General features: G+C 40.1%; 2 protein-coding genes and 3 long non-coding RNA genes across 7 annotated transcripts; 4 read left to right on the top strand and 1 right to left on the bottom strand.

The window, feature by feature from the left end:
* The first annotated feature begins 29,968 nt into the window (after positions 1-29,968).
* LOC138925683 (uncharacterized) lies at positions 29,969-33,231 on the top strand. Of its 2 annotated transcripts, none has more exons than XR_011441880.1 (3): positions 29,969-30,231; positions 30,311-30,628; positions 33,000-33,231. XR_011441880.1 is itself a non-coding variant. In XM_070276591.1 (3 exons), the coding sequence occupies exons 1-3, from the start codon at positions 30,336-30,338 to the stop codon at positions 33,138-33,140; spliced, it is 375 nt and encodes a 124-aa protein (XP_070132692.1). In that variant the 5' UTR covers positions 30,305-30,335; the 3' UTR covers positions 33,141-33,231. The 2 variants fall into 2 exon arrangements, 1 of the variants encoding a protein (XP_070132692.1); XM_070276591.1 differs by lacking the exon at positions 29,969-30,231 and having other exon boundaries at positions 30,305-30,456; positions 30,506-30,628; positions 33,010-33,231.
* Positions 33,232-39,494: 6,263 nt separating this feature from the next.
* On the top strand, positions 39,495-42,756 carry LOC138925682 (uncharacterized). Of its 2 annotated transcripts, none has more exons than XR_011441878.1 (3): positions 39,495-39,757; positions 39,837-40,154; positions 42,536-42,756. It is a non-coding gene; the product is annotated as an uncharacterized lncRNA (long non-coding RNA). The 2 variants fall into 2 exon arrangements; XR_011441877.1 differs by having other exon boundaries at positions 42,526-42,756.
* A 6,009-nt stretch (positions 42,757-48,765) lies between these two features.
* Positions 48,766-49,225, top strand: LOC138927747 (uncharacterized). The gene is made up of 3 exons (XR_011444217.1): positions 48,766-48,895; positions 48,952-49,111; positions 49,166-49,225. It is a non-coding gene; the product is annotated as an uncharacterized lncRNA (long non-coding RNA).
* A 2,360-nt stretch (positions 49,226-51,585) lies between these two features.
* On the bottom strand, positions 51,586-52,343 carry LOC138925644 (uncharacterized). The gene is made up of 4 exons (XM_070276508.1): positions 52,325-52,343; positions 51,962-52,275; positions 51,748-51,901; positions 51,586-51,686 (listed from the first exon to the last, which is right to left on the bottom strand). Exons 1-4 carry the CDS (start codon positions 52,341-52,343, stop codon positions 51,586-51,588), a joined length of 588 nt encoding a protein of 195 aa, XP_070132609.1.
* Positions 52,344-70,719: 18,376 nt separating this feature from the next.
* Positions 70,720-71,253, top strand: LOC138927819 (uncharacterized). The gene is made up of 2 exons (XR_011444299.1): positions 70,720-70,797; positions 70,872-71,253. It is a non-coding gene; the product is annotated as an uncharacterized lncRNA (long non-coding RNA).
* The last annotated feature ends 836 nt before the right edge of the window (positions 71,254-72,089 follow it).

The raw sequence follows: 72,089 nt of genomic DNA, 5'->3' as shown, positions 1-72,089 counted from the left end.
ACGTGTTCCTCGCAAAGGAGAAGCAGAAAAAGATGGAAGCGGATAAAGTTTAGTGGATGAAAGAAGCGGCAGAAAAGTGAAAAGAAAAGAAAAAGATGGGAGCGGATAAAGTTTAGTGGATGAAAGAAGCGGCAGAAAAGTGAAAAGAGACCACCATGGAAAATTAGTAAAGAATTGAAGTTTGAAAGAAAAATCATTATTAAAAGAAATGTGGAAAAGAAAAGAATGAATTAAGAAATGTTTAAATAAAATTTAAGTTGACGCTAGTGTTAAGTGGATCACACCGAAAAAAATGAAAATTGAAGGAATATAAAGTTTAAAGAAGAGAAAAGAGGAAAATGTAAAAAAAAAAAAATTTAAGCAAAAATATTTAATAAAAATTTAAGGCATCGTTATTTATATAGTGAGATACATTGTTATCCTATTTTTTTTTTATATTTTTTTTTTTGATTTATTGATATTAAGTGCTCTAACAAAAAAAAAAGAAGAAGGAATGATCAGAAGAAGGTGCGTGTCGGAAAAGAAGAGCGCAAGCAACAAGTAAAGTTTGGGTTTTTTTTTGGTTGGAAAAAAAAAAATTAAATGTGAATAAAAATTTGTTTTGCTCTTTTGGTTGTCTTACAAAGAATACAATACAAAAATGGAAGATTTCTTAACAATTTAAAACGTAAACAATAATCCACATCTTCAGCCACCAACGCCAAGAGGTCGACCTTTTCGCCGAGGAGTCAGAAATCAGTCAGAAATTTTCCAGGGGCCACGAGAGTGACACTCTTCTGCTGTGGCCGAGGTAGGGTTGGGGAAATAGAGAAAGGACACACCAACAGCAGTGCTCCTTCATAGAATCTCTCGAATCAGATTTCTGTCCTGTTTCAATTTTTCTTTTGAATTTGATGATCGTGAATACCGGCTCTGATCTCTAGCGGAGATTTGTTTTTTTTTTTATACTCGTGTGTATTAAATATAACTATCTTATATGCCTACTATACATTTTTGTTCCCCGACTGGGCTGTAGGAGCATGGACCTAAGTTGTGCGGTACGGCCGTGAAGCAATGCTTCGCACACCTCTGGCCCCCCACTCCTCCCGCCCATTGCGCGCCCTCTCCAGGGCTCTCAGCTCCGTCATTATCTTGGCCACAAATACGGCTATAGCTTCCCATTTGACCGGCGTCTGGAGCATTTGAGGCACCATGCTGCTGGGTGTAAAGGCCTCTTCCAGGATCTCCTCCAGGGTTAGGCGATCCTCCTCAAATCGCCTGCAATCGAAGAGGACGTGGAGTGGGTCCTCTGTGACTCCACTGCCGCACGACGGGCAGCAGTCCTCACTTTCATGGCCAAAACGCTTTAGGTAGCTTCGGAAGCACCCATGCCCACTGAGGGCCTGAGTGAGGTAAAAGTCTACCTGGCCATGCTTCCTTCCGGTCCACTCTCCCACGTCCGGTATGAGACGAAACGTCCAGCGTCCCTTGGATGATGCCTCCCATCGTCGTTGCCAGTTTAACAAGCTAGTGGCTCTCGCTTCCCTCTTCCTGGCCGACGCCGATGAGGAGCTGTCCTGAGCCATGTTGGCCAGCTCCTTCCTCTCTCGGACCAGCTCTTGTATGGGTATAAGACCTGCGGTCACGAGGGCCTCCTTCCTCTCTCGGACCAGCTCTTGTATGGGTATAAGACCTGCGATCACGGTTTGGCACCGCGTCCGGGCCGGGAGCCGGGCGTGTTCCTTCTCCTTGACAGCTTGGGAATAGGACGTCTATTATGGCCTTGACCTTTTTTGTTACGATTTTATACGCCTGTCCCCATGGGTCGTGTTCCGCTTCGTCGCATAGCTTGAGGAACAGCTCGCGCTTACTGTCCTCCTGCGCGTCAGTGCCTCGAGCTCGCTGCAGGGATCTCCTAGCCATTAGGCACTCCTTACGAAGAGCCGAGATATGGCTTGTCCACCCCGGAGCTAGTTTGTGATGCCGAGCAAAGGTCGTGCGCGCCTTCATGCATGCCTTACAGGCCGCATCAAGGGCCGCAGCAAGCGCCGCCGCCGAGTCGTTTGCTGTAGTGTGGAGATCAAGCCCTCCGCACGTTCGCCAGTTGTTGGACGTCTAGCGTGTCTTGTCGATACGCCTTGCCGCAGGGGGGAATGCGCGAGGTCGCCCGGCTGATTCCGAGCGAGCAGAGTATGGCCTCGTGGTCACTGGCCGTGTAGATGTCGGCGATTCTCCACTCTGAGGTCTGTGCCAAACTACTGCTGACGAAGGTCAGTTCAATAATGGAACCGGCGCCTGCTCTATTGAAGGTTTCCTGGTTGCCCTCGTTGAGAAGGGCCAGGTCCAGGGGTGCTAGGATCTCCAGCAAGGCTCTGACTCTAGTCAGCCTTGGCCCTTCCGCGGAACCTTTGCAGACCCAGATGGCCGCCTTGCCCTGGTTGTTGGTTGACCACTCCTCGCCTGGACCGACGGCTCGCTGAGAATGGCTATGTCAGCATTCATCTCGCCTACGGTGTGTCGCAGAAGGTCCTGCGCCGCTCTACAGTGATTCAGATTGAGCTGGATCACTTGCATACTGCCCTATCTTTTACAGCTCCATTGGAGTGCGGACACCGTCGACTTCCTGCGAGGTGCTTTGCCTCCTTCTCGCCTTTTGACGCGCAAACGTAGCAGGTGCTCTCGTTTGGGCAGTTGGCGATTTTATGCCCGCTTTTGCCACAGCGGATGCAGCATCCGCTCCTATCAGTGGGGCTTCGGCACTGGCTCGCAATGTGGCCAACTTCCAGGCATCCGTAGCACCTCGGTTGGCTCTGCCTCTCCCTAATCCGGCACACGGTCCATCCGATCCTCACTCTCCCTTTACTCGCAACTGCGGTCGCAATTTTGCTGGGCAGACCAATGATGGCGGTCTGTGTGTTCCTGGATCTCGCCAGAAGGCTCCTCAACGTGGCCGACTTCCCATCCACTTCAAACTGCTCGGCCAGAGCAGACCGAATGCCCCTTCCGTCGCTAGCGGGTCGAGGTCCCTGATCTCTATATACTTCATCTTGCTGTCCTCGGACAGCGCTCGCACTTCAGCAGCTCCTTGTAGCACCTTTTCGAGGTTCTCCCTCATGGCGTCCGTGGCGTCCGAGCTTTCAAAAAACCGACTCGGTTGCTGGTTGCCACTGGAAGCTTGCTGCCTGAAAATGGAGTCGCCATCTTTTACCTGGAAAGGAGACTGGAAACTAAGAGAATTCTCAAATACTGGAAAATAAAAGAAATTCTAAAGAGAAGAAATTTAAGAGAAAGGAGCGTGATTTCTGAAAGGTGCCGCTAAGCCTGGCAATTTTTTCAACTGCTGTGCCATTTTTTCAATAAGAGGAAAACTAGATCCTCTTCATCCCTCCCCTTATTGAGGACACCCCTTCCCTTGACTACTTGATCCAATGCCATCGATGCCAAGCTTTTGGCCATTTCAAGGAGGTCTGCAAATCCAATTTTGTCTGCATGAAATGTGTGAGCAATCATCTATCCACGGCCTGCAGGAAGCCCCGAGACGCCCCATCTAAATGCTGTCATTGTCGAGGTCAGCATGTCAGCTCTTACCGTGGATGCCCTGTCTATCAAGTACGTAAGCGTAGGGTCGATGATCCTTCGCTTATCAGGGAGAGAGAAAACGATAATAAATAATTAAAATACTCACCATGGAACCTTCCCGACGAGTGCCTCAGCAGCAAATAAATTGGCCTGGCGTCTGTCGGCTGCGCATCTGCTTCTAAAATAAAGGCAAAAAGGAATGAGAAAATGAAGCCTTTTTTTCAACAAAAACTTACCATTTGTTGCGTCCCATTGCCGGCTTTTTATACGGCGGCGCCTTTCCGTCGATAGAAATTGGCAGCGTTGTCGGCGCCTATGCTTTGCCGACGCCTATCCATCGGAAAAAATGCGCAGCGTTGTCGGCGTCCATGCCATGTCGGTGCCTTCCATTTATTTGTGCGCCGGCTTCTTAGCTGGAACTGCGTCGCGCTGCTCTGGCGGCGCTACCATGACGGCTTTGCCATGCATACGGCGTCGTCTTCCTCTTCATGCCACCTGAAAATATAAAAAAATTTGATATTATATTTAAGACGCAATTTGTGACCCCTCCCCTTCTTTTAACAGTAAGAAGAAGATAAGCCACCTGTTTTTATTACTCACCTGATGTCCTCCATGTATCCGCCACTGCATCCACCAGCTCCGATTTGGTTAGCACGCCATCCCTTGTGGCCGGCCAATATGTGCGGCGCCGGCAATATGTGTGTGCGTCGGCGTCGGCGTCATGATGCTTACCGACGCTGGCTCCAAGATCGCTGCCAACGCCTCCTAACGACCAGCTTCGTTGATGCCCTGATGTCCCTGTCATGTTCCTGCGGATTTTAATTTGTTTTTAATGTTATTCAATTTTGATTTTAATTTGCGCTTACCAGTTGCATTTTTCCTCGCCAAAGCTGTTTAATTTGTATTTATAGTAGAGATGATAATAGTAGAAAGCAGTGGAATATCGGCGCCTGAGATTTACTTTTGGTGCAAGGGAGTTAGTATTTTGTTATCAATGTCACGTTTTTAGTATTTCCTGCAATGTTACCAGAGAACCGCCATCCTGTAATGTCAAAGGAAAGTTGCCGGGAAAAAAGTTGCCTCCTGGGTAATACCTCGGCAGCTTTCCCGTTCTTCAATGTTGCAATGTAAAAAAGGCTGAGCGGTTGCCCCTTCTTTTTTTTAATGTTTTTGCCATGTTTAATTTAATTTATATGTAGTGCCATTTTAAAGTAAAAAAGTCGTAATACTCATGTTTATATTTATTTATTTATTTAAAAAACTGTGATACCAAAATTGGAACGACTGTTATTTATTTTAATGCATTGACTGGCCCTGCTATAATTCATTTTAATTAACAGTCCATGTACAACACACACTGTAAAACAAACACTAAACACCATTGTTAACAAACACATAATAAACAACACGAAACACACAAACAAAACAAAACAAACACAAATAAAAACCAATACTAACTAGATAAGATAAGATAAATATCTTATTTTTTGGCGGCAACTGGAACCATCTTCAGGATTTTTGGCGCCTGCAAAGAAGAACAAGACAATATGGAGACCTCAAGCTGCTATGATACTGCTACCCCCTCCTGCATACCCCCTACCACACCCATGCATAGTGAGTACACAATGCCCTTTGATGTGTACGCCTATACTGCACACCTAAATAAATCGGTATTCACCCCCTCGCCTAGGGGCGGGAACACTAGTGCCGAAGAGTCTAGCTTTGAGAGCTTTTTGGCCAATATGAAATTGGCGGGGGAGAAGAAGCGCCTCCTTACGCCCAATACAAGCGCCAATGTGGCGGCAAAAAGACCTCCGTCCTGGAAAGGCGATCCGTCCTGGAACGGAAGAAGGATGAGGACGGAGTGGGCGATCGAACGTGCAGCAGGAGAAAGGAGGCGCATACCCGTCGGTCGCGCCACGATGGAGGAGCGGCGCCGGAGCCAAGGGCTGGAGCTCCGAAGGAGAGCCGAAAGGTGCCGCCAGCGACAAAAGGCGATGGTCACCGTCGCGGACATGGCCAGGAAGAGGGCCCAACGAGGAAAGAAGATGTGCGAGGAGAACGCCCGGGAGTGGAATCAAGTGCTGAGAGATGGACGGGAGAAGCCCAGAAGGAGGGCAATGGCAAGGAGGATGCGTCTGCGACGGGCAAGGCGGTTGGTCGAGGTGGCAAAGAGGAAGGAGGCCGCAAGGAGGACACGGCCAGCAACGCGTTGGCCCGCGGTGCCACCAACACCACGCCCACGACCTGAACGCCCGGAGGAGAAAGAGGTGGCAACGGCAGCAAGTAAGAGGCAGCAGGAGGCGACGTGGACAAAGGGGCCGTGGGCCACACCAACACCGAGGAGGCCGGCAGCCCTCGTGCCCGGAGAAGCGGCCGATGAGGCCGGTGTTACTGCGGTCGGCATCGGGTGGAGGCGGCGAGGAGGTCGCAGAGACGGACTGGCCACCGGAGCTCTGCGTGAGGGTGGCGGCGGAAGTAGAGAGACGGCGCGGACGAACCGGATGTTGGTGCTTGATGGCACAGGTTGAAGCGGCGTACTTCCGGGTACGAGGAGGTTCCAATGGCGTAAAGGTGGTGAGAAGAGATTAAAAAGGAAAAAAAAAATTTATTTACATACAGTTGCGGTCAAAATAATAGTAGTGCTGATCGGGGAAAAAGTTTTTCGACTATAATTTCTATATGCTTTAAGAAATCGAATCATTGTTTTCATATTACACAGTGCGACAGTGATTTGGAACTTTTGAAGAGACCTAGTAGGAATTGTTCATTAGGTCGAGTATAGTATAAAACCATGTTTGAAATTTTTCCTACACCCTCAAATCTTGATTTATTGCGAAAAAACGGTTTTTCGAAAGTGTTTTGCTCTTAAAAATTCCTGAACGCGCAATTTTAGGCCGATTTTCAATTTTTTTATGTTTTTCAATAGTTAAATGTTGTAGCTTTTGAAAAAAAAAATACATCTTCAATTTATTTAAACAGAAAGGACACAAATTTTACAAAAGAAACTGACTTTTTTGAATTTTTGTCACGTTTGTCGAACTTTGACGCCATTTTTTCGGTACAACTTCCAAAAAATGGTATCATTCTTAACACATATTAATATTGTCTCATTAATCCTGAATAAAACAAGACCAATTTCATTTTCAAAATTATATCATCAGTCTTCACTAATGGAATGTTAAGAACATTCTTTTTGCCTATTTGAAATATTCTCAGTGGCCAGTTGTTACACTTGTACTGATCTTTGGCACGACTGTCCCATTCACAAAAGTAACAAGGGTACTTAGTGTAGCCTCCTTGCATTCCAAGTAGAATTGTTAGGATGATATAATTTTGCCGCCGTTGCACTTAAAATTGGGGTATATGAAGCAGTTCGTTAAACGACTCGATAAAAACAGCGAAGCTTTTTTACACCTGAAACTTGTTTTCCCAAAATTGAGCGACGCCAAGATTAAAGAGGGTATTTATAAAAAAATCCATACACCACATTCTTCAGAAAAAATTATCCAAATTTATTTTTACATTTCTATCATGAATTACAGCAGTTTTCATTGGACCGCAGATTCGTAAGCTTATGACTGATGAGAACTTCGTAAAAAAATTGTACCCAGTAGAGAAAAGAGCTTGGTTGAGTTTCATTTCTTTGTGCACAACTTTCTTGGAAACGAAAGAAGTTCAAATTACATAGAGGTGGTCCATGAATTTTTGAAAGCTTATGAAGAAATGGGATGCAATACGTCAATTAAAATTCATTTTTTGCATTCTCATTTGGATTTTTTCCCGGACAATCTTGGTAAATTGAGTGACGAACGAGGTGAACGATTTCACCAAGAAATATCAACGATTGAAAAACGGTTCGCAGGAAAAAACCATGTTAGTATGATAGCTAACTACTGCTGGTCACTTAAACGTGAAACTGATGACTCTTCTTATAAACGCAAAAGATCATGCAAACATTTTTAGCATTTTTAAACATTGGTAAAAGCTATGAAATCATTAAAAATAAGACTGACAAGAATAATCTTCCATTGAGTTTCTATCTTTCTGTTAACTTACATACTGGTACTTACATACTGTTACGGTGCGCTCGAATTTGAATTGACTTGTTTTGGGAAAAGCTAATAACTTCAACAATTTTCATAATTTGTTTTATTCAGGATTAATGAGACAATATTAATATGTGTTAAGAATGATACCATTTTTTGGAAGTTGTACCGAAAAAATGGCGTCAAAGTTCGACAAACGTGACAAAAATTCAAAAAAGTCAGTTTCTTTTGTAAAATTTGTGTCCTTTCTGTTTAAATAAATTGAAGATGTATTTTTTTTCAAAAGCTACAACATTTAACTATTGAAAAACATAAAAAATTTGAAAATCGGCCTAAAATTGCGTGTTCAGGAATTTTTAAGAGCAAAACACTTTCGAAAAACCGTTTTTTCGCAATAAATCAAGATTTGAGGGTGTAGGAAAAATTTCAAACATCGTTTTATACTATACTCGACCTAATGAATAATTCCTACTAGGTCTCTTCAAAAGTTCCTCCAACTTTTCTTTTTTTGTCGCACTGTGTTATTAGCTATTAATATCTGTACTACTAGAATATGCATTTTCATCGTTTTATTCCATGCCTTTCTATTTTTTTTCGCCATTATTTGCTAATAACTACCTGGCCGACGCGGTCAAAATAATAGTAGTGACAAAGAAAAAATTTTAAATATATGAAATTTGTTCTAAATTTCGTAATGTTTTTTAGTTTAAATAATATAAAAGGATGTTCTCCAACAGCCTTTTCACTTTATCGCTTCTTCTTTATCATTTGGTCCTGGCAATATATTACGTGCCAAAAACTGTCCTGCCGAGAGTCGTCATGTGTTTTAAAAGTAAATACAGGAAGGGGAACGTAAGCCTAAGTGCAAAATATTATTGGTAGATCTCCAACAGTAATTACAAATGAATAACAAATATGAGCCAGCATAAAAAATGCGAGCTCCACTTAAGGTATGTCGAAAAGGACAGTGAACCGTCTAGTGGGGCAGGCGAAATATCAGTATATTATGTCTCCTATTGCTTTAAAGTCAACTGTAAAATTGATTCAAGTTTGAGAACAGCAAGAAGACGACTTGGAGAAAACAATTTCATAGATAAAAGTCCTGGAAAATTGCTTCTCTAACAAAAATAAACACTAGGTCAAGCGCTTCACGTTCGGCAACGGGCATTTGAAATAGCCCTTGAAAATATTAAGGAACATCCTGTGGTAGTATGAGTCCAAAATTAATTTTTTTGTGGCTGGGGGTCCTGGCAGTATATAAAAAGGCATACCAAGTATAATTTTCCCCAAAACATACATTTAAAAATTTTTTCATCCAAATTGATTTTACCCAGTTTGGCATACTATTAGGTTTGACCATTTATTGGTTCGAAATCAGTACTGATCGTCACCATTACTCCAAAATTTTGTAGCGAAGTGATACTTCCGTATATATTAGAGGACATGATACTTTTTTGGACGTTTTAAAAGGATAAAGAACTGAAGAATACCAGTTTTTTGACCAAAGAGTGGCTTCCCGACAACCGAATCAAAGTTATGGTATCGCTGTTATAGTCATTTAATCTCAACCCAATTGTGATCTTATGGTGTGAAGTGAAGAGATTACTTCTACAAATTAAACCACCCATTAACATTCAACTTTCGAAAAATTTTTAAAGGTCCTGAGCCTTGATCACTGGCGAAAGATTCAAAAATTTTGTGAACCATTTGGTAAAACGCTATGAAGTTTCTATAGTTAACAAAGGCGGTTCAAATAAATACTCAAAAATTCTTTCAATCTTACTTTATAGTAAACAATCGTTTAAACATTTTTACAAAAATTATTTATGCTGTGGTGTATTTTGCAAATTTTCACTACTATTATTTTGACCGATTGATTCTATGTCAAATTCAACATTTTTAATTTTTTCTGAAAAGTTTCTTCTTTTATCCCAAACCTTAATATATTATAAACATCTATTATTAGTTAGGTTTTGAAGAAAATTTAAAAAATTTTCTTAAGTCTCTTACAAAGCTATTTTTTTCGAGTTTTTCGATAGCCTAAATGGGCACTACTATTATTTTGACCGCAGCTGTATATGTATATACATTGCAATTATAAGATATAGTTATCAGATCCTTAAATAAATTCAAGTAACACAACAATTGGAAACAATGTGAGTTGGGAAAAAAATCCTAAGCTTGCATAGGATACAGTACATTAGTACATTAGTACATTAGGGGAAGGGCAAAGCAGCCCTTTTCTATATTCAACAGCTGCCTGGGACTGGGCTTCTTTCCCGATCAGTGGAATGTGCTAATATATCAATGATACATAAAACAGGAAAGTCAATTCACAATCCTGACTCTTATCATCCTATAAGCCTACTCTAGAAAAATAGCATTCGTACAAAATCCGAACTCTCTAACTCACCGGAGATTACGCCTTTCCGATCAATCAGTTTCATGGCAGCTATAGGATATAGTCCGACTTATATACTGCGTGCAAAAGAAAGAAGGGTGTGTGCAAAGTTTCAAGTCGATAGCTTTGAAACTGAGAGACTAGTTTGCGTAGAAACAAAAAGACGGACTAATTGAGCGATAAGAGGAGGCATTATAGGGGAATTTATACGGTTTAAGAATCATTTTAATACCAGCAAGCTTCCACAAGCTGGAATGTTGCCACAATATGAAAAATATTATATGCATTATTATATGCATTATCACAGCTTTTTATACCCTTGCATAGGGTATTATAATTTTGGTCAAAAGTGTGCAGCGCATATATATTCTTGATCAGGATCACCTCCTGAGTTGATATAAGCATGTCCGTCTTTCTGTTTCTACGCAAACTAATCTCTCAGTTTTAAAGATATCGTCTTTGCACACACCCTTCTTTCCTTTGCACTCAGTATATAAGTCGGAACGGCCCAGATCGGCCGACTATATCTTATAGCTGCCATATTACTGATTGATCGGAAATGATATAACTTTCGTGTTTTTGAAGATAGAAAGCAGGAACTTGGTACAGATCAAACTTGGTTAGTTAATCCGACCTACCAAATTTTATAACGATCGGCTGACTATATCTTATAACTGCCATATAACTGAACGATTGGAAATGGTTCTTGGTAGAAATTCAAACTTTTGTATTTTTGAAGAAAGAAGTTTGGGACTTCTTTTAGATTTTGTATTCTAATAAATTGGGTTATATTATCATATTCTCATAAGGATCGGCCAACTATATCCGATGTTTGCGATATATACCGGTTTTAACTGCAAGGAATATCAACTGCGGCTCCGCCCGAAGTAAGCTTTCCTTTTTTGTTTCAATTGCTTTCATTACAACAAAATCATTAAAAAGTTTTTTTTGCTTTTAAAATTAAAGCTTCCAATTCCATAATTGGTTTCGAGATTTGCTGCGATGAAATGACAAATTTAAATTATGGGGGAATTTAGGGGAATTTTTGCTCTTCAAAATTCCTAAACGGGTAATTTTACTCCGATTTTAATTTCCGACGTTTTTCAATAGTTAAATGTTGTAGCTTTCGAAAAAAATTTATTAATTTAATCAAAAAGGATAGAAATTTTACAAAAGAAACTCCCATTTTTTAATTTTTGTCGTGTTTTTCAGACTTTGACGCCATTTTTTCGGTACATCTCACAATAAATGGTATCATTTTTGACACACATCAATATTGTCTCATTATTCCTAAATGAAACGAGACCTAAAGCATTTTAAATGGCGTTATTTAGTGAAATAGGATGTTTGGGTTTTGCCTCAGTCTTAATGTATGGTGACTTTTGACTTGAATTAGTTTTCTTTGGTGAGACTTCTAGTTTCTTCTACCTTTTCATCAAGAAGAATCTCAATTTTCATTGGGATATAAAAATATGTACAACCATTTCTAAACTTCAAAATTAGCTTATATGCAAAATAGATATAAATTTATAAGAAATTAGCTAATACTAATTCCTCCCTCTCTTTCTCTTAAGCGAACGCACTGCGTTTATGACAAATATTGGTAAACCGGTGTTTACATACTTGTGAATTAAATCTTGTGAATCGCTTCGCGAGTGCTGTGGTATATTTGGAGTCGAATTAATAAATTGAAAAATTTCAATTCCAAGAATAGCTCAGCTCTGCTTCTTCCCCGGCTTATCTCTATTTCTGCATTTCTCTTTTGCACTATTCAAAGCTCTCGCTTCGGCTTCCTATTTGGCACAGTGGTTCAAGGTATTGTGTTTTTTAACTTTTTAAATATTAATTTTTGTTTTATTCCTACCTGGATTCTGCGAAGGGGCTTACTATTATAATAGGTTTTTCTAAATTGTATTTTTTCCTATTGTAAGGCACATCACTATTACGGCACTGCTCCACACGACTGGCACAGCTCCAAAGTGAACAACGTGGGAGATTTTTTACAACGGATACATCGACCCAATTTGCGGCCATGTCTTCTTCTGAGAGTAGCGATGGTTCCTTACCAAGATACCCCGGTAGGGTACCATCCCCCCCACTCGTCGAGGGCTCCCCAGCCTTTGTATATTTAATGCAGTGCCATAGATGCCAGAACTATGGCCACGCGGCGCAGGACTGTACGGCTAGTTACACCTGCATGAAGTGCGCCGGGAAACATAAGACCACTGATTGCTCAAAGCCACGTGATGCCCCTGGTAGGTGCTGTAATTGCCGAGGACGGCATATCAGCTCCTATCGTGGTTGTTCGGCCTTCCAAATCCGTAAGCACAAGGTTAAATATGGCTCATTTGCCAGTGCTGAGCCGAAGCCAACCCGAGGGCACTCCGATACGTGGTTTGAAGACGACTTGAGTTCCAGCAGCGAAGAACCACCAGTGTTGGCCACTAATGCTAACGACCAGAGCGTCAGTGCCGCCACTTGTGAACCGCTCACGGAGGAATTGATTACGGAGGAACTGATCACTGCTGCAACTCCCAGTTTAACTGTGAGTAAGCCATCTGGACCGCCGCTACTCCAGCAGTTTCTGGACAAACTGAGCCAGAAGCCAATCAAACCACTGGATGCGACGAGCAAGGATATGGGTGAATCTCCAGATTCGAAGGCTGCTCCCAAACGACCCGACTGTCTAGAGCCCATTATCTCAGATAGAACGGAAGAACTGCACAACCTGATTCTTGCCAAGTTGGATGGCATTCAAGATTTGCTTGGCCATCTCTGCCAGGCTATTGATAAGCTGCTCTCATTGACCGCCACCAAACAAATCGCTGATACTCATTAGGATATGGACTTTATGCATTACTTTCTTTATTTTTGAATATTTTCTACCACTCGCCACAGGATGGATTTCTCATTTTATGTTTTTACCTGAAATACATTAATTAAGTTCATTCTAATGCTACTGACTACGCCAAGGATTTATCGACGCCAATTCTTGCAGCCGTTCGTCGCCATCAATCGTCATGATACTGAAATCATGTTCATTTTTGTTATTTTCTTTATTTTTGGAAAGAAATTTATGTTTTATGTTTATCTTCAATAAAAGTATAATTACCTGGATGCTAGTGATCGTTATTATAATTCTGGCTACTGATGAATAACCACACTAACCAGGATCTCAATGCTAATTATACTTACCCGGATGCTAACGACTAAAACAATATTTACCTGGATGCCTGCAATCAACGAATAACTCTACTAATCAGGGTACCAGCTTCTTTTCCATTCGGAATCCATTTACATTCTGTTCGGAATGTTATTTACTTAACTGGATGCCAGCGACTCCTCTCGGATCCTGCTTAAGCTGCTATATGGTCCTGGATGCCAGCATATTATGAATAAATTCACTATCCAGGACCCCTGATTTCACCATGCAGACTCCCAGTTATTTCTTCTGTATGGAAATTAATTTATATCGTACTTACCTGGATACCAGCTACGCTCAAATGGATCTCAGCCAAAAAACTACGATACTCACCTGGATGCCTACTACTCAGCGATGGATACTCACCTGGATCCCAACGCAGCGAATAATAATAAATTTTTCCATCCAGAATTTTAAATATTTTTCTGTTTGGAAATTAATTCAAAATCGTACTTACCAGATACCAGTTATGCATATTTGGATCTCAACAGAAAGCTACGTAAGGACCTTTCACGCCGCCCACTACGCTGGGGGAGTCGTGTTTGGTCTGCTGAGCGCGCCGGACGTGCGCCGCCCGCGCTGCCGAGTGCCGTGCCGGGCCGGCTAGCCAGGGCAAGGCGGTCTCGCGCAGCGGCTGAGGAGCCAATAAATACAATAAAAAATTGTGGTATATTTGGAGTCCAATTAATAATTTGTATAATTTAAATTGCAAGCATAGCTCAGCTCTGCTTCTTTCCCGTCTTATCTCTACTTCTGCATTTTTCTTTTGCTTCCTCAAAAGCTCCCGCTTCGGCGTCCTATTTGGCACTGTGGTATAGTGTAATAGGTATAGTGTTTTTTAACTTTATATATAATAATTTTGTTTTATTTATTAAAAAATATGGAATTTAAACTTGTCTGCGCTATGAAGTCTTGTAACAAGACAATTTCCTCATCCCAGCCTGCCATCCATTGCTGGCTATTAGAGGTGCAAAAAACATCGATGAAAACATCGATGCATCGATGTTTTTTTTGACCATCGATGTTTTTGTGCCGTCACTATGAAGAGAACAAGCAAAGAAGAGGTACGTAAATGAGCAGATTTTGGAGTCTACTTTCAGGAGTCTTCGAACAGTATGGCGGCCTTCAAAGAGGTAGTAAAAAAATTTATGTGTGTGCCTGCCACGTCCTGCGAGTCTGAAAAAGCCTTTAGCAAAGCTGGACAAATTATTTCCGACCGCAGGACCCGCCTTAACTCAGATATTGTTGATAAATTAATGTTTATCAACAAAAATCACCAATATCTGAATAACCAATGATCTAATTTGTTGTTATTAATTTAAGGCAAAACAAATAAATATTTGTTTTTTAATTTTATTACAACCGTATGTCTATTTATCTATTTAACTTATTTAAAAAATATTTTTTTAATTTTTAAAAACATCGATGTTTTTGATCGATGTTTTGGGAAAAACATCGATGTCTCCATACATCGATGTTTTTGCACCTCTACTGGCTATGTGAGAACGTCGTACATGCCAAGTGTGCCGGATTCACTGCCTCAGTTTCGGATGCCATTTCCCGTAGGTCTGGGATACATTATTGTTGTGAAAATTGTCGTGCTGTGCAAGGCGAAATGAGGTCGTTCATGAGACAGACCAAAAATGCATTTAAAGAGCTGATCACTGGTTTTCGTAAAATCAATGACCAGCTCTGTGCGCTTGACACTCAGTTTAGTGGCCTTCAGCTGCTAAATGAGTCCCCTAAGCGTAAGAAATCCGCTGTTTCTGATCCGCCTCAGCCTGCTCAGCCGACATTAATGCAGCCGCTTATATCTCTGGCCACCCCAAGGGCTAGAACTGAGAAAAATTCGTCCGAATTTCTCAGGGATAATGAGCAATTGTCTGATATGTCCGCCATGGCATCCCTTCAAGTGATGCCACAGGTCCTATGGAACGAAACCCCCATTAGAGTCACCCAAAAGGGTATTCCACAGTCCGGACCACCGGCACCGACTGATGCTGCAGTTCTCGTACCAGCGACACCAAAACCCTTACAGGTGATCCCTCCATCGAAACTTATATTTGTTTCTCGGCTTGACCCTGATACTTCTGAGACTGATATCTTGGCTTATATCAACGCCAAAACAAAAGTGGGAGTGTCAGTGGGAGTGAGACTTCCCAATATCGGAACCACCGACCAACCCTCCACCTCTTCTTTGGCTACTAACCCCAAAAAACTAGTTTCCTCATTAACTCTTACCTATCAGAATACTAGGGGGCTACGTAGCAAACTCCCCAAGCTATATTCTGATAGTTCTTCCTTTGCATCCCATATTATAGCCTTTACAGAAACTTGGTTAAATCCGGAGATCTTTAGCTCCGAAGTTTTTCCAAGTAAGTACACCATTTTTAGACGGGATCGATCTCAGCGAAGAGGAGGTGGAGTCCTCATTTCGGTAGACTCTACTTTTGCTTCTGAAGAGGTGAAATCCCATGAGTTTGGTGACAGAATTTATTTGCGTTAAAATCACTATGTCCGTGAAAGCTTTATACATTACATGTTCATATATACCTCCTATGTCTGAACCGCCTACATATTGGCAGCATTTGTCCGCTATTCGATACGTCTCTAATCTTATGACGGATCGTGACCAGCTCGTAGCGGTGGGCGACTTTAATATCCCAGAATTAAAGTGGTCCAACGTCGATAACTCACCATCTTTGTCACTTATGTATAACTTACCATGACTTGTTTGACATGTCCCTAGGTCAGATCAACCATGTTAGAAATTTAACTACCCGCCAACGGCCGCTATTGACTGCCACATTCTTGGTTCTCTAAATTTGTGTGTGTGTGTGCAACGTACAAAAGCCATCCCTTCAGTACCAAAATTCCTTCCCCGACTTTTCCTGGCGACATGTTCGAAATACAAAAACAAATTGCATGGGCTTCGTTTACTCAAGTCCGAAACGAAAGGGAAAACGAAACTTCTACATGCATTCGGTTTTCGACGATGATTCTCGAAGCTCATATTGTCGGTGCAGAGGCACGCGACAGAGAGACAATTAGAGAGATGTAGATGGAGGGAAGGGAGAGAAAAAAAATCTGTGCCGAAAACCAAATGAATGGAAGCAACGTAAGAATACCCTTTTTAAAATATGTTGAAATATTTTTATATAATTAAGATTATATTTAATAAATTTTTCATATCTAATCATATGGTATATTGAAATGTATTAATAATTTGCTTTAGGCAAAGCCAATAAGTTCATGTTTGATTATTAGCCTTGTGCGATTCTAGTTACAAGGCATTGCGTTGGTATGGGTATTGCCAGGGTATACCCTGGCACGCGCCAAAATTATCGGTTGTCAAATTTCGGTTTCGTCTTGCCTCTCCCCTTCTCTTTGCATTTGATGTTCAATTTGCATAAAAGTTACACGCGTGTTTGTTGCATTTAAAATTAAATTTTTTAAAAAACATGTAAGTGATTATACCTGGTGATAATAACTAATTCTGGTGAGTAGTGCATATAATGAAGTTATATCCTTCATGAACAGTGGAGAATCTCGGCACAAAAGTTGCCTTCGGGGTAATACGCCGGGATTCCTCACTGGTCTCTTCGTCCTTGGCCAAAGCGCGGCATCGCAGCGTTCCTCCGGGATAATAAACATCTGTGTTTAATTTAATTTTCAATGTAATATTTTTTTAGTGCCATTTTAATGTAAAGTCGGTTTCTCCATGTTTTTATTTATTTATTTAAAACGAAACGACTGTGATATATACTTAAAGTAATGAAAATTTACTTAAATTAAAATTAAAGTTATGAAATTTGGTAGATCGGATTAACTGACCAAAAATAGAATGTGTACCAAGTTCCAGCTTTCTATCTTTAAAAACACGAAAGTTGGGTCATTTCCGATCGTTCAGTTATATGGCAGCTATAGGATATAGTCAGCCGATCCTTATGAAATTTGGCATGTCGTAATATTTTGCCAAAAATAGCTCTCATGTCAAATTAGAACTCTCTAACTCTAAAAACACCAAAGTTATACCATTTCCGATCAATCAGTTATATGGCAGCTATAGGATATAGTCGGCCGATCCCGGCCGTTCCGACTTATATACTGCGTGCAAAGGAAAGAAGGGTGTGTGCAAAGTTTCAAGTCGATAGCTTTAAAACTGAGAGACTAGTTTGCGTAGAAACAGACAGACGGACAGACGGTCAGACGGACAGACGGACAGACGGACATGCTCATATCAACTCAGGAGGTGATCCTGATCAAGAATATATATACTTTATAGGGTCGGAGATGTCTCCTTCACTGCGTTGCACACTTTTGGACAAAATTATAATACCCTCTGCAAGGGTATACAAAATAAGTTGTGTGTAAAAAATGGAAACACAACGGGGGTGGGCGAAGCGGTCAGCGGGGCGGCAGGGCAAGGGGGGGCAGCGCAGCCAAAAGACACTGTGACTCATTACCTGGATTAGGCAACATTTTTGCGTAGGCTAGGACATGGAAGGCTGCACTGCCACCACGCAGGCTGGCAAATACATTACAAAATTGAATACATGGCAAAAATTAAAATTAATTTTAGAAAAGATGGCGAAAAATTAAAATTAAGATTGGCAAAAATTAAAATCATGGCAAAATTTCAAGTAAACAATAGCAAAATTGGAAAAAATTAATTTAAACATGGCAAAAATTAATTTAAACATGGCAAAACGACAATTTAGGAAAACATGGCAAAAATTAAAATTAAAACAAAATGAATGGATCGTCCTGCGATGGATAAATTTGAATTAAAATTAAAATTATATCAAACAACAAAAACATGGCGGGACAAATTTTCCTTGGCTGGTTCGTCGATGGCGGGGGGTCATTAATGGCGGGGGGTCAACGATGGCTGGGGTCAATGATGTCGTCGATGGCAGGATCATAAAAGCGCTGGCATTGGAGCCACGCGTGGCTGGGTCATCCACAGATGGGCCGTAAACAGAATGGAAGGCTCATCTGGGCACGGTCGTTTGGGCCGCGCATGGCTGATACATCCACAGGTGGACCAAGGTTCGCAGGCTTATCTGGGCACGGGCATTGTTGCCGCGCATGGCAGGGTCATCCGCAGATGGGCCAAAGATGGCAGGCTCATATGGGTACGGTCGTTTGGGCCGCGCATGGCTGGTACATCCACAGATGGGCAAGGTTGGCAGGCTCAACTGGGCACGGTCGTTGATGCCCCGAGGATTCCTTGGGGGGCAATACTATTACCTCGACGTTTTCTTGAGTAATCCTTGAGGTATGGTACTGAAGGGATTGAACTCTTTTGAACCCGGTTGAACTCTCGTGTGCGTTTTATGCTGTGTGTTCCTGCTTACGAAATAAACTTAAAAGAAAAAAAAAATACAAAGCTAAATCTAAATAAAATTCCTGCTTATGACTAAAGTTGGTAAACTGCTGCCAATTTCTAATGCTCCGATTGGAATTTAAAACTTCCAAAATAAATTAACAATTTAAAAAAGCTAAATCAAATAAAACTAATACTGTGTGTTCCTGCTTATGACTAAGATCTGACAAAATTCTGCCAATCGCTAACACTCCAATTGGATTTTAAATCATTCCAAAATAAATTAAATAAATAAAGTTAATAGACTAAGCTGAATTAAAATAAAATAAAAAGCTATTTAATTTAAATACAACCACCTGGCTCAACCCAACTAACTCAAACTGCATCTGGATTTGCTGAGGGCATCATCAGGAGGGCATCAACGGCTAAGGAGCAGGATCAAGGAAAATTTGGACGGGTTTAATTGGATTTATTAAGAGCTAAGTCGGCTGAGTAAATTGCTGAAAATTTGTTAATTTGCTCTCCTGTTATTTCTTAAGGTTAAAGGCATTTCTGACTGCACACATACATACATATTCGTGCATTACTACTAATTGTTCGCTGCTAATTTGAAGGACGCAAGAAAATAGAGAAACGGCCATTTTTCCTGCTATATTTGATTTGGAGCTTACACCGATAGCCGTCTGAGGGTGAGAACTATAGCATTTTCAGAGAGGGACGGAAAATCTGGTGAGCTAAATTTCTTAATTATCCATTCTCTCTTAGCTCTCATAATTTATTTTTAAGAGCACCACCGTCAAAGAGAAAATTATCTAAAACTAAAGGAAAATAAAAACCACCATGTCCCGCCATTGCTCCCCTCTCTCTGGCTCTGTCATTTTTGAAGAACTTTCTCAAAATGGAGCTCCCCCGCTAATGAACCTGCCCCCTCTTCCAGCAGCTTTATAATCCGCAGAAAAATGGAGCTTTTGGCTGCCGTGCATGCACAAGTTAATAAATCCAATTTTAAACGCCCCTTATCTGATTCGTCGTTGAACTCTATTACTACCAATGCACCGAAGCGGGTGCACTTGGGTGATACTAATGCTAATTTGAGTACCAGTTCCAATTTTGAGGAGTTTTTGGATGCTGCCTCTCCTGCCTTGAGCCCCATCAACCCTTTTGGCTTTTCTGATTCTTCTAAATCTGGTACTTCTGAAGCAGGAAATCTTGGCTCTAGGCAGTTGGCTGTCCAAGCGGTTGTCCACTCTGTGCCCATGGCTGATGCTAAGGAATCCAAGGTCAATTCTCCATCCAGCTCAATACTGTCTGCCCTTTTTAAGACTGAGGATTTCCCACTCATTTCGCCAGTGATTAGGTCGCCAATCTTCAAAAGCCAGTTTGCTCGGCAACTGAATAAGGGCAGGAGTGAGGCGTTGGAGAAGGAGGAGATGGGTTGTGCTGCACCTGTTGATAGGATTGAAACAAATGTGCCTGCTAAGCGTGATAATCTTCCTCCTCCTCTACTTGTTTCTGGCGGATCCTCGGCTGTCCCTTCTGCTGTTCCATCTTCTGCTCCACCTTCTGCTCCACCTTCTGCCTCATCATCGCTTTAGAGCTGCACAACAAAATGAATACCAGGCTAAGGTTATTTGAGGACAAATTCTCTAAGCTAATAAGTTCCTTAGAAAAGGTTGTCTCCATGTTAGAGATCACTGGCATCTCCATTGAAAGCCGCTTGGCTAATAATAGCTCGGCTAACGATTTTGATGGCTCTGTTATGTCTATTGACGTCTGCTCGGTCTCCAACATCAGCATGGTTACGGAATCTCTTGCTGCTGGAGGCTCTCTCTACCCTTAATCATCCTCCTTCCCCCCCTCTACTATGGCCTTGAGTGGGGATTGGATTGATGATGGGACTGACTGCTTTCTGGCTAATTCAGAGCCCCCTCAGCCTTGTAACCAATCCTATAAAACTTTATGTTTGGGGTTCTTATTTACTAAGGATTATAAACCACTGCTAACTGAATCTAAGTATCTTTTAAGATTCTTGCTGCCCTGAGAAGCTAAGATGTTGAATCCCTGTCAGCATAAGTGCTTCGGTGCTCAAATATTTTCCCCTCCAGATGGCCACGTTTGAAGTTTGTCCGCCATGAATTTCCCCAGCTGGGGCCCCCTGTGATGCTCCTTTGGGGGGCCTTGATGGCCACTGCAATGCTGACTGGAATTTCCTCGGTTCTGCCATAATTTGCCCATCTGGGCCCCCTGTGATGCCCCTTCTGGGGGGCCTTGATGTCCGCTATTGATGCTAAACGAATCTCCCCTGACCTGCCCACCTGGAGGTCTTCGCCTGCTACGACTTAGCCCATCTGGGCCCCCCCCTGCGATGCCCCTTTGGGGGCCTGGATGTCCACTGTGAATACTAAATGAATCTCCCCTGGATCTGCCCACCTGCCGTGGGCCTTTCCTGGACGACCCAGCCCTACCTTGATGCTGCGAAGGGGCTTATTATTATAATAGGTTTTTCTAAATTGTATTTTTTCCTATTGTAAGGACCTTTCACGCCCCCCACTGCGCTGGGGGAGTCGTGTTTGGTCTGCTGAGCGCGCCGAACGTGCGCCGCCCGCGCTGCCGAGTGCCGTGCCGGGCCGGCTAGCCCAGGGCAAGGCGGTCTCGCGCAGCGGCTGAGGAGCCAATAAATGCAATAAAAAATTGTGGTATATTTGGAGTCGAATTAATAATTTGTATAATTTCAATTGCAAGCATAGCTCAGCTCTGCTTCTTCCCCGGCTTATCTCTATTTCTGCATTTCTCTTTTGCACTATTCAAAGCTCTCGCTTCGGCTTCCTATTTGGCACAGTGGTTCAAGGTATTGTGTTTTTTAACTTTTTAAATATTAATTTTTGTTTTACTAAATAAAAAAAAAAATTAAAAATAAAATGGAATTTAAACTTGTCTGTGCCATTAAGTCTTGTAACAAGACAATCATTTCCCAAGCCACTAGCCCCCAGTTAAATGTTATAAATGTTTCGTACGCTTCCGTATTGATTAATGATATTAAAAAGTTTGGGAAGAATTTTTCCCCTCGCCCCCCTCAAAATACAAAGACGCCAGTTTCCAAAAATAACAATGCCTAAGATATTTTATTAAAAAGGAAGCCAAATATTAATTCTGACAATAATAATGCTATTGAGGTGATAAATAGACCCAAAACAGGGAAGTTAGATGGGCCAATTCCCTCTTTAACGAAAATTATTGTTTCTAGGCCTCCTGTTTCTGCTGCCCATAATGCCCGTCAGATGCTAGTCCAGTGCTACCGCTGCCAGCTCTACGGGCACATGAAGGACGATTGTAGGAGTGTGCCGGGGCTCACCCGACGTCGGCCTGCACAAAGCCAAGGAGCAGCCCGGCTTGCTGCTGCAACTGTCACGGCCCGCATATCAGCTCCTACAGAGGATGCCCCATTTTTCAGGATTTGAAAAAGCGCCACATGGGCACTATGGCCAAGCGTCAGGGGAGGGCGCGTCCTGCTCACTGGCAGCGGCAGCAACAACAGCGTCATTCCCAGCGTCGACAGCAGCATAATCGTCCTCTGAAAAAGAAGACTGAATTAGAGTCTAATGTCCGTTAAAACAACGATCAACAAACGTACCTGAGTCGTCCTGTTCGTTCCCCATCTGTTTCCTCGTCTCGTGATGTCCATCGACGACAATCTGACGATGCCTTCCAAAAGTTAGTTAAGGCCAAATTAGAAAATCTGGAGGAGAAGTTGAACAAGTTAATAGCGGCCTTTGAAATGGTGTCGAAATCACTCGACCTTAGTGCGGACGACTCTACGCGCAAGGCAATGGAGGCTGAGTTTCTCTTCCATGTTTAATTCCTGGATCAAACAAGGAAAAAGATTAAATTCTGTGCAATGTTTTAGGATAACTGTTCCCTTGACAGCCTGCGACGCCATTTCTGCAAAGATTCCTGACGAAAGGGAGGTCCCGGAGGCGAGCTGGCCGCCGGAGCTCGGCGCAAGGGTGGCGGCCGTTACTACCCGTTAGAGTTCCTTTCTAATAGGTGTTACTTTAACTAGTGTAAGGTTTAGTCGTGAATAAATTGTATTAGTTTTTATTGATGGCGTCCAACGCAAGATCCAAACGATCAGAAAAAAGAGGAATGAGCAATGAATCGGCAGAAATCGGTTCGAGGTGATTGTGAGGTTTATGCCTAACCTTCCTAGAAAAATAAAACAAAAGATCAAATTGTACATCGTATTTTTTTTAGTAAATAAATAAACTTTTATAATGTTCTAAATAAATCGATTTTTTGACCCGAGATAGCATGACCCTTTGAAACCATCGAACGGCTATTAGGGGCTATTATTGTCACATTGGATTCTGCCCCCAGATTTCTGATAGCCACAGGTTGGGTGGGCAAATCAAGCCTCATAACATCTGAGGTCTTGGACGTTCGATGGTAGAGCCTGATGCAAAGATTCCCATTTTCCCTTAATTAAATTTCCTGATGGCCAAGGTGAGAAGTGATCCTCTCACCAAGAGAAGCTTGTTCATGCACGCAGACTTTTAAGTTAATAATGAGTATAGACACCTTGGGGGGCTAATAGCTGGCGAGCCAGAGTCGGAACATTTTGAATATTGCGTATATTTTGAATATATTCAAAATATATTAGATATATTGGTATGGTAAACCGCACAACTTGCTGGTATTAAAATGATCCTTTAACCGCATAATTCCCCCTATAATGCCTCCTCTTATCGCCCAATTATTTTACTCTCTTTTTGGAAAACTATTTGAGGGAATTTTCCTGCAAAAGCTGTTCAAATGGGAATCACTTGCGAACGCCAGACCACCAATTTTGGTTTAGCACGAAGGATCCTCCCTTATTGTGAGCCACTCTAGAGAGCTACCTTGAGGACAGATCCTCTCTGGTAAATGCCCAAAAAGGAGTAAAATACAAGCCCTACTCCTCTTGGGGTGTTGGACTCTCCAGAGGCGGTCCTCTAACTCAATGCTCCAAGCTTCTTAAGACTCGACTCGATTCGCTCCAATAGGCCTCCTTATATACTGCTTGGAGCGCCCGTTACCTTCCTGTATTTTGCTCCTTCCGTGAACCCATCCTTCCAGAATCACGCCACATTCCCGTTGGAGGATTGCCGTCCGGTCCTCCTCGCCTCTCTCGGCCACGGGCCTGTGCTGTTGCTATGCGGGGTACCGGCGGACTTCCAGGGACCGCTACACATTGCGTCGCACCACCCCCTCCCAACCACACACCAAGCTCCTTCGCTGATGCCAATCACGGATGCGCTGCGTGTTGTTGACCCCCCCCTTTGCCAAACTTTCCACTGATGTTCTGCCGCTCCGAAAACCGTTACGTTCCACGTTGTTTCTCCTTTACGCCTTTCCTAAACAACGCCGACGCTGCCGTTCCGTTATCCGTTGCGTTCCACGTTGATTCTGTATATAATGAATATACAGTGTCGAGCAAAATTGAGTGCATGTTCACGACTCAGACTTTCGTCACCCATAAAATTATAACACAACAAAATCCAAAATTTTTTTTTGTTTTCTATTAATTATTTAATTCTTAATAAATTCTAAGCAAAAACAATGATGATACATATGAATTCTAGGAGAAATACATAAATTAAAAACGAAAAAAACCCACATAAACTCAATTTCGCACGTGGCACTTTTTCACCTATTTTCCTTTCTTACTTCTCTTATTAGCACAAATCGGCAAGATTCGTCGTTATTTTTGATTTTGTTTATTTCTGATGTTCGTAGCAAAGATTAAAACACGCTTCAGACTAAGAAAAGTGTTATTGAATTAGCTTTTAATTATAAATTATTTGTGGTAAATTTGCCAGGGAAATAATGCGAAAATTATCTGAAGATATTGAAAATAATGTAGTATGCCTGACCGAGAATGGTTTTACATAACGTGCAATTTCTAAGAGGCTTGGTATAACCCAATCGGCGGTAATCGCAGTTCAGAAGAGACGGAATGTGACTCCCAAACCGTAAGTTGCAGGTCGCAAGAAATTATTGAAGGAGTCAGATGCTCGACTAATGATGTCTGAAATGAGAAGGAACAAGCTTCTAACACCAAAGGGTGCTTCTTTAGCTATTAACAAGAATGTTAGCGAATGGACAGCTAGACAAGCGCTGCAAAGGATGCACTGACAATTGCTTTGCTGGGCACTGCAAAGGCGCCTTTGCTATTTGGGTCAGAGGAGCTCGAAATTTTAGAAGAGCTGTGCACTTTACTGCGTCCTTTCGACAAAGCGACGAAAAAAATTTCGGGAGCGAAGTACCCAACGATCTCATTAATTATTCCCATGATACGCGAATTTCAAATGCAAATTTCAAATCTAAAGAACACTTTTAAAACACCGGAAGTGATACTAGCTTTTGATGCCATAGATGGACGTTTTACAGAGCGTTTTGCCCACTACGAAACCCGCACCGTGCCACGGATTGCCACTATAATTGACCCTAGGTTCAAGAAACATGGTTTTAGCGCCCGAAGCAATGCCGAGCAGGCCTGCCGTGCCATGGAGGAGGAGCTAATTTCTGCGATCAGGAAGTCGTCTGCACCGGAAAAGCCTGCACCACCAAATCCGGCCGAATCTTCTGCTTTTTTCCAAAACTTGCAAGCGAAATTGCATTCCAAAACAGGTACAGCTCGTTCTGAAGCCATTGTGATGCTCAGGCAGCATATGGAAACTGCGAACGAACCTGAAGTCTGCGAGCCTTTGCAGTATTGGAATGTAAGTTTCAAAATTGTGTATGCCATTATTTTTTTTATTAATTATTTATACTTTCAGGAGTCTTCGAACAGTATGGCGGCCTTCAAAGAGGTGGTAAAAAAAATTATGTGTGTGCCTGCCACGTCCTGCGAGTCTTAAAGAGCATTTAGCAAAGCTGGACAAATTATTTCCGACCGCAGGACCCGCCTTAAACCAGACATTGTTGATAAATTAATTTTTATCAACAAAAATCACCAATATCTAAATAAGCAATGATCTCATTTGTTTTTATTAATTTAAGGCAAAATAAATAAATATTTGTTTTTTAGTTTTATTAAAACCGTATGTCTATATATATTTTTAACTTATTAAAAAAAAATTTTTTTATTTTTTAAAAACATCGATGTTTTATCGATGTTGTGGGAAAAACATCGAAAAACATCGAAAACAATCCGTGGGGAAAAACATCGAAAAACATCGATGTCTCCATACATCGATGTTTTTGCACCTCTACAAACTAGCCATGTACTTAGCCTCATATAAGAAAGTAGGAGCAATGCGAAATATATATTCAAAGGCATTTTAAGCAACTAAATAAAAGTAGGCGTGGCATGATAAAAGGCGGAATTTAATTTAATTTTTTATTATAAAGTTTATTTGCTTTCCAACAAGTAGTTAGTATTTGCATTTTGTTGACTTGGACTATAACGTCATCTTATTAGAATCTCAAGTCTTTCTTTGCCTCCATTTGAGGAACTTTGGAACGACTTTCTAAAGTCAATGACATAACAGCATCTCGATTCTGTGGCATAACTCGTCGTGAGACATGTGTTGACAACTGCACACATCGTTCGGTGCCCTGTATGTGCGATGGAATTGCTGGATCTGGCACTGGTATTTAAGCAGAATTTATGTATTCCAACAAGTATTAAAGTTAAATAAATTAAAAAAAAAATTATACATTTTGTTGTAAAAAGATGAATCAGAATTGACTCCAACATAATTGGAAAATGCGTATTTTTTTTTAAATACATTAAAATGTCTTAAATACCTCGAAATATCTTATGTACCTCATAGTGAAATCTTTAAGCTTCACGGCGCGAGCTAGGAATTTATTTCAGACACATGGTTTCATGGTGAAATTTTCTTAGAATTCTTCGTAGATTCCGATTATGGGGGACGATTTTTGCGAAAAAAAATTGACCCGCCCTAATATGTATATATATATAAACTTTTAAACTTTAAAACACAAATTGGAGACGTATAATTTCCAAAATAATTTAAAATCTACAACAAATGAATAAGTAAATAATTACTAATTTGAGCTTATATATGTATTTAAAATGACATTTGAGTTTGGCCAAACGGCATCGGGCTATGCAAAGTTTTTCTGGCACTTTTTACACACATATGTAAATACATACGTACAATTTATTATCAGCATTGCGGTTTAAGTGCACTTAAACTTAAGACAAATTTAAAGACTAAATTAAAGATAAAATAAATAATAAATCTATGGTGAAATTTTAAATTTATATTGTCTGCCAACGAACTCTAAAGACTGGTAAATTTTTATTGGCCGCTCTTTATGAGCTCTCGTACGCGTTAAATACAGCGACGTCCTCGCTTATGACTGCAATTGGTACACCCCTGCCAATTTTTAATACATCAATTGGAGTTGAAAAATACTCCAAATCAATTAAACCTAATAAAATAAAAATTAAGAGCAAAGTCCGGCTAAGACTAATTAAAATTCAACCACCTGGCTTTGAAAAAATTATTTTAATAAATAAATAAATTAATTAATACGCTAAAGAATTTAAATTGCATCTGGATCTACTGCTGAGGTCATCTACTACTACCAGAAGAGGCGGATAAGTCTTGTGGACACCTGGCTGCAGCTGACATATTATTTTATTTATAGATACAAGGATAATAAAAAGCTTAAGAGAAAAACAACATGTCCCATTAAGGCTCCCCTCTATCTGGCTCTGCCAAATCTGATCAGACTGGACCCGCCCCCGCTAATGTAAAAACTCTCACCCAACAGCGTAGCCACTTGTAAAAAAAGGGAACTGTTGTTTAAGTTATCGTCCTAGTGATGCCCATGTTTATCGAAAGCCGATACCGCCTTTTCCCGCCATGTAATGTGGTGAGTATCCGGAACAAAAGTTACCCTCTGGGGTAATACTCCGGATGCTCTCCACTCCTCCACACTCTGTAATTGTGGCCGTTGGCGGCGGTCGACCTGTAAAAGTCCCTGTTGAAATTGAAATTGAAAACTGAAATGTATTTTGTTAAAAGTTAAGTTAAAGACTTAAAGACTTAAATTAAAGCGCCATCTTTCCATCTTGTCGACTGCTGCCCTACCAGTGCCCGAAGCGAGCGCACTTTGATGACCTGGGCTCTGCGTGATTTTTACTGGACCTGAACAAGGGGCCTGCGCACTATGGGGAATTTGACCAGTTTTTGTGACAAAAATGAATAACTCTGCTCGGAGCAAGATATTTGACTTCTGTTTTTTGCATGGGGCTATATTGACCAATATCTTTTACCAATAGAAAATTAAAGGGTGTGGCACCGCCCCTTTTTTTCTTAGCTAATGTAAATTGCTGCAGATTTTTAGAGTTCTAATTAACTAGTTCATTGACAATATTTGGTTTTATTTGATAGAAAATAGTGGGCGTGCCACGCCTTTAACAATGTATTACAGTTTTAAGAATAAGGTCCATTTAAAGCATCGTTTAAAGCATTTTTTTTGTTGCCTTATTCTTCTATCCAAATTTACTGAAGAAATGATCGGATCAGAAGTATCTGTAGCTCGCTGAAATACGTCTGTTAGGTTTCCAACCCTACCACATTTTCTGGCGTGATGCAGCCGATCAGATTTGTAAAATGTATTCCGAGATTCCGCTCCTTCCTCTCCAAAATAATCAATAGGAAGGACAGTGTTTTCAATAATTCACTTCCGTGAATTAGAATTTTATGAACACTTGCCGTCATTGGCAATCAGGGGTATTTCTCAATGATTATATCGGCAGTCCTATAACAAAAGGGTTGAAATTTTGAAACAGCAATTGGCAGCTGACATGAAAGGCATATCAAATTATTCGAAAATTTGAAATGAGCTGCTCATCGATGCCAGTAATGTTGGAAAAAAACATGAGGATCGGAAAATGCTCGCCGAGCAGTGTTACCATCGTTGATACTGCCAAAATCCTCCAACTTTCGGTTCATCGACTTTCAATGAAAGGTGTTCCCAAAATAGGCCTTGGATTTCCTTCTTTCTCTGAAGAACCTCTTCCTTATCATTTGCCCCAAAAATTCTCCATTTCTTTACACTATTTTTATACCCTGCATGCAAAATGAATTTAAATACTCGAATCCAGCTGTATAGAGGACTTAATCCGTAGTTTAAATGGGTGACGATTGGCACAAATGTGGAACACTTGTAATTTCTATTATTGAGAAAGTCAGATGGTGTGACTCCACAATTGGGCAAGCTTGAGTAGAGTTTGTGCATCAATTACTGTTAGATACAAATTAAACTTAATGTAAACAAACATTAAGTTTGTTAACTTTTCAAGATAATTCACTGGAAATAACTTAGATATTTGGTTTTTAAAGTATTCGTCTTCCTTTAAAACGCACTCCTTGCTCTCTTTGACGAATTCCAACACTAACTGCCTACAAAATTGAATTGATTGTGGGGTGCGTTTATTCCATATTACATTTTCCGCAGCATCTAGAAGCCGTAAGGGTGTGACTGTTGTAGCAAATACATTGAAGCCAAAGTATAGTTCTCCCGAGTGCTTCTGATTGTAATTGAATTGCCCAGAGCTTCCATCAAAGCCGTAGCTAAAAATCAGTTCCGCCGATAAAAACCTTGTACCTTGGTCTTGCATAATGTTCTCGACAACGTCAACTTGCAAATCAACGAGTCGTCTAGCTGTGTGGACTACAAGACTCTGCAGCGTTACTTCAGCTTTGTTATAATTTACTGAAAAATCATCAGGTCGGCACATTTTTTTTTGGTCTGCAGCGGTCTTGTATAATGGATATATATCGCTATATATATATATATATATATATGGATATATATATTTTGTAATATTTTGGTCCAGAAGAAGAGCTAAAGCCTCATTAGGGGACAAAGCTTCTGGCTTTTTTTTCGGTGCCGTTATGGCTTGGCGCATGCATTTAACTTTTTCTGGACATATCGAAAAAAGCTTAAGAATACTGGCAAGATCAGCTTGCTTATTTTTTCGTGCGGCTAAGCTTGCCGCATGAATAAGCACACCTACATTTCCATTTTCCGACTTTGCCAGATCTGCAGCGTGCCTTCTGGGAGATATATTGCCCTTCGCATTAAAAGGCAGCGTTGGCCAACCTACTGTCTTCTTTTTTATAGGAAAATTATACATGTTTTTAAATTTAGACAAACTTCATGATTTCGTCGAAAATGACTTAAATTATGTAGCAGGATTGCTACTTAGGGTATGTATATATTAGCTATAAGTGTATTGTATAACTGTAAAGTATTAGTGTAAGTCGGTGTCGTTGGCTGTTGTCGGTTCTGGCTCTCTCTCTCTTGTGCTCTCAACGTTCTCATTGCTCTTTCAGCGAGTCAGTCGAACACCAGCAGCGATCCGAAGCGGATCTAGTCAAGAATAATAATTAAACTAGAATAAGGAAAGTGTTGGTGTTTTACTCCAGGGACATCGTTATATCCCTACAATTATAAGAGCAGCTCTTCCACATTTGTGCACGTGGTCTACGTCATCGTTGTACTCTTCAAAATTCACTCCTGAGATGGAATCTTTCATAAAATTAAAGACAGCATTCTCCTTCGCGACTTTTCCCTTTGCTTTGAACCACTTCGCAAACAAATCTGTGTTTGCCAAATTAAGGTTATGTCCTAAAAATGAAAAATTCTCGCAAAATCGGAAAAAGAGGTATTAAAAATTACATTCATTCGAAGAAGAATTTAATATTCTACAACATACAATACGTTTCGTGGATGGACTCTTCTAGACTCACTTTAAATCCCTTATGGAACATGAGACTTCATCCAAAATATGCATTGGCAAGGCTACTTACATTTTTGCTCGATTACGGGGACAACACGATTTTAATCTACAATGACGATCGCAAACATATAATACAAACCACACAGATTGGTATTCATTTAAAAAAAAGTTGTTATATTGTTCAGATTTTTAATTCTAGCCTCTCAAACTTTGTTAACAAAAGCCTGTGCTTTGAAATTGCAACAGCTGTGCTCCTTAGTAGTCAGCAGTATCAACTTGGCCCCCATCGCAAGCTTCCTGCCGAGCAGCCGCCCTTTTAACGGTAAGTCATGTCCTGCCAATTGTAATGTACCTGCTCTGTTAGGTTAGGCTGTTATGGTAGCGGTCTCTGTTAGGGTTGGTAGCGGTCACTGTTAGGTCAGCTAACAGTCGCTCCCAGGCACTTAACAGCGAAAGGAAACTAGAAAGTGCCAAGGAGCGACTAAAAAGGGAAAGGCGAAAGGTCTAGGGTAATGGGTGCCAGTCGAACGGGCAATGGTTTTTTCCCATTTGAAACCTGGAGCTCTGAAGTCATATTTAAATTTGAAAATTTGTGATATATGATTTTTGAGAACCGTACTATATTTGTGGAAGTGAACCGTCCTAGTATTGGCCGAGTTTATTCTCGGTAGTAAAGAAAGTTTATTCTCCCTGAAAAATCAGGGATTATATCACGAAGGGTAAGTGGCGCTAATCCATTGCCCTGTTGCGCTTATATGGATGTGTTAATTTTTTTGGGATAGCATCGGCTGCGACTGTGGGTCGACAAGCACTGTACAGTGCAGAGGAGGACCGAGGAGAACGCCACTTCAGTAGAAAACGCGGTTATCAACTCGGCGGTCGTCGGACGGCGGTCGGCGGCGGTTTATCCTTCCCTTTTTTTAATGTTGTTTAATGTAGTTTAATGTGTTTAACGTTTAATGTGCTTAATGTGTTTAATTTAATGCGTTTAACTTTAATGTATTTAGCGTATATAACTGTCTAGTGTAACTATTTCTATTGCTCGCTAAATAGTCAAAGCAAAGATTATACAGTACATAGATGGGACATCTCATACAAAGAAAAATTTTCTATGGCGGGTTCCAGCAGTGGAACCCGCTGGAACGAGCGGGTTCCATTGCGCGACAAGTTAAGTTTGAGAAATTTTTCGCGCGACAAAGAATGAGGAATAGCCGAGTGGTAGAGTGTTTGGCTGGTGTGCAAAGTAAAATGAGTTCAAACCAGGCTCGGGAAGTCCATTTTATTTTAATTTTAAATCTATTTATATTATATTTTTATTATTTTAATGTATTTTTCTAAATTTATAATCCAATAAAAAAAAATACAAAATTGTAAAATCACCGTAACAACGCCTCAGTTCGTAGTGGAACCCGCTGTAAAAATGTATAAGTGCGGGTTCTACGGCATTTTGGCAGGCCGCCGTCGTGGAACCCGCTCTCAAATGTTTTAATTTTTTCCGTCGTGGAACCCGCTGTAATAATGAAAACATTTGAGAGCGGGTTCCACGACAAACGGCTGGCAAATGAGATAGGGAGAGAGAGAATTCTATTATTAGATCGTAACATCTTTGGAACGATGAAAGTTTGAAACGTTGTAACCGAACCAATGTAAGAGTAAAGAGATCAGAAATATCTTTTACTATCCTTACTCGTCAACTCTGTTTTTGCTATAGATTCTAGCGCCTCCTTTAACACCAATTTTAAGTATAATAAAATCAACTTCGAGGGTAGCCTAGATGGATAATGCGTGGTCCTTATTCATGGGGTCCTGGGTTCGATTTCATTAGCGGGCGGTTGTTTCAATTTTGATCAAGTTTTAGTTTTATGATTATTTTTAGATTTACTTTTATTTTTTTAATTATTTTTTTTTTATTAATTGCATTCTACTACAGTTGTAAAAATAAGTGACGGACGTGTCGGATGACGAAATACCGGAAGGACTCCCTTGAAATTTTATTAGCATTTTATTAGCGGGACATAATGAAGAATTAAACAATTTTACAATTGTAAAATTAAAGAAAAATATTACAATTAAAAAAAAAATAATAATAATAATTATAAAAGAAAGAAAATGTTCAAAGTCCTAACGAGGATTTGAACACAGAAAAATTGCACATAGAGTAACTACTCTATACATTACGCTACCATCCTGTCTTGATCTGCATTGATCAAAAATACAATTTGTTCCACCAACTACCACATCGGCGCATCGAAAACAGAAACGCGAAATTGAAATTGAAATTTGGAAGCCAAAACATTTTTACTCCGTCGTGCGAGCATTCACACATACACACATAGGTTCACATTTTTGTTGACGGATACATGTAAAGAGTTCTAAAAATAGAATCGTATGCATGTGCGTTCCGCCCTCACCAACAAGCTCGACGCAAAAAGTTGACCGTTTTGGGCCCTGATGTCCCATCTATGTACTTTATAATCTTTGGTCAAAGCCAGAGCGCTGCTCAGGCACGTCCGCACTGCTCGACGACCGCCAAGCAACTCGACGGGGCAGTGGCGGATATCACAAAAACAAAAACAAGGCCGCACAGCGGCAACAAGGGGGTCCATCCCGGTACACCAACCACTATGCTTATTTTACAGTGATTCTTAGTGGGCTATTGTATGGTATAAGTTATAAAAAATTACAAAATTCAGTCTTTTTCAGGTCAAAATACGCGCATGCCAACACTCCTACTCATCCAAGGATCAGTGTCCCAATACCGTAATTATTTGGCATCATTTTTGCACTGTCCTGGAAGGCGGGTGAAGACTTACAACGTTAGGCACGAGAATTAGACTTAAGACTATTGAATTTAGATTTAAGTGGAAATTTATCTTTACGTTAATAATTTTTAGAGTGGTTGGCATATAAACAAACGATTCAGGTTAAACATGACAAATAAAAAATGCAAAAACAAAAATGAAAATTTAAATGTTTAACGTAATCCAACGATGAAGATGATCCGGAACGGAGCTGCTACATTTTGTGGCCGCAGCAGGTTGCAGGTAGGTAAGGGCCAGAAGGGCCCTTGGGGCAGCTATTCCCCGACATCAAGGCTCACGGGAGGGGCGAGTTTACAGGAACACAAACGGCAAACCCAGGGCGGCCAGGATATACTACGGAAAGCGTGGCAGCAATGACGTGGGATCGTTCTAGCGAGGTGTAAATATTTGTGGCTCATCAGGTCCAATGGTCCTCGTTCCACCGCAGGTGTTGATGTGGAAAATGGTCGGGCGTCAGATGAGGTGAAGATCCAGCAGTTGCAGGCGGCTCCAGGTGAAGAGGAAAATTTGTAGGTCACCCAGGTCCAGGGGAAAAGTGGCCAACATTGCAGCGCAGGTAATATCATGGCTACAAGGATGCTCAGGTGTTGCAGAAAAATTGCAGGGCCCCCGGGTATATAGTGGCCATTGCAACCGATTTATTCCAGGTAGTGCTGAAAATATCAGAGCATCCAGGTGAGTATTTACATGATTTACCGGATGAAACAGGTAACTCCGTGATGGAAACATTGGAGGGTCGTCTAATTTGCTCCAATTTGGTATCTCCAAGATCCTCAATGCTGCTCCAGGTAATGGAGAAGTTAGCAAGGTATCCAGGTAGTTTAACTCGCATTTTTCCGAACGGCTCCAGGTGCTGGAGAAGTAAGCAGTAGATTCAGGTAAATATTGGCCATGACCATTGGCCATATTGCTTCAGGTTGTGCGGAAAAGTTGGCATCCAGGTGAGTATCGCAGGTTTCCTCAGTCGCTGCGTTGGCATCCAGGTGAGTATCCATCGCTGAGTAGTAGGCATCCAGGTGAGTATCGTTGTTCTTAGCTGGGATCCATATGAGCATAGCTGGTATCCAGGTAAGTACGATTTAAAATTAATTTCCAAACAGAGAAATAAGTAGGAATCTGAATGGAAATGTTGTTTATTAGTCGCTGCGTTGGGATCCAGGTGAGTATCCATCGCTGAGTTAGCATCCAGGTGAGTATCCATCGCTGAGTTAGCATCCAGGTAAGTATCATAGTCATACGATTTAAATTAATTTCCAAACAGAAAAATAACTAGGAATCTGAATGGAAAAATTGTTTATTAGTCGCTGCGTTGGGATCCAGGTGAGTATACATCGCACTATGGTTTTTTTCGCGTTTTTTTTGGCATAAAGTCGATTTTTTGTTTTGTTTGTATCTTACAAATTGTTTTATTTTTAATTTTTAAACACCCTAGACAGATAAAAAAATATGCAACTTTAACATATGGAGCAACACTGTTCTGCTGGCCAGCTGTTAAAGTCAGGTGATTAAGTAACACCAGTTTTTTATGAAATTGGAGGAAAAATTTTGCGACTTTGATCGTTTGTTGTGGCAAAAGTATAAGAAAAAGTTAATTGAATAAATATGGAAAACGATTGTCCAGGTATGTAAAACTAAAGTTTACCAATGTTTGTGTCGTTCTTATGTGTTTTGTCCAATTGTACCGTGTTTTGTTTATGTGTATTTTTAGAACGAGCTAAACAAGTGTAGTTGTGTTTTGTGGATCAGTACTTTTGCATGGCAAAGTGTTGCAAAAAGTTTTAAACGAGAAACTATTAACCAAAGTGTGCAGATTAATGAAAAACTAACCCTTTTTGTCCGAATCCACACGTTTTCGAAAAAATCAAAATTTTCTAGTACAATATGTGTTCAGTCGTTCAGTTAAAACCGGATATTTATCGCAAAAATCGGATTTAGTGGACCGATCCTTATGAGAATATGATAATATAACTCAATTTATTATAATATAAAATCTAAAAAAAGTCACAAACTTCTATCTTCAAAAATACCAAAGTTGGTATTTCTACAAAAAACCATTTCAGATCGTTCAGTTATATGGCAGCTATAAGATATAGTCGACCTATCGTTATGAAATTTGGTAGGTCGGATTAACTGACCAAAAATAGAATCTGTACTAAGTTCCATCTTTCTATCTTTAAAAACACGAAAGTTGGGTCATTTCCGATCATTCAGTTATATGGCAGCCATAGGATATAGTGCCCCAAATCATTTGAAACTTGGTAAGTCATCTTGGGAGCTTCAAAAATGTATACAAACCAAATTTCAAAGCAATAGCTTGATAAACAAAAAATTTGGGGCAAATCGGCCAGATCGGTTATATGGCAGCTATATGAAATAGTGCCCCAAATCATTTGAAACTTGGTATGTAATCTTAGGAGCTTCAAAAATTTATTCAAACCAAATTTCAATTCAATAGGTTTAAACTTAGAGTTTATGCCAAAAATCACGAAAAAAAACCATAGTGCATCGCTGAGTTGGCATCCGGGTGAGTACCGTATTTTTTAGCTGAGATCCATGTGGGCATCGCTGGTATCCAGGTAAGTACGATTTAAATTAATTTCCAAACAGAAAAATAGCTGGTAATCTGTATGGTGAAATTAGAAATCCTGGATAGTGCGGTTATTAATCGCATGCTGGTATCCAGGTCCATATAGTAGCTTAAGCGGAATCCGAAAGGATCGCTGGCATCCAGGTAATTAAATAACAGTCCGAATGGAATGTAAATGAATTCCGAATGGGAAGATAGCTGGGATCCTGATTAGTAGAGCTATTCGTTGATTGCAGGCATCCAGGTAAGTATTGTTTTTCAGGCTTTGGCATCCACGTAAGTATAATTAGAGTTGAGATCCTGGTTAGTATATTCATCAGCAGCCAGAATTATAATAGCGAACACTGGCATCCAGGTAATTGTACTTTTATTAAACATAAAACATAAAATGTAGTATTTCAAATAAAAAACAAACGCAATATAGCTATACGTAAAAAACTTACGTATAGCTATATTGGCGTCAGCGGCAGGGATCAAATTCTCCATGGGTGGGCCGTCGGTGTCAATGTTGATGGCCAAATCTTTGGCCACTGGAGCAAACCGTACACGTTTGCCGCTGTTGAAATTCCTTTTGCGTTTAGCCAAGGGTGGATTGGGGGTGGCAGTACAGAAGCCCAAATTAACAGTTATCAGTGCAGCCGGTAATGAAAAGCCGGGACCAATAACCCAATCATCACCCACCCTTTGATCAGGGTAAGCGTTATAACACGCATATTCGGCATTGGCGATCGAAGGGTCGTCTTCCCTACACTGGCGCAATCTATAAATGGGGCATCCACGGAACGTACTAATATGCTGGCCACGACAGTTAAAACATTTTGGTGGAGCGTTTCGTGGTTTCCTGCAGTCGGCGGAATTGTGTTTGCCCGCACACTTCTTGCAGTTATAACTGGCTTCACAGACCCGCGTAGAATGGCCAAAGGCTTGGCACCGCTGCAGCGGTGGCATTGGGTCATGAAGTCAGGAGAGAAATCCTTAGTGAAGGAAGGGACGTGGATTAGGCCGAATGCGGGACGAGAGGGTCCATCTTTCTTCCTACGGTTGGCAGCCGGGGCCCGCTTCGAAGAGTCCCACGTCGTTCTCTTGGGAGTAGCGCCAGACATGTGGAGAAGTGCCGCAAATGCAATACAATGGCGGCTCGTAACAGCACTTTCCAATAGTTGCACTCCTATTCTCTTAAGCGATTCTCTTTAATTTTTTCCGTTTCCCAATGTAATTCCAGTCGCTCTCAATTTCCAGTAGTCTCTCCAAGGAAAAATGGCCGCTCCAAATTCCAGTCGGCGAACTTCCAATTTCCAATATTAAAATATTTATTTTAAAAGAGTAAATATTTTGAATTTGCTGATTTTAATTGCCGAATTTTCCGCCACTATGTATGTCAATAACTTGCGCCTGGAGTGGGGCCGTTATGCACGTATGAATTTATGCACGAATAATGTATGTACATATAGGGCTATGTACGTATGTGCATATGTAGCTGCAGCTATGTACATACCCGGCACACTCACTCGATGAAATTAATAGGCGGGGATTTGCACAAATTAAAGCTGGACGGGATACACGATGATAATAGTTGGCTCTGGGGTTGATTTAGCCATCCAATTTTCCAATTGTCCAGAAAAAAGTGCAAATGGCACAAGATGGCCGCGGCAGAAAAATTATGCACATATATATATGGCCAATTTTATGGCCAGAGATCGGTTGTTTTCCACCCTGGCGTGGAAAAGATGGGCCAGAATTAACAATTGGCGTCGTCAAGTAGTTGTTTAATGGCCAATTATTGCGTTAAATTGGCCAGAAATATTAGCGTCGATCTCAGCGCGTCTGCTCGCAGGAAAAAATTTTTTAGCAATGGCCGATCTTCGATAACTGTGCACTTCCAGAACCTCGTGTATGTCGATAAAATAATTAAATGGTCAAAGATTCTCCATTTCTTTACACTATTTTTATACCCTGCATGCAAAATGAATTTAAATACTCGAATCCAGCTGTATAGAGGACTTAATCCGTAGTTTAAATGGGTGACGATTGGCACAAACGTGGAACACTTGTAATTTCTATTATTGAGAAAGTCAGACGGCGAACTTCCAATTTCCAATATTAAAATATTTATTTTAAAAGAGTAAATATTTTGAATTTGCTGATTTTAATTGCCGAATTTTCCGCCACTATGTATGTCAATAACTTGCGCCTGGAGTGGGGCCGTTATGCACGTATGAATTTATGCACGAATAATGTATGTACATATAGGGCTATGTACGTATGTGCATATGTAGCGGCAGCTATGTACATACCCGGCACACTCACTCGATGAAATTAATAGGCGGGGATTTGCACAAATTAAAGCTGGACGGGATACACGATGATAATAGTTGGCTCTGGGGTTGATTTAGCCATCCAATTTTCCAATTGTCCAGAAAAAAATGCAAATGTCGTTGTCGAACCCTGTTAATGAAAAACTAACCTTTTTTGTCCGAATCCACACGTTTTCGAAAAAATCAAAAATTTCTAGTACAATATGTGTTCAGTGGTTCAGTTAAAACCGGATATTTATCGCAAAAATCGGATTTAGTGGACCGATCCTTATGAGAATATGATAATATAACTCAATTTATTATAATATAAAATCTAAAAAAAGTCACAAACTTCTATCTTCAAAAATACCAAAGTTGGTATTTCTACAAAAAATCATTTCAGATCGTTCAGTTATATGGCAGCTATAAGATATAGTCGACCGATCGTTATGAAATTTGGTAGGTCGGATTAACTGACCAAAAATATAATCTGTACTAAGTTCCATCTTTCTATCTTTAAAAACACGAAAGTTGGGTCATTTCCGATCATTCAGTTATATGGCAGCCATAGGATATAGTGCCCCAAATCATTTGAAACTTGGTAAGTCATCTTGGGAGCTTCAAAAATGTATACAAACCAAATTTCAAAGCAATAGCTTGATAAACAAAAAAGTTGGGGCAAATCGGCCAGATCGGTTATATGGCAGCTATATGAAATAGTGCCCCAAATCATTTGAAACTTGGTATGTAATCTAAGGAGCTTCAAAAATGTATACAAACCAAATTTCAATTCAATAGGTTTAAAATTAGAGTTTATGCCAAAAAAAACGAAAAAAAAACCATAGTGCAACGGTCTTGTATAATGGATATATATCGCTATATATATATATATATATATGGATATATATATTTTGTAATATTTTGGTCCAGAAGAAGAGCTAAAGCCTCATTAGGGGACAAAGCTTCTGGCTTTTTTTTCGGTGCCGTTATGGCTTGGCGCATGCATTTAGCTTTTTCTGGGCATATCGAAAAAAGCTTAAGAATACTGGCAATATCAGCTTGCTTTATTTTGTGCGGCTAAGATTGCCGCATGAATAAGGACACTTAAATTTCCATTTTCCGACTTAGCCAGATCTGCAGCGTGTATATTGCCCTTCGCATTAAAAGGCAGTGTTGGCCGACCTACTGTTTTCTTTTTTATCGGAAAATGTATACACGTTTTCGAATTTAGCCACGCTGCATGATTCCGTCGAAAATGACTTAAATTATGTAGCAGGATTGCTACTTAGGGTATGTATATATTAGCTATAAGTGTATTGTATAACTGTAAAGTATTAGTGTAAGTCGGTGTCGTTGGCTGTTGTCGGTTCTGGCTCTCTCTCTCTTGTGCTCTCAACGTTCTCATTGCTCTTTCAGCGAGTCAGTCGAACACCAGCAGCGATCCGAAGCGGATCTAGTCAAGAATAATAATTAAACTAGAATAAGGAAAGTGTTGGTGTTTTACTCCAGGGACATCGTTATATCCCTACAATTATAAGAGCAGCTCTTCCACATTTGTGCACGTGGTCTACGTCATCGTTGTACTCTTCAAAATTCACTCCTGAGATGGAATCTTTCATAAAATTAAAGACAGCATTCTCCTTCGCGACTTTTCCCTTTGCTTTGAACCACTTCGCAAACAAATCTGTGTTTGCCAAATTAAGGTTATGTCCTAAAAATGAAAAATTCTCGCAAAATCGGAAAAAGAGGTATTAAAAATTACATTCATTCGAAGAAGAATTTAATATTCTACAACATACAATACGTTTCGTGGATGGACTCTTCTAGACTCACTTTAAATCCCTTATGGAACATGAGACTTCATCCAAAATATGCATTGGCAAGGCTACTTACATTTTTGCTCGATTACGGGGACAACACGATTTTAATCTACAATGACGATCGCAAACATATAATACAAACCACACAGATTGGTATTCATTTAAAAAAAAGTTGTTATATTGTTCAGATTTTTAATTCTAGCCTCTCAAACTTTGTTAACAAAAGCCTGTGCTTTGAAATTGCAACAGCTGTGCTCCTTAGTAGTCAGCAGTATCAACTTGGCCCCCATCGCAAGCTTCCTGCCGAGCAGCCGCCCTTTTAACGGTAAGTCATGTCCTGCCAATTGTAATGTACCTGCTCTGTTAGGTTAGGCTGTTATGGTAGCGGTCTCTGTTAGGGTTGGTAGCGGTCACTGTTAGGTCAGCTAACAGTCGCTTCCAGGCACTTAACAGCGAAAGGAAACTAGAAAGTGCCAAGGAGCGATTAAAAAGGGAAAGGCGAAAGGTCTAGGCTAATGGGTGCCAGTCGAACGGGCAATGATTCTTTCCCATTTGAAACCTGGAGCTGTGAAGTCATATTTAAATTTGAAAATTTGTGATACATGATTTTTGAGATCCGTACTATATTTGTGGAAGAGAACCGTCCTAGTATTGGCCGAGTTTATTCTCGGTAGTAAAGAAAGTTTATTCTCCCTGAAAAATCAGGGATTATATCACGAAGGGTAAGTGGCGCTAATCCATTGCCCTGTTGCGCTTATATGGATGTGTTAATTTTTTTGGGATAGCATCGGCTGCGACTGTGGGTCGACAAGCACTGTACAGTGCAGAGGAGGACCGAGGAGAACGCCACTTCAGTAGAAAACGCGGTTATCAACTCGGCGGTCGTCGGACGGCGGTCGGCGGCGGTTTATCCTTCCCTTTTTTTAATGTTGTTTAATGTAGTTTAATGTGTTTAACGTTTAATGTGCTTAATGTGTTTAATTTAATGCGTTTAACTTTAATGTATTTAGCGTATATAACTGTCTAGTGTAACTATTTCTATTGCTCGCTAAATAGTCAAAGCAAAGATTATACAGTACATAGATGGGACATCTCATACAAAGAAAAATTTTCTATGGCGGGTTCCAGCAGTGGAACCCGCTGGAACGAGCGGGTTCCATTGCGCGACAAGTTAAGTTTGAGAAATTTTTCGCGCGACAAAGAATGAGGAATAGCCGAGTGGTAGAGTGTTTGGCTGGTGTGCAAAGTAAAATGAGTTCAAACCAGGCTCGGGAAGTCCATTTTATTTTAATTTTAAATCTATTTATATTATATTTTTATTATTTTAATGTATTTTTCTAAATTTATAATCCAATAAAAAAAAATACAAAATTGTAAAATCACCGTAACAACGCCTCAGTTCGTAGTGGAACCCGCTGTAAAAATGTATAAGTGCGGGTTCTACGGCATTTTGGCAGGCCGCCGTCGTGGAACCCGCTCTCAAATGTTTTAATTTTTTCCGTCGTGGAACCCGCTGTAATAATGAAAACATTTGAGAGCGGGTTCCACGACAAACGGCTGGCAAATGAGATAGGGAGAGAGAGAATTCTATTATTAGATCGTAACATCTTTGGAACGATGAAAGTTTGAAACGTTGTAACCGAACCAATGTAAGAGTAAAGAGATCAGAAATATCTTTTACTATCCTTACTCGTCAACTCTGTTTTTGCTATAGATTCTAGCGCCTCCTTTAACACCAATTTTAAGTATAATAAAATCAACTTCGAGGGTAGCCTAGATGGATAATGCGTGGTCCTTATTCATGGGGTCCTGGGTTCGATTTCATTAGCGGGCGGTTGTTTCAATTTTGATCAAGTTTTAGTTTTATGATTATTTTTAGATTTACTTTTATTTTTTTAATTATTTTTTTTTTATTAATTGCATTCTACTACAGTTGTAAAAATAAGTGACGGACGTGTCGGATGACGAAATACCGGAAGGACTCCCTTGAAATTTTATTAGCATTTTATTAGCGGGACATAATGAAGAATTAAACAATTTTACAATTGTAAAATTAAAGAAAAATATTACAATTAAAAAAAAAATAATAATAATAATTATAAAAGAAAGAAAATGTTCAAAGTCCTAACGAGGATTTGAACACAGAAAAATTGCACATAGAGTAACTACTCTATACATTACGCTACCATCCTGTCTTGATCTGCATTGATCAAAAATACAATTTGTTCCACCAACTACCACATCGGCGCATCGAAAACAGAAACGCGAAATTGAAATTGAAATTTGGAAGCCAAAACATTTTTACTCCGTCGTGCGAGCATTCACACATACACACATAGGTTCACATTTTTGTTGACGGATACATGTAAAGAGTTCTAAAAATAGAATCGTATGCATGTGCGTTCCGCCCTCACCAACAAGCTCGACGCAAAAAGTTGACCGTTTTGGGCCCTGATGTCCCATCTATGTACTTTATAATCTTTGGTCAAAGCCAGAGCGCTGCTCAGGCACGTCCGCACTGCTCGACGACCGCCAAGCAACTCGACGGGGCAGTGGCGGATATCACAAAAACAAAAACAAGGCCGCACAGCGGCAACAAGGGGGTCCATCCCGGTACACCAACCACTATGCTTATTTTACAGTGATTCTTAGTGGGCTATTGTATGGTATAAGTTATAAAAAATTACAAAATTCAGTCTTTTTCAGGTCAAAATACGCGCATGCCAACACTCCTACTCATCCAAGGATCAGTGTCCCAATACCGTAATTATTTGGCATCATTTTTGCACTGTCCTGGAAGGCGGGTGAAGACTTACAACGTTAGGCACGAGAATTAGACTTAAGACTATTGAATTTAGATTTAAGTGGAAATTTATCTTTACGTTAATAATTTTTAGAGTGGTTGGCATATAAACAAACGATTCAGGTTAAACATGACAAATAAAAAATGCAAAAACAAAAATGAAAATTTAAATGTTTAACGTAATCCAACGATGAAGATGATCCGGAACGGAGCTGCTACATTTTGTGGCCGCAGCAGGTTGCAGGTAGGTAAGGGCCAGAAGGGCCCTTGGGGCAGCTATTCCCCGACATCAAGGCTCACGGGAGGGGCGAGTTTACAGGAACACAAACGGCAAACCCAGGGCGGCCAGGATATACTACGGAAAGCGTGGCAGCAATGACGTGGGATCGTTCTAGCGAGGTGTAAATATTTGTGGCTCATCAGGTCCAATGGTCCTCGTTCCACCGCAGGTGTTGATGTGGAAAATGGTCGGGCGTCAGATGAGGTGAAGATCCAGCAGTTGCAGGCGGCTCCAGGTGAAGAGGAAAATTTGTAGGTCACCCAGGTCCAGGGGAAAAGTGGCCAACATTGCAGCGCAGGTAATATCATGGCTACAAGGATGCTCAGGTGTTGCAGAAAAATTGCAGGGCCCCCGGGTATATAGTGGCCATTGCAACCGATTTATTCCAGGTAGTGCTGAAAATATCAGAGCATCCAGGTGAGTATTTACATGATTTACCGGATGAAACAGGTAACTCCGTGATGGAAACATTGGAGGGTCGTCTAATTTGCTCCAATTTGGTATCTCCAAGATCCTCAATGCTGCTCCAGGTAATGGAGAAGTTAGCAAGGTATCCAGGTAGTTTAACTCGCATTTTTCCGAACGGCTCCAGGTGCTGGAGAAGTAAGCAGTAGATTCAGGTAAATATTGGCCATGACCATTGGCCATATTGCTTCAGGTTGTGCGGAAAAGTTGGCATCCAGGTGAGTATCGCAGGTTTCCTCAGTCGCTGCGTTGGCATCCAGGTGAGTATCCATCGCTGAGTAGTAGGCATCCAGGTGAGTATCGTTGTTCTTAGCTGGGATCCATATGAGCATAGCTGGTATCCAGGTAAGTACGATTTAAAATTAATTTCCAAACAGAGAAATAACTAGGAATCTGAATGGAAATGTTGTTTATTAGTCGCTGCGTTGGGATCCAGGTGAGTATCCATCGCTGAGTTAGCATCCAGGTGAGTATCCATCGCTGAGTTAGCATCCAGGTAAGTATCATAGTCATACGATTTAAATTAATTTCCAAACAGAAAAATAACTAGGAATCTGAATGGAAAAATTGTTTATTAGTCGCTGCGTTGGGATCCAGGTGAGTATACATCGCACTATGGTTTTTTTCGCGTTTTTTTTGGCATAAAGTCGATTTTTTGTTTTGTTTGTATCTTACAAATTGTTTTATTTTTAATTTTTAAACACCCTAGACAGATAAAAAAATATGCAACTTTAACATATGGAGCAACACTGTTCTGCTGGCCAGCTGTTAAAGTCAGGTGATTAAGTAACACCAGTTTTTTATGAAATTGGAGGAAAAATTTTGCGACTTTGATCGTTTGTTGTGGCAAAAGTATAAGAAAAAGTTAATTGAATAAATATGGAAAACGATTGTCCAGGTATGTAAAACTAAAGTTTACCAATGTTTGTGTCGTTCTTATGTGTTTTGTCCAATTGTACCGTGTTTTGTTTATGTGTATTTTTAGAACGAGCTAAACAAGTGTAGTTGTGTTTTGTGGATCAGTACTTTTGCATGGCAAAGTGTTGCAAAAAGTTTTAAACGAGAAACTATTAACCAAAGTGTGCAGATTAATGAAAAACTAACCCTTTTTGTCCGAATCCACACGTTTTCGAAAAAATCAAAATTTTCTAGTACAATATGTGTTCAGTCGTTCAGTTAAAACCGGATATTTATCGCAAAAATCGGATTTAGTGGACCGATCCTTATGAGAATATGATAATATAACTCAATTTATTATAATATAAAATCTAAAAAAAGTCACAAACTTCTATCTTCAAAAATACCAAAGTTGGTATTTCTACAAAAAACCATTTCAGATCGTTCAGTTATATGGCAGCTATAAGATATAGTCGACCTATCGTTATGAAATTTGGTAGGTCGGATTAACTGACCAAAAATAGAATCTGTACTAAGTTCCATCTTTCTATCTTTAAAAACACGAAAGTTGGGTCATTTCCGATCATTCAGTTATATGGCAGCCATAGGATATAGTGCCCCAAATCATTTGAAACTTGGTAAGTCATCTTGGGAGCTTCAAAAATGTATACAAACCAAATTTCAAAGCAATAGCTTGATAAACAAAAAATTTGGGGCAAATCGGCCAGATCGGTTATATGGCAGCTATATGAAATAGTGCCCCAAATCATTTGAAACTTGGTATGTAATCTTAGGAGCTTCAAAAATTTATTCAAACCAAATTTCAATTCAATAGGTTTAAACTTAGAGTTTATGCCAAAAATCACGAAAAAAAACCATAGTGCATCGCTGAGTTGGCATCCGGGTGAGTACCGTATTTTTTAGCTGAGATCCATGTGGGCATCGCTGGTATCCAGGTAAGTACGATTTAAATTAATTTCCAAACAGAAAAATAGCTGGTAATCTGTATGGTGAAATTAGAAATCCTGGATAGTGCGGTTATTAATCGCATGCTGGTATCCAGGTCCATATAGTAGCTTAAGCGGAATCCGAAAGGATCGCTGGCATCCAGGTAATTAAATAACAGTCCGAATGGAATGTAAATGAATTCCGAATGGGAAGATAGCTGGGATCCTGATTAGTAGAGCTATTCGTTGATAGCATCAGGAGGAAATTCAGCATCATAATTTACTACCACTTTTATCGAGGCCCTGGAGCGCATAATTTTATCAAAGGAGTCTGGCGAAGTGTGAACTATTGCACTGGCACTTAAGGTAACAGGGCCAGGATCAGGCAGACTCGTGACCTCACTGGGGGCTTTCCCAGAGGGAAGGCAGTTTGGTGGCATAAGAGTGACAGGGTCAGTAGGATTAGCAGGGTTAGCAGACCTATACCTGTTTAATTCTGAGAAAAAATTTCGGAGCATCTGGACCGAATGAATGACTACTTTTGACTCTTTAACTTCTTTTGACCCATTAGAAACCCCCATGACTCCCGTGTTATCTACGGCTTTGGGCATAACACGGGTTTCAACATCTACATGGGATGTTTTTGGAATTGGTTTGGGACAATAGGTGGCGCCATGGCTGGTTCTGTTAATAAGTTTCGGGGTGCTGTTAACGTTAGCAGAGTTGAGCTCAATGGGCTCCTCCAGGAGGACCCTTTTTTCGGAGCTAAAAATATTAGAGGGAGACGAGGAAAGGAGGCGTTTTTTATTTCCAAAGTTTTTGAACTTTTTGGAGCACCCACTGGAGCTCATTCTGGTTAAAACAATGGTTGATGTTTTGGTATTAGTATTAGTGGGGCCCGCTCTTTTTAGAACGGAATTACCCAGCCAGCAATTGGAAGATTGTTTTTGCATTAAGCACCTTGATAAGTCTTCTTCGAGTCGTTGAAATGATTGAAATAAGATTCGTTTTATTCGCGACTAGAAAATGACTCGAAAATGAGTCGCAAATGATCTTCAAATACGATTTATAAAATAGCAAAAACAAAATTGTAAAGCAATCGAAAATTGGTCATCCAGATGATTGAAATGAGATTTTTTGTTGCTTTGCATTAACATTCGGTGAAAGAACTTGGAGCTTAGTCGCGCTAGGGAGACACCCTTGGTTTTCTGCTCTCTGCCTTATCTCGTTGATCTTTTTCAAACTGTACTTTTCACCAAATTTGAAGTGGTTGCTGCAATTTTCTGCATTTTTAAACTCACTTTTAGTAACTTTGTGAGCTCAGTGAGATTAGGTACGGTAAAAGAATATGTCGTCCAAAAATATTAGAAAATTGGCAAAAAAACAAGCCAAACAATTATTAAGCAAAGACATTGTGTTGTCTGCATTAAAAAAAAATGAATACATGACAGATGACACAAATGAAGAACTTGTCGCAGAAAATAACTATGAAAATTATAACGACCCAAGCGCGTCAAGTGAAAAATGTTCTTCTATGAGTGATTTCGATAGTGAGAGTGAAATTGAAAGTGAAAGTGAAAACGAAAAAATAAGTTTGTCCGAAGAAATTTCAAAATGGGCTACCCAATTTGGAGTAAGCTTTGCTGCACTTAATGCATTGCTATCAATATTACGAAAGTGCAATATAACAGTGCCAAAAGACGCTAGAACCATTTTGAAGACTCCTGGTTCTGTTACTCAGAGAAAAGTTGGAGAAGGAACGTACATACACTATGGAGTAAAATGCGGACTAACGGACTTTTTGACTGTACAAGATTGGAAGTTACCGAACTTGGTTTTGGACTTCGGTATTGATGGCCTTCCCTTGTTCAAAAGCAGCTCAAAACAAGTATGGCCAATATTGGCCAGCGTTGCAGACACAACCTACGTTTTCCTTGTTGGCGTGTATGAAGGAACTTCTAAGCCAAGTTGCGCGATGGAATATTTACAAGAATTTATTTCTGAAAAGACAATTGTTATGCTAGAGGGTTTTTTGTTTTCGAATAATTTGTACCAAATCTCTGTTCGCTGTTTCGTAATGGATGCACCGGCAAAGTCTTTTATTTTGGGAACTAAGGGACATAGTGGATACTATTCATGTGGCAGGTGTACTCAAAAAGGACAAATGGTTAAACATCGTCTTATTTTTCCACCAGAAACCACCAATTCACCTAGAACTAATTATTCCTTCAGAAATAGGACTCAGCCCCAACATCACTTAAAGCAATCTCCATTAGAAATTTTAAATATTGATATTATATCACAATGTTCTTTAGATTACATGCACGTTGTATGTTTAGGTGTGATGAGGACATTGTTGAATGCATGGGTAAAAAAAAAGGGTGCAGACTTTTCTTTAACATCGTGGAAAATCGAATCTATATCAAAAGAGTTGCATTTTAATAGAAATAACATGACAAGGGAATTTAAAAGAAAACCTCGAAGTTTAAAAGAACTAGACAGATGGAAGGCAACAGAGCTTAGACAATTTATACTTTATACTGGACCTTTCATATTAAAAGAAGTTCTTACTACAGAAAGATATGCTCACTTTTTAAAATTATCTTTAGCCTTAAGAATTCTTTTAGATAAATATGACTGTGGGCTTAACAACTCATGTGCTGAAAATCTTTTAAAATCTTTTGTGTTTGATACACCAAGGTTATATGATTTGTCCTTCATAACTTATAATTTTCATTCATTATTGCATATTCATGAAGATGCCAAGCTTTATGGATCTCTAGAAGGTATAAGCGCATTTAAATTTGAGAACCATTTAAATAAAATTAAACGAAAGGTTAGGAAAGGAGATAGTGTAGCAGTCCAAATTTATAAAAGACATGTAGAAAGTAGCTATAATTTAGAGAAGGAAATACGATATGAATTACATGCTAGTTTTGGAAAAACTAAAAAGGGAAAAATATTAAATGTAAATGTGAAAGGTGTTGTTTTCTCAGTCCGAGAACCCGATAATTTTTGTTTGGTAGGAAATAAAGTTCTTAAGATTACTGAAATAAAGAACTGTAATAATATGCCAGTTTTTTTTTGGAATGGCAGTAAATAACTTGACGCAAGCTTTTCTTCAACCAATTGAGTCGAATAATTTTCAAATGTTTTGTGCGGCTGATATAACATTTGATGACAAAATTGAGTTTTCAGTAAACGATATTCTTAAAAAAATTATATGTTTACGTAATTCTTCGACCCTTAGTTTCCTTTTTACACCCCTCGTGCACAATGTCTGAGAACCATTATTCTTCTGAAAATTTCCAATTCACACAATTGAACAATTCAACATCATGTAAGTAGAGCATAATTAAATACAATAACTTTTAATAACGATATTATTTTTAGTGCAAAATGATGCCAGATTTGATAAAATTACTAATATTTTACTGGAAATACAAAAAGAAAACCGAATGTTAAAGGCTGAAGTTGTGGACCTAAAGCTTTCTATTACCAAATTGGCAGAAGAGGTGATTACCGTCAAATTGGAAAATAGAAAACTTCACAGCACCAGAGGGCAACACATGGATGATTTTCCAGACTTTAGAAGCCTTCCATTTACTGACATAAATGAAATTACTAACTTTGATAACGACGTACAGCAAGATAATGAGAAATTACAACAACTTGTAAGTATTGTATATATGAATCAATTTTATTTTCTTATAAATAACCAAATTTTTAGAAACAATTTATAGGGAAAACTGGTGGAGAAGGACCAACTCAATTTTTGAGAGCAGCAATTCGGAAAGTATTTTCTGACGAATTGGCTTCAAAGTATAGTTGGAAAGGCACCAGCATAAAGCCAAGCGGTGAAAAGTGCTTCCTTGTTACAATAATTAAAAGTAAGATAATATTTTTATTATTGGTGAAACAAATTAATATTTTTCTCTTCCTAGATATTTGCCACCTAAAATATAATTGTACGGATAAGGACATGAACATGGTGTTTCAAAAATTTTTCGTACATGCCAAAGACCGTTGTAATAAAAGAAAGCGCGTGAATTAATTAGTTTAGTTAATATTTGATATAAATAATTTGTTAAAATTTAATTATCGTTAATTTACTACATGATTGTTACTTTACTACTTTCTTACTTAATTACTACATCTTCCATTTCATAAACATATTTTTTTTGTATTTGTTAATTTTGAATTATTGTTACTACTACATTCTATCTTATATATATACATATATAATACTGTAAAATAATATGAAGTATTTTAAGTTGTAAGATATATATATATATAAATATATGAATATATATATATATATAATAAATAACAAATACAAGAACAAACTATTGAATATTTCACTTATTTTTTATTCTTATATGACTAGAAAAAGATTCGCTTATTACTCGAAATATGACTTGCAAACGAGCGAATTTCGATAAAAAAATGACTCGAAAAAGACTCGTTTCTTGCGAGGAAAATGAGTCGAAAACGACTCTTCCTGAGGTGTCGAATACGACTCATTAGGAAGTGTCGCGGCTAGGGTTCCATTTTCTCCCGAACAGAGTATCTTTTTCGATCAGAAAACGATCGCATTTATGCTTATTTTAATCTTCTAGGAGAGTCTAAAATGACTCAAATTCGATCAGAAATTTCATAAATTGCTGGCTGGGAATATACTAATAATCCTAATACATGTAGAAATAGCAGGGGGTGTATTTGAACAGGAGATGGCGCCCTTGTCCGAATTTACTCTGTAATTGTTACATGCAGGCGCTGTTAATGTTTCTGGAGTGGGAATGCGGGGGCTGTTAATTAATTTAACATTTTCAGGTACATTATTTAACATTACACATTTAACCATTATTAGAGGTGGGCAAGATTTACAATTCTGTTGTTAACAGAACATTTTAACATAGCACTGTTAAAAATGTGAGTAAAATTTCACTTCACTCATCGTTGCCGGATAAAAAAAAAAACAGCTGACATTGAAATGATTTGTGATTGATTTTGATTTTGATTTTGACCCAGTTCAGTCCCTGCAGAACTGGAGGTGTCGATTGGCCATGGGTAAGTGCTTACCTCGCCGATCACTACATGGGTACTTACTAAAGTGACCCTATAGTAAACGACGGTCGAACCACCTAGTCGACTCGAGTTTGCGATTGACCCTAGGTAAGTGCTTACCTCGTCGATCACTACATGGTTACTTACTAAAGTGACCCTATAGCAGAGGTCGGCACGGCCCTATCTCGGGGGCATAGGAAATTTCTCTGCCCGAGCTCTGCCACACACACACAGTATAAATGTGTGAAACGTCATGCTCACAGCCTACTTTCTGCTATTCGTTACTAACACTAATGCGGTAAAATCATATCAATGTATTGGGGTGCCGACCACTGCCCTATAGTAAACGAACGTCGAACCACCTAGTCGATTCGATTTAGCGATTAGCCCTGGGTAATTTCTTACCTCGTCGATAACTACATGGGTACTTACTAGATTAACCCTATAGTAATCGAACGTCGCACCACTCAGTTAATAAATATATGCGCATTAGCGCATAAGTACAAAATAACGGCAAGCATCGCTTTTGTTTTTGTTATTTTGTGGAAAGAGCATACACAAGATTAAAGACAAAACTTCGATTATGCTTTACATCGCTGTTTGTTTACGCGTCTTCGGTGCACTGCTTACAAAAACAATTGTCCAGAAAGAACAGTTTGTTTTATTTTGTGCTACTCTTTCGCTCAAACGCAGCTGTGTTTGCTGGCTGACGAAATTTTTGCAAGCATTTGAGCTAAGAAGTGCAAAGCGGATCAATCGATTATTATGTGAGTGACTTAAAAAATAATATATGTTTGTAATATAAAATATGTTTATGTATATTTTATGTATAAATATGTATATCCCTTCAGTACCATACCTCAAGGATTACTCAAGGAATCGTCTAGGTACTAGTATTGCCACCCGAGGAATCCTCTAGGTATGTTTCATACAAACCATCAAGGAATTTCCATAGAAGAGTTCCTCACATCGAGGAATTCGAACAACTCGAGGAATACTGCACGATTCCTGCAGTTATTCGAAGAGCATTTCGAACTAAATACCCCAGGGAATCCCTGAGGTATACTCTGAGGAATCGTTGAAGAAATACCCCAAGGAATCCCTGGGGTATACCGTGAGGAATCTTACGGGAATTCAGGTGGGATTCATAAGGAATTCACTGAGGAACTATTGAGGAACTGTAAGGATTTTCTATATCTATATTGTTATTGTTATAATACATTGTTATAATCTATTATTATTTATTATTATTTATTATTTATTCTAAAGATTTATACTACTTATTTTATTCATTTACTTATTTTAATTTTTTTTTATTATTATTATTTTTGATGGCCGTCAAAGCGTGTCCCAACAATTTCTCCGGCGGTTTCCCCGGATCCACCATAGATATACTATCTGTAAATAAAATAAATAGAAATAAGATATCTCTTACATTATTTGTAATTAAAATACATACCAATCAAAATTCCATAAAAATTTGGAAACGACTTTAATCTCCTCTTACCACTTACTCCGTCAATATTGTAATTGACGATCAGGTCCTCCACGAAAATATATTTTAATGACTTTGTAAGGGCTCCGCGCTTCAATAAGTTCGTCACTGCGGTGGTCTGCAAAAATTAATAGGTATTAAAATTTTTTTATATTTAATTTATAAATATTATACTTACACATTCTTCCTTCATGCCGCGGCCTAAGGCGAATTCTAACGCTGCCAATGCCTCGTCGGTGGCAATTGGGAATTCCATGTTGACAGCATTGCTGGAGGCCTTTCCCTTAACAAAGACCTCCAGCAATGCTGTCAACTTTGCCAGCTGGTTGGTGCAAGCGGCGATTTCCCTAGCCTGCTCATCCAGTTTCCGCGCCTGCTCATTCAGTTTCCGCGCCTGATCATCTATTTTTCGCTCTAGGCGATCAATTTTTGAGTCGCTCACCTCGACTATCTCCACCTCGCTCATTTGCGTCTCCGCAATTAGGTCATCGTCTGAGAAAATAAATTAATAAAAAAATTAGATTTTATTTAATTTACTTACCATCGACATTAAACGCCATCTTTAAAATTTTATTTTGAGGCTCCATCTTTGATCTAGAAAATAAAAAGAATACATAATTTTTTTGTACATTTTATAAGTTTATTTGTTTTATTTTAATGAAATACGTTTTTTTTTTTTTTTGTCAACGGACAATGGAAGGTGAATCTTCTTATTATTTTTGATTTTTATTTTTTTTCGCTCAAAAATATCACTCAATTCATGATTTCGCTCTATGGATTAGAGCGGCTAATGCCGTTTAATAAATATATGTACATATGTACATACATATATTGAACGGACGCTCTGTATTTAATAAATAAGTTAATTATATGCACTACTCACCAGAATTAGTTAGTATCACTAGGTCACTTATGTAAATGTTTTTTGAAAAATTTAACTTTAAACGCAACAAACGCGTGTAATTCCGATGAAAATTGAACAGCAAATGCAAAAGAGAAGGGGAGAGGCAAGACGAAACCGAAAATTGACAACCGAAAATTCTGGCGCGTGCCAGGGTATAGTCGACCAAAGTAATGCCTTGTAATTAGAATCGCACAAGGCTAATAATCAAACATGAACATATTGGCTTTGCCTAAAGCAAATTATTAATACATTTCAATATACCATATGATTAGAAAAGAAAAATTTATTAAATATAATCTTAAATATATAAAAATATTTCAACATATTTTAAAAAGGGTATTCTGACGTCGCTTCCATTCATTTGGTTTTCGGCACAGATTTTTTTTCTCTCCCTTCCCTCCATCTACATCTCTCTAATTGTCTCTCTGTCGCGTGCCGCTGCATCGAAAATATGACGTAGAAGCTTCGAGAATCATCGTCGAAAACCAAAAGCAGGTAGAAGTTTCGTTTCCCCTTTCGTTTCGGACTTGAGTAAACGAAGCCCATGCAATTTGTTTTTGTTTTTCGACAATGTCGCCAGGAAACGTCGGGGTAAGGAATTTTGGTACTGAAGGGTAAATATATTTTAGCCAATGAAGTGGTCTGGGAGTATAATGTGGATGGCGTTCAGGGGAAAGGTGCCCTAAGAAAAGAAGAAAATTTTTTAGGCGTTATAATCGGTGAGTATTTTAAAAGATAATTGTTTAATAATCATTATACACTTTAATCTATTAAAACTTGTTTAATCCTTTTTATTTCTAGATTCAATAACTGCAGTCGGCGGTATTGGCCCAGCTGAGGAACAATTGAGAAAGGCCCTGCAGCTCCAAAAAAAGAGATTTTAAAAACTCAAGCAGCCTAAAAGTAATGAAAGAACAAACCCCGTTATAAAAAAAAAAAAATTTTAACTAAATAAAAACTGTAATTGCAATTGTACATGTTTTTTAATTTATAATGGAAGGCCCCTCCATGGGGTCCAATGTAAGTACTTACTTCACCGACCTCTTCATGGGGTCCGATGTAAGCACTTATTTTACCGGCCGTTCCATGGGGTCTAATGTAAGTAGTTTCTTTAAAGACCCTAATATGATGCACTATTTCACTAGTTCGTGGGTAATCGAGGCGGTGGCGATTGACCCTATTTGCGGACATTTCATAGAAAAATGGAAATTAAAAAACGCATGGCTAGACGCCACTTTGTAAGTAGTGGTGGTCTGCTGGTAAGTGCTTATTTCACCAGCAACGAACTAGTGCTCAGAACTGCAGGGGTATTACCCTTTTTCTTAATTTTTTTGGTCATTAAGATTTTCGTCAACTCAGTACTTTCGAGATCGGATAAAAATTGACCAAAAATTATCAACTTCCTTGTTTAAATTATTAGCAAATTATTTACCCGGCTAAATTTGCATTCCAATCGAGCCGGGAATTTTAAATTTCATCACATCATTTTCATTTCAAACATTGTGTAATGCAAATGAAAAATGGAAATTTTACGAGACCAATTTATATACCAATACACCGTATATTTCAAAACAAACACATTTAATTTAAATTTATTATAATTTATTTTTTAAATTTATTTACTGTTTTCCGCACCACCTTTGAGGTAGAGTAATGGCGCGTTTTTTTTCAAGTGGTATCCCCGAGAGGCCTAATCCTCTGTAATCAACTTAACTAAACTAATTCTAATACTAAAACTAATTTGCCTTCATCCTCTTCGATGGTCCTGGCTCCTCGTCGTCCTCGTCGGTTAGTAAATTGGCCATTTGCATGTGCCTGGAAAAAAAATGATGTATATTTTTTATGACACATGATAATATACTTACGTTTCCTTAAGGACTTTGTGAATTCCTTGCACAAAGATCGTGGCCAATGTGGCCATGAAGGAAGCCGCCTCCTTTAGATCGGCGAGGGCAGCAGGGAATTTATCGAAAGATGGACAGATTGGGCCAGCTTGGCACCCAAATCCTCCATATAATTGGAATTCAGTAACGTCAGACGGAATTCCCTATTTGGGAATCGATGGAAAAGTTTACCGAATAGGCACCCGAGGGAAAGCAGGTGAAATTAATGAAAATAATGAATATAATGTTTGTTTCATTAATTTTTAAAAAACTTACCTCTTCTTTGTAACGGTCTTGCAGTGAGGAGGGTACTCTCCTCTCCACCAACCGTTCAATACCGGACAACTTTCTCTCATAATTGTCCTTTCTGAAGATGCCAATGGTGTAAATAGGCGTCACTATCACATCCATAAAATCCGATCTTGTGGTTGTAGCTCGGAAGTGCTGCAAATCGTACAGAACCGGGATTCCCTTGTTTTCCAGGTATTTAATGGCTACCAAATTGGCGGCGCATTTATCCGCCACCGCACAGACCAATGTGCTGGTAAGCCGGGTGCTTCTTTTTATACTGGTGACCACTTCCTTTAATCCCTCCAAAATGGCAGTCGATCCTATTTTTCGAATGCCACTTGATGCCTTTTAAAAAATGTAATTAATTTCACTTTAATAAAATTAAGCACTTATTGTACTTACCGCTCGCAAATAAACAATTTGCAAGTGTCCCGCCAAATTGGACACCGCTATGGCAAATATTTTCCAGTTTTTCAATTCATTTGGGGCATTCTTTAATAATATATTAATTAGTAAATATATTATATATATATATATAACAATTTTTATACTTACATTAACATGTTTCAGATGGAATTCGTCAAAAATTATAAAAAATTATCAACAGCAGCAGCCGCCGCTACCGCCCGAGCCGTGTGGCGACGATTCCTGGGCCCGGGACCTGCCCGTCGAGGCGCCACGAAATGGTTCTTCATTTGTTACATTTACAAGATTTAACAAGGGACTCCTCCAGGAGGACCCTTTTTTCTGAGCTAAATAGCATAGTCGGAGATGAGGAGAGATTTCGTTTATGATTTTTATTAAAAAAATCATAAGGTGGTACATTAACCTCCTGAGCGGAGGAGCAGGGGCTCTCCAACAGATTTACCGTATAATTTTTAGGGGAATTTTTTGGGGGATTTTTGTTGGATAATGCCATTCCCATAGCCGAGGAAGGACGGGAAAAATTTAAAGCAAGGAAGGATTCATTTATATTGGATTCGTACTCACAGCCGTTGGGTGAGGAATTATGGGGCAGAATCCAAGAAATTGGGGATGAATTTGATGGGGATGAACTCCATTTGATTCAGAATTGGTATCCATTAAAATGGATGATTTGTCTCCTTCCTTCTCCTTGTCCAGATACTCCTTGTGTTCCTCCTTAATTTTCCTTCTTTCGTAGATGTGCCGCTATTCTCTCCTTCGTTTGTGTGTGTTTCACAGAAACCAATTTAATATTTAAGCACCACCAAAAGTGTATAGAATTTGCTTTTTGTTTTATTTTTTTTTGCTTTTAAATTGAGTAGTTTGTTTATTGGCTTTTTTTGTAGTTTGTAATTGGCTTTCGTTACTTGTCTTAAAACAGTTTACATGGATTTGATTTGATTTGACTTGGTACAGGGGCGACCGCCGCCAACGGTCACTATTCAAGCAACGGTCTCCGTTAAAAAGAGCCCCCAGCAGCCTAATCATCGTCGTCACCAACAGTAGAGGATTTCCAGGAATCCGTTTAAAGGTCAGCAGGCTCCTGGAAATCCTCGGCCAATTTTCAAAAGAAATCCCGTTAAACCCCAGCATGGAGACAACCTTTTCTAGGAAATACTGCTGTTAGTTGTTGTAATGTAGAGGCCAGCACATTAGTGCTTATGGATGCTGCTTGGCCTATAAGGACATCAAGCGTAAACAATATGGCTTCCACTATTCTGCCAAGTCCCAAAATCATCGGCAGACAGTCTCCTCTCAGCGTTCCCAGCGTTCTTGGCAATCTTCAAGACCAAATACTAACCATAAACAACAACAATATAGTTCTCAGAGGTCTAGTAATAACTACTAGTACATCCATCAGCAGTCTAGCGAAAGACGAGACCATAAAAAGAGTCGCCCTAAATTTACAGAAGGTCCAGCTTCCCTCCAAACTAGCCATCGTAAGGGCTAGGACCTGCGCCAAAGCGCATCCAAATGCCAAGCGACAACTGCAAAATAATCGTCGGCAGAATCTCAAATTCCAATTTAAAAGTCCATAATCGAGCCCCAGCGTCTACGCTGCATTTATTCGGAGATTTAAGCGTCTACGCTGCACCAGGAGATTTACCCACTGCAAGCAGCTTAATTTGGGCAGTTAACTCCTCGAGGCGAAAAAAGACGGAGCCCGAATCCTGTGCCGATAAGTTGTTCAGCGTACACCGAAGTTTGTCACTAATTTCTTCTTTTTCTGTTAGTGTTTTATACGGCCAGACGGAAAAACGTTCCTCCAGATGATCAACAAAAGCATCCGCCTTCTCCTGAGGGGTCCGGTCGGATCTTCATCTCCCCACAAGAGCGGTCAATTTTTAGTGGGTAATCCGGCTGAGGCTGATTTTTAAGGGATCTTGTGATCTTCCAAATTTTTGCCATATTATATCGGTCCTCTGAGTTAAGCTAGCTTGTCAATAAATTTTTTCGATTTGATACTTTTCAACGCTTTCTTTAGTTTGTTTTCAGCTCTGCTGTATTTAGCTTTAGTGTGGACTGACGGGTTTTTTTTATACTCCAATTCCCGATACTGGACATTTCTAAGGAGGAGGCGGGTATGATTGTCCAATTTAGGACGCGGACCTTGATCTCTCAGCCTAGAGGTGGCTCTCGCAGGAGCAGATGTTGTTGAAAGAGCCCCCTTGATGTTTGCTGAGAGGATGTCAACGGCATCCTCAATGTCCATGCCTGTGTAAATTTCAGTATTTAATAGGATTTTTCTATCCAAGGTGTCTTGGAAGGTTTTTATATCCTCTCGACTCCTTGGCGGAAAGAGAGGCCTGGAAGTAGGTGGATGAGTCGCCTGAGGCAATAAGGCTGATTTGCCTAGAGGCGCCCTTATAATTAAGGGGAGGTGGTCAGAGGACAATTGATTGCTTGCCGAGATGAAGAGATGGGAAGGAAGGAAACCAGAGGAGATCGCGAAATCAATCGATGAGGGATTTGAATTCTTATTATGTGGAAAAAAGGTGGCTCCTCCGGTGGCCAGGATGTTATATCTAGGCTTGCTTAAAATTTCTTTCATCAAAGCTTTGCCTCTTTTGCAGCTTCTAGAGCTGCCCCACATCTGGAATTTGGCATTCCAATCCCCCGCGACCAGGAACCGTGGACTTTGGAGCGGGCAGAGCTTGTCAATATTTTTAAAAAGGTCTTTAAAGTTATCAGCCGACCATTTGAAAGATGGAGGGCAATAGATGGATGCAAGAACGATGCCGGACAAGAGAACTGGGCAACATTGAAACGTGTCGTTGGAAACAGGATCAAGTGGCGAGTGAGGTATCCCGGTACGAACAAGGAGAGCGGCTCCTCCTCTCCTGGATGTTTGAGGGTTAATGGCTAAGTAGGTGTGGTAGCCAGGAATATTAATGGATAAGGATTTCAACTCATTAATCATCATGACATCAATTTTATTGGAGACCAGGAAGGCCTCTAGCTCGGCCAACTTATTGGAGACACCGCCAGCATTCCATGAGCCAATCCTTAGGTCACGTTTGAAAATACATTGAAGGGAAGGACAGGACAGACACTTACAAGATTTATTCATAAGGACATTCATTGTCGTCAAGTAGTCTTTGGAGCGAATCATTGCTAGCCGAGTCCATTTCAATCAGGTTGTCCAAATTGGTGGCGTTGTTATTGTTATTGTTAAAAGAAAGATCACGTGAAGTATGTTGTTGATTTTATTAAACATAGAACAAAGCCTGTCCAGTTTTTCCTCAATGTTTTTGAGTCTGTCAAGTGTCCTATTTTTGTCCTCCTCCAACCCATCCGATAATTTTTATACCCTTGCAGAGGGTATTATAATTTTGGTCAAAAGTGTGCAACGCAGTGAAGGAGACATCTCCGACCCTATAAAGTATATATATTCTTGATCAGGATCACCTCTTGAGTTGATATGAGCATGTCCGTCTGTCCGTCTGTCTGTCTGTTTCTACGCGAACTAGTCTCTCAGTTTTAAAGCTATCGTGAAACTTTGCACACACCCTTCTTTTCTTTGCACGCAGTATATAAGTCGGAACGGCTCAGATCGGCCGACTATATCCTATAGCTGCCATATAACTGATTGATCGGAAATGGTATAACTTTGGTGTTTTTAGAGTTAGAGAGTTCAAATTTGACATGAGAGCTATTTTTGGCAAAACATTACGTCATGCCAAATTTCATAAGGATCGGCCGACTATATCCTATAGTTGCCATATAACTGAACGATCGGAAATGACCCAACTTTCGTGTTTTTGAAGATAGAAAGCTGGCACTTGGTACGCATTCTATTTTTGGTCAGTTAATCCGATCTATCAAATTTCATAACGATCGGCCGACTATATCTTATAGCTGCCATATAACTGAACGATCGGAAATGGTTTTTGGTAGAAATACCAACTTTGGTATTTTTGAAGATAGAAGCTTGAGACTTTTTTTAGATTTTGTATTGTAATAAATTGGATTATATATTCATATTCCCATAAGGATCGGCCAACTATATCCGATGTTTGCGATATATATCCGGTTTAAACTTCAAGGGTATATAAACTTCGGCTCCGCCCGAAGTTAGCTTTCTTTTCTTGTTTTAATAGACTTTGCCAGTGATCATTACTTTTGATCCGTTCCTTTATTACTTCCAGCTTCCGATTTTGTCCCATTTCTGTCTTTCCCATGTGATCCGCAAGCTTGGTCCTGAGACGGGTAAGATGGGCTTCGGCGGGACTTTGTTTGGGCTTCCAAGATCCCCGCTTGGCCAACCTTTCAGACTGAGGCTTGTCCTTAGGACGGAAGGTTTTACGGAAGGGGTTTTTGACTTGCGGTGGAGGGGAGATAGTTTCAACATCCTGATCCAGGATGCCCCAGTAATTTTCATTATTTTTAGAAACATTCCTATTCCCAGACCCAACAGGCTGCCTAAAAGAGGCTCTATCACGCCGGTTTTGCTGGCGATAGCTATGGTTCCCGGCTGACGCCTGTCGGGATAGCCTAAACCTAAAGTCCTTGTAAGCCCTACAGCCTCTATAGGAGCTTACATGCCGGCCACCGCAATTGCAGCAGCGAGGAGGCATATGCCGCGGTTTGTTGCAGGCTGTTGAAGGATGCCGTGTGGCCAAATCTCTGGCATCTGTGGTATTGGGGGATCGGAGGATGAGGGACAAAAGCCGCTTTGGGAGGGACCATGGCAGCAGCTGTTTGCTTCATTCTTCTCCAGATGAAGTTTCTTGGCAAAGTTACTTTTGAAGGAAGAAGTTTGAATATTTTTTGCCGACCCCAGAGGAGGAAATTCAGCATCATAATTTACTACCACTTTTATCGAGGCCCTGGAGCGCATCATTTTATCCAAGGAGCCTGGCGAAGTGTGAACTATTGCACTGGCACTTAAGGTAACAGGGCCAGGATCAGGCAGACTCGTGACCTCACTGGGGGCTTTCCCAGAGGGAAGGCAGTTTGGTGGCATAAGAGTGACAGGGTCAGTAGGATTAGCAGGGTTAGCAGACCTATACCTGTTTAATTCAGAGAAAAAATTTCGGAGCATCTGGACCGAATGAATGACTACTTTTGACTCTTTAACTTCTTTTGACCCATTAGAAACCCCCATGACTCCCGTGTTATCTACGGCTTTGGGCATAACACGGGTTTCAACATCTACATGGGATGTTTTTGGAATTGGTTTGGGACAATAGGTGACGCCATGGCTGGTTCTGTTAATAAGTTTCGGGGTGCTGTTAACGTTAGCAGAGTTGAGCTCAAGGGGCTCCTCCAGGAGGACCCTTTTTTTGGAGCTAAAAATATTAGAGGGAGACGAGGAAAGGAGGCGTTTTTTATTTCCAAAGTTTTTGAACTTTTTGGAGCACCCACTGGAGCTCATTCTGGTTAAAACAATGGTTGATGTTTTGGTATTAGTATTAGTGGGGCCCGCTCTTTTTAGAACGGAATGAGGTTCAAGTCCGCGCTGAGCAAGAGTATTGGTATTGGTATAGATATTGGTATTGATATTGGTGGGGCTCGCTCTTTTTCGTACTGGAAGGTGAGCCGGGAAGGGGAAAGGGCAGTTTCGACCCGCTTTCCCATAAAAATGTTTGGCGAATGGCTGATAAAAATATCTTTGTATACTAACTCACCGCAAAGAGGTGAAGAGTCCTCTGGCAGAATAAATGATATTGCGAAAAAGTTTAAACTTTCCTGTTCTGCACCCACAAAGCTGGATTCTATTTTCTTTTTCTCCTTTCTCCTCCGTTGATTCTCCTTTTCCACTTTCCTCTCTCCGGCATATTTTTGGCGAGATGTGCGGCCAAAATTAATAAATAAATAAAGGACATCAAAACAGGCAGGAACAAAAACAGGAACGGTGAGTAAATAAATAAATAAATAGTGCAAAAACATGGATAACAGCAACAAGCCAGAGTCACCAAGGGACCGTTTGCCAACTTTCAGGATAGTAATCGTACCCTAAAGCCACTTTCTAAAATTCTAAAATTGTCAGAAATTTTACAAAATTAAAGAAATTACAAAATTTGGCATTTAATACTAATCCTAATCCTAATTAGAAATAATCTACTAATATAATAATATAATAATAATCCTAATACATGTAGAAATAGCAGGGGGTGTATTTGAACAGCAGATGGCGCCCTTGTCCGAATTTACTCTGTAATTGTTACATGCAGGCGCTGTTAATGTTTCTGGAGTGGGAATGCGGGGGCTGTTAATTAATTTAACATTTTCAGGTACATTATTTAACATTACACATGAAAACATTACAAAATCCGTTGCCGGATAAAAAAAAAACAGCTGACATTGAAATGATTTGTGATTGATTTTGATTTTGACCAAAAATTATCAACTTCCAATTATATAGATAGTTGATCAATTATCAACTATCAATTTATTTTTTAAATTTATTTACTCTTTTCCCTTTGAGGTGGTGCACCTTTGAGGTAGAGTAATGGCGCGTTTTTTTCAAGTGGTATCCCCGAGAGGCCTTATCCACTGTAATCAACTTAACTAAACTAATTCTAATACTAAAACTAATTCGCCTTCATCCTCTTCGATGGTCCTGGCTCCTCGTCGTCCTCGTCGGTTAGTAAATTGGCCATTTGCATGTGCCTGGAAAAAAAATGATGTATATTTTTTATGACACATGATAATATACTTACGTTTCCTTAAGGACTTTGTGAATTCCTTGCACAAAGATCGTGGCCAATGTGGCCATGAAGGAAGCCGCCTCCTTTAGATCGGCGAGGGCAGCAGGGAATTTATCGAAAGATGGACAGATTGGGCCAGCTTGGCACCCAAATCCTCCATATAATTGGAATTCAGTAACGCCAGACGGAATTCCCTATTTGGGAATCGATGGAAAAGTTTACCGAATAGGCACCCGAGGGAAAGCAGGTGAAATTAATGAAAATAATGAATATAATGTTTGTTTCATTAATTTTTAAAAAACTTACCTCTTCTTTGTAACGGTCTTGCAGTGAGGAGGGTACTCTCCGCTCCACCAACCGTTCAATACCGGACAACTTTCTCTCATAATTGTCCTTTCTGAAGATGCCAATGGTGTAAATAGGCGTCACTATCACATCCATAAAATCCGATCTTGTGGTTGTAGCTCGGAAGTGCTGCAAATCGTACAGAACCGGGATTCCCTTGTTTTCCAGGTATTTAATGGCTACCAAATTGGCGGCGCATTTATCCGCCACCGCACCGACCAATGTGCTGGTAAGCCGGGTGCTTCTTTTTATACTGGTGACCACTTCCTTTAATCCCTCCAAAATGGCAGTCGATCCTATTTTTCGAATGCCACTTGATGCCTTTTAAAAAATGTAATTAATTTCACTTTAATAAAATTAAGCACTTATTGTACTTACCGCTCGCAAATAAACAATTTGCAAGTGTCCCGCCAAATTGGACACCGCTATGGCAAATATTTTCCAGTTTTTCAATTCATTTGGGGCATTCTTTAATAATATATTAATTAGTAAATATATTATATGTATATAACAATTTTTATACTTACATTAACATGTTTCAGATGGAATTCGTCAAAAATTATAAAAAATTATCAACAGCAGCAGCCGCCGCTACCGCCCGAGCCGTGTGGCGACGATTCCTGGGCCCGGGACCTGCCCGTCGAGGCGCCACGAAATGGTTCTTCATTTGTTACATTTACAAGATTTAACAAGGGACTCCTCCAGGAGGACCCTTTTTTCTGAACTAAATAGCATAGTCGGAGATAAGGAGAGATTTCGTTTATGATTTTTATTAAAAAAATCATAAGGTGGTACATTAACCTCCTGAGCGGAGGAGCAGGGGCTCTCCAACAGATTTCCCATATAATTTTTAGGGGAATTTTTTGGGGGATTTTTGTTGGATAATGCCATTCCCATAGCCGAGGAAGGACGGGAAAAATTTAAAGCAAGGAAGGATTCATTTATATTGGATTCGTACTCACAGCGGTTGGGTGAGGAATTATGGGGCAGAATCCAAGAAATTGGGGATGAAATTTGTCATGTTGACTTCCTCATTTGATTCAGAATTGGTATCCATTTTAGATTTGTCTCCTTCCTTCTCCTTGTTCAGATACTCCTTGTGTTCCTCCTTAATTTTCCTTCTTTCGTAGATGTGCCGCTATTCTCTCCTTCGTTTGTGTGTGTTTCACAGAAACCAATTTAATATTTAAGCACCACCAAAAGTGTATAAAATTTGCTTTTTTTTTTTTTTTTTTTTTTTTGCTTTGAAATTGAGTAGTTTGTTTATGGGCTTGTTTTGTAATTGGCTTTCGTTTTCGGCCGATTTTCAAAAGAAATCCCGTTAAACTCCAGCATGGAGACAACCTTTTCTAGGAAATACTGCTGCTAGTTGTTGTAATGTCCTCTACCAGCACATTAGTGCTTATGGATGCTGCCTGGCCTATAAGGACATCAAGCGTAAACAATATGGCTTCCACTATTCTGCCAAGTCCCAAAATCATCGGCAGACAGTCTCCTCTCAGCGTTCCCAGCGTTCTTGGCAATCTTCAAGACCAAATACTAACCATAAACAACAACAATATAGTTCTCAGAGGTCTAGTAATAACTACTAGTACATCCATCAGCAGTCTAGCGAAAGACGAGACCATAAAAAGAGTCGCCCGAAATTTACAGAAGGTCCAGCTTCCCTCCAAACTAGCCATCGTAAGGGCTAGGACCTGCGCCAAAGCGCATCCAAATGCCAAGCGACAACTGCAAAATAATCGTCGGCAGAATCTCAAATTCCAATTTAAAAGTCCATAATCGAGCCCCACTCGAGTTTGTGCACTTGTATCGTACGGTCGTGTTAAGCTCCTAATTAGCAACCACAGAGTGATCCTCAACTTCTTCTGTTGTGCTTATCTGCGCGTAATCTATTTTTAGACTCCGTACCGCCGGGGTCTTTACCGAGTCCGACCTATTTACCACTCGAGCATAGTGCAAGCGCTGTGTACGAATTTGCCCATTGGGCTCGGTCTTGTCTCTCGCTTGCGCTTCCACTACCCAGCGAGAGATAAGAAGCAAAGACTTTTGAAGATTTTGAATTTGATTTCTATAATTTTCGTAATCGAAAACTATAGTAAATTAATAAATGGATGACAACACACCTTCTTATCCGCCTCTTCAGAAAGAACTGCCCGGATTTGAGAAGATGAAGAAAATCGCTGGCCAATCTCCAGCGGAACTTAGAGCCAGTCTTGCAAGAGACTTGGCTCAACGGCAATTGGACTCCCTTGGTCAACGAATCTCAGACGCAGTTAAAACTAGCTCTGCAACACCTGTAACCAACACCGTTACAGCTACGAGTGCCAGTTCTGGTACCACCACGTACACCGTCGCAGCTTCTTCATATAGCAGCCCAGTCTCTTCAGCAGTTTCTTCAGGAGGGCCTCTGCCTATAGAAACCAACAATGTCCCGATATTACCCGCTATGGGGTGCTCGTTTCAAGCAACAAGTACCTCTCGCAGCAGGAAACGAAACCCTCCAAGCTGCGGTAAAGAAAGAGATGACGTAAAGAAGCCTAAGGGAAATGTAAATAATGCCAAAATGGGCAATTTAAATCTTCCTTCGACGTCCAATGGACTGCGCAACAATCGATTCGCATCTCTGGCTGAAGAAACGAACCCAATTGAGGAGATGGAGACAAATGAGGAGACGAATGATCCTATTGGCCAAGCGCAAATTTCAAGCCAAAAACCTCCACCCATATGTGTTCCAAAGGTCACTGACATCCTCACTCTGGAACGAACTCTTAATGAAATCATTACAGAAAGTAGTTATGAGATTCGTACATCGAAATTCGGAATTACTCGCATATACACTGACGGTGCAGAGTCCTTCCGCAAGGTGGTTCGTAACCTGACTGCTTTAAATTGCGAGTTTTGGCATCATCAACTCCGTGAGGACAAGCCATTTAAGCTGGTGCTAAGGAACATACATTCCACGGTTCCAAAGGAGGAAATCGAGCGTTGCTTCACGGACAAAGGTTTCGAGGTTGTAAATATCTACTGTCCAAGAAAGCCTGGCAGTCGCGGCCCTATGGCCGACGTTAATGTTGATGATAGACAAAATCTATTTTTTGTCAATCTCAAGAAAACTACGAATGTCGCCGAGTCGCTTAAAATTAAGCAAATCGGGAGGCATAGAGTAACAGTGGAAAAGGCTACCCGAAACAAGGACCTTGTCCAATGTTTTAAATGCCAAAATTTTGGGCACACTCAAAATTGCTGCTTCATAAAGCCTGTGTGTGGGAATTGTGCCGGAGATCATCATACTAACTCCAAATCTTGTGAGGCAATCAAGAACAATCAATGTTTGTGTGCAAACTGCGGTGAAAATCACCCTGCAGGTTTTAAAGGCTGCAAAGTTAGGATGGAACTAAGCAGGAAACTTAAATCTGGAGTAAGACCAAGCAACCCAACAAACACCAGGACCAACGAAACCCGACACGGACAACTATTCTCCATGTCAGCTACTAGAGACGGAGTTTCTTATGCAGGAATAACTTCCCGAGCAGTACCAGCGCCGCAGCTCCGCAGTCTGCCGCACATATACCAGGAGGCGACCGCAACCCCAACAGGAGCTTGTCTACTCTGGAAAAGGCAATCGTCGACATAAACACTAGGCTGGATCAACTCTTCAAATTGGTCATGGAAACGATAGACAAGGCTTTTCGCGACCTAGTTCAGGTTTTAATTTCTAGGAAATGACATTGGCAAAAATAAAAATCGGATTATGGAATGCAAGAGGTATAGTACAGAAAATTGAAGAACTTCGTCTTTTCCTTATTGATACCTCAATAGATATAATGCTCATTACCGAGACGCACATGCGTCCCGGTCTTAACTTTTACATTCCTGGTTATGACCAATATTTTGCCAATCACCCTAGCAACACTGCTAAAGGCGGCTCTGCTATCCTTATCAAGACCGGCATTATCCATACGCAGAGTGAGCCCACGACGAGAACAGACTTACAGCTAGCTTGCATTGAAATTCAAACAAATGGAGGTCTACTTAAAATAGCTTCCTTGTATCTTCCGCCCAGCGAGCCTTGGACAAAACAAGATTTTGACCAGCTACTAGCCTCTCTAGGTCCAAAATTTTTAGCTGGAGGTGACTTTAATGCCAAGCATCAATGGTGGGGAAATTTAAGGTCCTGTTGCCGGGGAAAGCGTCTCCAAGAGGCCATAGTTTCAAGCTCAAGCCAAGTTCTAGCTACTGGGGAACCTACTTTCTATTCTTCAAATACCAGGCTCACACCAACCGCCCTGGACTTCTTCATCGTAAATGGGGTACCACTCCACAAACTTGCAATCGAAACCAAATACGAGCTGTCCTCGGATCATTTGGCCATCGTCGCAACGCTAAGCCAAAGACCGCAATGCAAGCCAAAAAAGAAATCAATACTCCCGCCCGGCTCCTCTGTTGAAAAGTTTAAGGAGTCCCTGGACAGAAGCATTAACCTCAACACGGTCATCAACCATCCAGACGATCTTGAAGCTGCGGTGGCAGCTTTCATGGAAAATATACACACTGCTGCGACAGCTGCTACCCCGAACCAAAGTCACCGTTCGAATCACAATAGCAACAATCTGCTCCCACAAAATGCTCTACTTCTCATACGGCTTAGAAGAAAAGTCCGTCGACAATACACAAGCACAGGAGATATTCGCTTCCACAGGATTTATAAAAGACTGTCAAACCGGCTAAGCAAAGTCCTGACCAAGAACAAGCAGGACCATATAGACCAGATGTTGGAAAATGCGAGTCCAGATGCATCTACAAATTACTCCTTATGGAAACTCACAAGTCGATTTAAGAGACAGGTCATCCCAAAGGCTCCACTCAGAAATCCCGCTGGCGGTTGGTGTAGGTCAAGTCAGCAGAAGGCGGATATCTTTGCTGATAATCTGGAAAACAGATTTAAGCCGCTTGATCTAACTCCGATGGAAAATCGAATGTTTGTAGAAACAAAACTGGACAGACATTTTCAAATGGCTCTTCCCTGTAAGCCTGTAACCCTGGAAGAAGTCAAGGCACAGATCGGAAAGCTCAAAAACAAAAAAGCACCAAGAGAGGACCCTCTAGACAACTAAACGCTGAAGATTCTTCCCATCAAGGCACTACTATTCATAGTCCTATTGTTCAACAGCGTCCTAAGGCTGAGTCATTACCCATGATACCCAAGCCTGGAAAGCAACCCACTGAGGTAGATGCATATAGGCCAATTAGTCTCTTACCTGCATTGGGTAAAATGATGGAAAGAGTCATTCTGAATCGCATCCTTGCACTAGAAAGGGTAAGCAGAGCTATTCCAAAGTGGCAATTTGGCTTTCGAAAGAGTCATGGCACACCTGAACAGCTGAACGCTGAAGATTCTTCCCATCAAGGCACTACTATTTATAGTCCTATTGTTTAACAGCGTCCTAAGGCTGAGTCATTACCCGAGAGCATGGAAGAATGCTATCATCACGATGATACCCAAGCCTGGAAAGCAACCCACTGAGGTAGATGCATACAGGCCAATTAGTCTCTTACCTGCATTGGGTAAAATGATGGAAAGAGTCATTCTGAATCGCATCCTTGCACTAGAAAGGGTAAGCAGAGCTATTCCAAAGTGGCAATTTGGCTTTCGAAAGAGTCATGGCACACCTGAACAGCTACATCGCGTGGTCAATTTCGCTCTTGAAGCCATGGAAAACAAAATGTATGCAGTTGCTGTGTTCATGGACATTCAACAAGCCTTTGACAGGGTATGGCACGATGGTCTTCTAAGCAAGCTGAAAAACCTCCTAACGCCTCAGCTCTTACTCCTCGTTCAGAGCTTCTTATCGGAGAGAAAATTCAGTGTGGTTTTCGATGGAGAAAAGTCGTCAAAACGCCCAATCTCAGCCGGTGTACCACAAGGTAGTGTACTAGGTCCGACGCTTTACTCTCTGTACACATCAGATATGCCAGACTCCTGGGCCTGTACCCAAGTCGACGATGGTAACATGCTGATCGCAACGTACGCTGACGACATTGCTGTTATGGTCAGAAGTCCAAGCATAGAAATCGCAACCTTGGGTCTGCAAGAGTACGTGACACGTTTTGAAAAGTGGACTACAGATTGGAGCATAGGCATCAACTGCAGCAAATGTGCTTGTGTCACATTCTCCACAAGGCCAAAAATCTGTCCAGGCATCTCCATGCTTGGCTCTGTGCTTCGTCACGAAGCCTACTACAAGTACCTTGGTGTGATTTTAGATAGAGGACTTAACTTCCAGAGGCACACAACGATGATAAAGCAGGCGGTGCTTTCAAAGGCAGCAAGTATGTCCTGGTTATTATCACCAAGAAATAAGCTTTCACTTTCCAACAAAGTTAGGATCTACAAATCTATTCTCAGCCCAATCTGGAAGTATGCATTACAAGTCTACGGCATAGCGTCTAAGTCAAACCTGAAAAAAATACGAGTAGCGCAAAGTAAGATAGTCAGATCGATTTGTAATGCCCCCTGGTTCATGAGAACTAGGGATATAGAAAGAGATCTTAAAATCCCAAAGATAGGCGATGTAATACGTATACATTCAGAAAAATATCATGAACGCCTTGGCTTTCATCCTAACTCCCTAGCGAAGAGGCTAACATAGAGACCTAGAAAAAGAAGATTAAAAAGAAACCATCCACATGACCTTCCTTTAAGATTCATATAGCCGTTGTAGTTAAAAATGTAAAATTAAAATAATTTAGAATTATATATAGAAAATAGAATTAATTAGATATAGAATTAATGTATAATCATTGATACGTACTTATTGATATTCCCCTGTAAATTACAACCTGTTCAAGCTGCCACAAAGGTAGCAGTATACCCGTTAATGTTAAATAAATATACACATTTAAAAAAAAAAACAAGAAAGGAAAGCTAACTTCGGGCGGAGCCGAAGTTTATATACCCTTGCAGTTTAAACCGGATATATATCGCAAACATCGGATATAGTTGGCCGATCCTTATGGAAATATGAATATATAATCCAATTTATTACAATACAAAATCTAAAAAAAGTCTCAAGCTTCTATCTTCAAAAACACCAAAAGTGGTATTTCTACCAAAAACCATTTCCGATCGTTCAGTTATATGGCAGCTATAAGATATAGTCGGCCGATCGTTATGAAATTTGGTAGATCGGATTAACTGACCAAGAATATAATCTGTACCAAGTTCCAGCTTTCTATCTTTAACAACACGAAAGTTGGGTCATTTCCGATCGTTCAGTTATATGACAGCTATAGGATATAGTCGGCCGATCCTTACGAAATTTGGCATGTCGTAATGTTTTGCCAAAAATAGCACTCATGTCAAATTTGAACTCTGTAACTTTAAAAACGTCAAAGTTATACAATTTCCGATCAATCAGTTATATGGCAGCTATAGGATATAGTCGGCCGATCCGGGCCGTTCCGACTTATATACTGCGTGCAAAGGAAAGAAGGGTGTGTGCAAAGTTTCAAGACGATAGCTATAAAATTGAGAGACTAGTTCGCGTAGAAACAGACAGACGGACAGACAGACGGACAGACAGACGGACAGACGGACAGACGGACATGCTCATATCAACTCAGGAGGTGATCCTGATCAAGAATATATATACTTTATAGGGTCGGAGATGTCTCCTTCACTGCGTTGCACACTTTTGACCAAAATTATAATACCCTCTGCAAGGGTATAAAAAAAAAAAAAAAAAAAACATAATCGAGCCCCAGCGTCTACGCTGCATTTATTAGGAGATTTAAGCGTCTACGCTGCACCAGGAGATTTACCCACTGCAAGCTTAATTTGGGCAGTTAACTCCTCGAGGCGAAAAAAGACGGAGCCCGAATCCTGTGCCGATAAGTTGTTCAGCGTACACCGAAGTTTGTCATTAATTTCTTCTTTTTCTGTTAGTGTTTTATACGGCCAGACGGAAAAACGTTCCTCCAGATGATCAACAAAAGCATCCGCCTTCTCCTGAGGGGTCCGGTCGGATCTTCATCTCCCCAGAGCGGTCAATTTTTAGTGGGTAATCCGGTTGAGGCTGATTTTTAAGGGATCTTGTGATCTTCCAAATTTTTGCCATATTATATCGGTCCTCTGAGTTAAGCGCAGCTAGCTTGTCAATAAATTTTTTCGATTTGATACTTTTCAACGCTTTCTTTAGTTTGTTTTCAGCTCTGCTGTATGTACTGGCGACTGAAGCCAAAGAAAAATTCAAATGTTTTTATATTTGGCGCCAAAGATCGTAAGCGTAGATGACCGATTAGGTAAACTAAGAGTTGCCATCCGAGATGCAGCTTCTTATCAGCTGTATGCAGGTATGCACTGGAAAGCTGCATTGACCTATGATGGCGCTGTGTTTGACTGACGTGTATTTCCGCTCTGGAATCTTAGGTTCTTTTCAATCGAACCTTCAGAGCAGAAAGACCTGTCCATGTAAGTTCCTTACCTTGACATGTGGGAGTCATTGCTCACACATGAGTTAAATTCTTTTTGGGTTATTTCTTTAGATTTCCCATATAAATCTGCCTAATCTGCCAACCCACCCAAGGAAGGAAGAAAAATAGGAACCCTTAGGAGTTACCGGCCTTGCCCAGGAAAATCCACCTCCACGTGGCTCATCCAACGGCCCGGCATCCAAGTGGAGCACACCCTGAGCCGGCCCAGCGATCCTCAGTGTCCCGCGGAGCGCCTTATTCATCCCATCGAGGGATCGGCAACTCCGTGGGCCAGCATTTTTTTGATTGTGACAGTGGGCGAAAAAGCCTAGTGGGAGTGAAAAATGTGAATTTAACCTAAAGTCCCCAAAAAAAAAAAACCACGTGTACACAGAGAAAAATATAAAACAAAAAAACTATAATAAAAAAAAAAATATTAAATAATGAAGATTAATGCTTGCGAGCTATAAAAAAAGAAAAAAAAACGTGAACGAAAAATGTGCAGAAACAAAAATTAAAATTTATTTTTTTTTGGTTATACCAAAATTTTTAAGAGTAATACACTACAAACAATGAAGTGGGAATTTAAATAAATAAACCTAAAAATATAATTAAGCTAAAACAGTGCTAAAAAGCAAATTATTGTAGAAAGAATGAATGAAAAGGTGAGGCGAAAACCTAAAAGTAAATGTTAAAAGAATAAATAGTTAAAAAATGTTATAAATAAAGAATAAGTTAAAAAAATGGAAAATTTATATAAATAAAGTTAAAAAATGTGAAAACGTGCGGCAAAGAGAAATTAGAAAGGCTCCTCGAAATTTAAATTGCTAATTTTTATTTTTTTAATTTTTATTTTTTTTTTTTGATTTTTTTTCCTTTTATTTTTGTTTTGGTTGCTGAGTTTGGTTTGAAAGAGCAAGAAGCACTGAAAGAAAAGCTCTGATGTGTTACAAAGAAATTTAAATTATTTGCGTCTCAGAATTTCCCGAAAATTATGGGAAAAGCCCCCCAAAATTTCGTTTTCAGCACGCCAGCGCGGGAGATCGATCTTTCGTCATGGAAATGCAAGTGAGTTTGTTTTCTTAATTTATATTTACTTTTTACAAAAAAAAAAAAAAATTAGCTGCATGAAATTATCATTTTTTTTTTTTTTTTGTTGGTGCAAGTAACATTCTCACTAAAACGAATTTTGCAAAAAAATAGAAAGATGGAAAACAAGAAAGGAAAGCTAACATCGGGCGGAGCCGAAGTTTATATACCCTTGCAGTTAAAACCGGGTATATATCGCAA

The sequence above is a fragment of the Drosophila bipectinata genome, chromosome XR, assembly GCF_030179905.1.
Source record: "Drosophila bipectinata strain 14024-0381.07 chromosome XR, DbipHiC1v2, whole genome shotgun sequence".
In the NCBI taxonomy this organism is placed as follows: Eukaryota; Metazoa; Arthropoda; class Insecta; order Diptera; family Drosophilidae; genus Drosophila; species Drosophila bipectinata.
This window is presented reverse-complemented; position numbering and strand designations above follow the sequence as displayed.

Coding starts and splice junctions, on each gene's coding strand:
- LOC138925644 (XM_070276508.1), bottom strand. Junction 51,902..51,961: donor GCGGCATGAAGGAAGAATGT/GTAAGTATAATA, acceptor TAATTTTTGCAG/ACCACCGCAGTGACGAACTT. Junction 51,687..51,747: donor TTTTTATGGAATTTTGATTG/GTATGTATTTTA, acceptor TTTTATTTACAG/ATAGTATATCTATGGTGGAT.
- LOC138925683 (XM_070276591.1), top strand. CDS start 30,336: ATGAGACTTCATCCAAAATATGCATTGGCAAGGCTACTTACATTTTTG. Junction 30,457..30,505: donor AATACAAACCACACAGATTG/GTATTCATTTAA, acceptor TTTTAATTCTAG/CCTCTCAAACTTTGTTAACA. Junction 30,629..33,009: donor GAGCAGCCGCCCTTTTAACG/GTAAGTCATGTC, acceptor AGTCTTTTTCAG/GTCAAAATACGCGCATGCCA.